The sequence below is a fragment of the Capra hircus genome, chromosome 27 (assembly GCF_001704415.2).
Source record: "Capra hircus breed San Clemente chromosome 27, ASM170441v1, whole genome shotgun sequence".
Classification (NCBI taxonomy): domain Eukaryota; kingdom Metazoa; phylum Chordata; class Mammalia; order Artiodactyla; family Bovidae; genus Capra; species Capra hircus.
The window spans coordinates 1,857,982-1,930,070 of NC_030834.1; positions in this window are offsets into that span (position 1 = coordinate 1,857,982).

Genomic DNA, 72,089 nt, shown 5'->3' on the forward strand with positions numbered 1-72,089 from the left:
TCAACTGGGAGCGACCCTCGCCCCCTGCCCCGGTATCCAGAGAGCAAGACAATGTCTGGAGAACTCTGGGGTGGTCACACCTGGGAGATGCCGCCACTAGTAACTGACTAGAGGCGGTGTCTAGAGGGGTGTCCAGTGACTAGAGGGGTGTCTCTAAACATCCTACAATGCAGAAGATGCCCCACAACAAGGGGGGAGCCAATACAAAATGCCAACAGTGATGAGACTACGGACTCTGATCTGGACATTGTGCTTGACTGCCAGTTCCACGATGGCAGGAGAATCTGGTTCTTACACACCCAGCTGAGCGGATCTTTCTTGCTCTTCTCTCCTACCTGACACTTCACTGCCAATCTGATCTTAGGCAGGGCCATCAGAATTTCTTTCGTCAATGGAAGACAAGGGTGACTGAGAATTTCAGGGGTGAGAACATACAAGAACTGGCCTATGATTTCTTTGTCTTCTCATTTTCCTTTCCACAAAGACAAAAGCTTGTGTCCCAGAAATTGTAGAGGCTGCTGATGCCCACATCCGGCTGAAAACATGTGACTTTGCAATGGGCTTTGCATCAGTTGAAAATAAACTTTTGTGTTAAAAAGCTGGAGATTTTGATATTTCTGCCAGATGACTTGGGCTTCCCTGCTGGCCCAGTGGTGAAGAATCCACCTGCCAATGCAGGATCCCAAGTTTGATCCCTGGGTTGGGAAGATCCTCTGGAGGAAGAAATGATAAACCTGCTCCAGTGTTCTTGCCGGGGAAACCCCGTGGACAGACGAGCCTGGTGGGATGGGATCTCAAAAGACTCGGAAACTCCTGAGCAACTAAACAACAACGGGATAGCCAAACCCATTCTTCTGACATTCATCCTTACATGCTCAACTCCTAAGCTGCCTTCATAGCTGGAGAACAGTAGGCATTTAATATATATGAATGCATAAATTTATATATATATACATGCACGCATGTATACACACACATAATAAAACTCTAACTTAGTTCAAATGACATTTGGAACAAAGGATTCCTAATTTCTAACATGCAAAAGCCACTGAACTTTTTAAATGTTACTTGAAAATATTTCAAAGACATAATAGTGCAAAGATTAATAAAAAATATCCAGTGAAACTGCCACTCAGATTTAATACAGGTTAACATTTTGTCTTATATTTTACCGATATTAATGTCTCAAAAATGAAATTACAGATAAATTTAATTTAGGATGAAAGAAATCGTCATCAAGGGTAATTCATGCAGTCAGTCAGCTCAGTCTCTCAGTCATGTCCAACTCTTTGCGACCCCATGAACCTCAGCACAGGCCTCCCTGTCCATCACCAACTCCCGGAGCCTACTAAAACTCATGTCCATTGAGTCAGCGATGCCATCCAACCATCTCATCCTCTGTCGTCCCCTTCTCCTCCATCTTCAATCTTTCCCAGCTTCAGGGTCTTTTCCAATGAGTCAGTTCTTCGCATCAGGTGGCCAAAGTATCGGAGTTTCAGCTTCAGCATCAGTCCTGCCAATGAATATTCAGGACTGATTTCCTTCAGGATGGACTGGTTGGATCTCCTTGAAGTCCAAGGGACTCTCAAGAGTCTTCTCCAACACCACACAGTTCAAAAGCATCAATTCTTTGGTGCTTAACTTTCTTTATAGTCCAACTCTCACATCCATACATGACTACTGGAAAAACCATAGCTTTGACCAGACAGACCTTTGATGGTAAAGTCACATCTCTGCTTTTTAATGTACTATCTAGGTTGGTCCAAGCTTTATTTCCAAGGGGCAAGCATCTTTTAATTTCATGGGTACAGTCACCATCTGCAGTGATTTTGGAGCCCCCCAAAATGTTCTCATTGTTTCCCCATCTATTTGCCACAAAGTGATGGGACCAGATGCCACGATCTTAGTTTTCAGAATGTTGAGCTTTAAGCCAACTTTTTTGCTCTCCTCTTTCACTTTCCTCAAGAGGCTCTTTAGTTTTTCTTCACTTTCTGTCACAAGGGTGGTGTCATCTGCATATCTGAGGTTATTGATATTTCTCCTGGCAAGCTTTATTCCAGTTTGTGTTTCATCCTGCCCAGCATTTTGCATGATGTACTCTGCACATAAGTTAAATAAGCAGGGTGACAATATACAGCCTTGACACACTCCTTTCCCGATTTAGAACCAGTCTGTTGTTCCATGTCCAGTCCTAACTGTTGCTTCTTGACCTACATACAGGTTTCTCAGGAGGCGGGTCAGGAGGTCTGATATTCCCATCTCTTTAATAATTTGCTACAGTTTGTTGTGATCCACACAGTCAAAGGCTTTGGCATAGTCAATAAAGCAGAAGCAGATGCTTTTCTGGAATCTCTTGCCTTTTCAGGTGACGCTTGTGTTGGAGTCCATTTTGTCTTCTGTTAGTATAACATGTCTGTTCTTCCTTTTAGCAGATCTCTCTTGAGCTGTGCTTCAATCTTCCTGTCGTTAGATTTTCACTATATCCTTTGTAAAGAACTCAAATTTCTACTATTTTTTTTTCCAATTTTGTCAATAATTTCTGTACTATACCTGGAAAAGCAGTATGGTCATATTTAGTTTGATTGATTTAGGTTTATTTTTACCATTTCTTTGAAGTTAATCATTGCTTTTTTCCCCTTTCATCCCTTTCTGATAACCTATTAGATTTATAGATTTTAATTTATTTATCTTTCCATTCTATACTCATTTGTAGTTAATTAACTCACTATTTTTAATGATTTTAGCAGTTACATTTAAATATTAAGCTGCACACTTGGCAACAAAGTCTAAAGTTATAACATTTCTCCACCCATTTTCATCGTACGGCTTTCTGATATTTTAGCATGCCTTACTCTACCAAAATTAAAATGATTTTATTCTCTAACCATCTATATTTAACTTATCAGTCATGTCCAACTCTTTGTGACCCCGTGGACTGTAGCCCACCAGGCTCCTCAGTCCATCGGATTCTCCAGGCAAGAATACTGGAGTGGGTTGCCATTTCCTTCTCCAGGGGATCTTCCTGACCCAGGGATTGAACCCGGGTCTCCCGCACTGGAGGCGGATTCTTTAACCTCTGAGCCACTCACCTATATGTTTGAACAGCATTTCTCTTTGTATCTAACTTGTTTGTTACAGATTCAATTTCTTTCTGAACTACAACTTTGGTATTTTTTTTTCAGTACAGGTCTATGAAGGGAAAATTCAGATTTCATCCTGTTTTCATTTCAAATTTCCTGTTAAATGCTATTAAGCTGGGTATAGAATTTTATGATATATATTTTCCATTAGTACGCTGAAGATAATTCACTAACTTCTGCTTGATATAAACTCAAATAATCAAATTATTTTTTTGGAGGTAAAACTGTCTTTTTCTGCTGGCTTCTTTTTAAATGTTCTCTTCATTTTGGTTTTCTTTTTAAGATATTTTGCACTAAAAACCACTCTATTTAGAACTATGCATAATTATGCATAACTTGAAGCAGTGTCAGACTTTATTTTTTCTGTTCCAAAATCACTGCAGATGGTGACTGCAGCCATGAAATTAAAAGACGCTTATTCCTTGGAAGGAAAGTTATGACCAACCTAGATAGCATATTCAAAAGCAGAGACATTACTTTGCCAACAAAGGTCTGTCTAGTCAAGGCTATGGTTTTTCCAGTGGTCATGTATGGATGTGAGAGTTGGACTGTGAAGAAAGCTGAGCGTCAAAGAATTGATGCTTTTGAACTGTGGGGTTGGAGAAGACTCTTGAGAGTTCCTTGGACTGCAAGGAGATCCAACCAGTCCATTCTAAAGGAGATCAGTCCTGGGTGTTCATTGGAAGGACTCATGCTAAAGCTGAAATTCCATACTTTGGCCACCTCATGCGAAGAGCTGACTCACTGGAAAAGACTCTGATGCTGGGAGGGATTGGGGGCAGGAGGAGAAGGGGACGACCAAGGATGAGATGGCTAGATGGCATCACCGACTAGATGGACATGAATTTAAGTAAACCCCGTGAGTTGGTGATGGACACGGAGGGCTGGGGTGCTGCAATTCGTGGGGTCACAAAGAGTCGGACACAACTGAGCAATTGAACTGAACTAAAGGAGGTATATGTGTGTGTGTATATATATATATGCCTATGCAACAACGAAGACCCAGCACAGCCAAAAATAAGTGAATGATTTTTTTAAATGATGAAATCCGCCTATTGATGTACCTATTGAGTTTTAACTGTCTCCACTGCACTTTTGTTTGTAATTATATCTGATTAGTTTCTAATTCTCTGATTGACTTTCTCTTTCTCTGCTGTGACATTGGCTCTTCCTTCTCTGTCCCTCAAATACTTCCAGAAATCAGTCTTTCAGTCTCTCTGAGAAGGTCCCCTTTTATCCGGTTTTCAAGTGTGAGTCCTCCTCTCCCCGTGTTTGCTCTCTCTCCCTCCTCGTGGTCTATTCACAAGTTTCCATCATGTCTTATCCTTAGTCTGGATGACATTAGAATCCTGTGTGCCCTGGGTTGTGGGCATTTCCCTACAAAGATATTTGATCTTTGTTTTTACAGAGTGATCCATTGTTTCATGGAATTCGGTGGTGTTTAAAATGCTCATTTTTTGAAATTGCATTCACAATACACAAGCTGTGTAAATTTGGACTCTCTACCTACTCAGCCCAGGTCTGAAGTGTAATTTCCACAGCCCTCTCTCTATCCACACATGCACAGACAGGTCTAGCAGATAGGAAAACTCCTTGAAATTTCCAGTTTCACAGGGAGCATTATTTAAGTCCTCTTTTACTGAGGAGATATGCCCGTAGGACCCTGGCATCATGTAGGAAGCTCTATTCCAGTCTCTCATCTCCTATCCACAGGTGGGCAATGACCCAAGGTCCTATGATACAGGACCTGTATCTGATCTGAAGTTCTCCAGAGCAAGGCATTTGAAACTTGTTTTTGGAATATGAATTTAATTAAGCTCAAATTAATTAAGCTTAAGTTTTGGAATATGAATTTAATTAATTAATATGTATTCTTTTAAAATTACTGTTACATTTTCACATGTTTTTATCACTATGGACAGGGACGGGAAAGGTCATGTTAATTCATTCAGATAAGTTCAGGAAAGGGCATCAACTATGTCATTGATGACTTGACTGTCTGACCCCCCCCCCATATATTAATGGCTAAACTTCTAGCATTTACAAATTCAATAGAGGGAGTAAATGAAGTTGTGTTTTATGAATCACAGTTATGTACGTGAGAAATGTAGGCAGGGTTATATACAGCATGATTATTCAACCTAATTCTATAGGAAATCCTTTTATTTATGTCTTAAATTCTATAGAATTAAAAAAAAAAGATTTTTAGGTCTCCGTGACCAATATGTTTACACAGGGGTTCAGGAATCCCACTCCCCATACCCCCTACCAGTGCCACTTTACTACTGGGTTGGCCAAAATTTTCATTCAGGTTTCCATAAAATTGCATGGAAAAACTCAAAGAAATTTTTTGGGAAAACCAGTATTTTGGCACCTAAGGTTATGCTTTCATATACTCCCTCCATTCAAGACTGGCTCCATGAGCCTACACTCCCATACACAATCTGTGGAAACCAGTGAGAATGAAAATGGGAGGGCCTTTTTACAAATCAGTAAGAATTTCAAGATACAAAGCAGAGCATCAGGCTGCCTTCTCTGTCTGCTACTTCTGGATTTCGTAAACCAAATTCACTCTTTCATTCAATGTGTTTTTATGAATTTTCCATGTCTCAAGTGCTAGGACAGAAAATGAATAAAAAATAATAATATTTGCAAGTAAATGACTGCATGAGTATTTTATAAAAGTTTTACTAATTAAGTTAAAATTAGCAACTCTGTTGATTTTAAAATGAAATGTATAAAATTATAAAAAGGTAATACAAATAATATTCAAATCATATTCTGCGCTAAGAATCTAAGGAAGGATAAGAAAGCATTCTCAAGTGAACAATGCCAAGATATGGGGGAAACAACAGAACAGGAAAGACGAGAGAGCTCTGCAAGAAAATCAGAGATACAAGGGAACATTTCATGCAAAGATGGGCCCGATAAAGGACAGGAATGTTGCAGAACAAACAGAAGCAGAAGATATCGAAAAGAGGTGGCAAGAACACACAGAAGAACTATACAGAAAAGATCTTCATGACCCAGATAACCATGATGGTGTGATCACTCACCTAGAGCCAGACATCCTGAAACGTGAAGTCAAGTGGGCCTTAGGAAGCCTCATTACTAACACAGCTAGTGGAGGTGATGGAATTCCAGCTGAGCTATTTCATAGCCTAAAAGATGATGTTGTGAAAGTGTTGCACTCAATATGCCAGCAAATTTGGAAAATTCAGCAGCAGCCATAGGACTGGAAAAGGTCAGTTTCCATTCCAACACGAAAGAAGGGCAATGCCAAAGAATGCTCAAATGGAACTGAAGTCGCTCAGTCGTGTCTGACTCTATGTGACCCCCATGGACTGTAGTCTACCAGGCTCCTCAGTCCATAGTATTTTCCAGGCAAGAGTACTGGAATGAGCTGCCATTTCCTTCTCCAAAGAATCCTCAAACTACTGCACAATTTTACTCATTTCACATACTGGCAAGGTCAAGCATAAAATCCCCAAGCCAGGCTTCCACAGTATATAAACTAAGAACTTACAGATGTCCCAGCTGATTTTAGAAAAGGCAGAGGAACCAGAGATCAAATTGCCAACATCTGTTGGATCATCAAAAAAGAAAGAGAGTTCCAGAAAAACATCTGCTTCATTGACTACGTTAAAGACTTTGACTGTGTGGATCACAACAAACTGGAAAAGTCTTCAAGAGATGGGAATACCAGACCAGCTGAACTGCCTCTTGAGAAACCTGTATGCAGGTCAAGAAGTAACAGTTAGAACTGGACAGGGAAAAACAGACTGGTTCCAAATCGGGAAAGGAGTACACCAAGGCTGTATGTTGTCACCCTGCTTATTTAACTCACATGCAGAGTGAAAGTGGAAGTGGAGTCGCTCAGTCGTGTCCCCGACTCTTCGAGACCCCATGGGCTATATCCTACCAGGCTCCTCTGTCCATGGAATTTTCCAGGCAAGAGTACTGGAGTGGGTTGCCATTTCCAGACTGAATGAAGTACAAGCTGAAATCAAGATTGCCAGGAGAAATATCAGCCTCAGATATGCAGATGACACCACCCTTATGACAGTAAGTGAAGAAGAACTAAAGAGCCTCTTGATGAAAGTGAAAGAGGAGAGTGAAAAAAGCTGGCTTAAAACTCAACATTCAAAAAAAATGAAGATCATGGCATCTGGTCCCACTCAGTTCAGTTCAGTTCAGTCACTCAGTCATGTCCAGCTCTTTGTGACCCCATGAACTGCAGCACCCCAGCCCTCCGTGTCCATCACCAACTCGCGGAGTTTACTTAAATTCATGTCCATCGAGTCGGTGATGCCATCTAGCCATCTCATCCTCTGTTGTCCCCTTCTCCTCCTGCCCCCAATCCCTCCCAGCATCAGGGTCTTTTCCAATGAGTCAACTCTTCACATGAGGTGGCTAAAGTACTGGAGTTTCAGCTTTAGCATGAGTCCTTCCAGTGAACACCCAGGACTGATCTCCTTTAGAATAGACTGCTTGGATCTCCTTGCAGTCCACACCACAGTTCAAAAGCATCAATTCTTTGGCGCTTAGCTTTCTTCACAGTCCAACTCTCACATCCACACATGACCACTGGAAAAGCCATAGCCTTGACTAGACAGACCATTGTTGGCAAAGTAATGTCTCTGCTTTTGAATATGCTGTCTAGGTTGGTCATAACTTTCCTTCCAAGGAGTAGGCATCTTTTAATTTCATGGCTGCAATCACCATCTGGTCCCATTACTTCACAGCAATAGACGGGGAAACAATGGAAACAGTGACAGACTTTATTTTCTTGGGCTCCAAAATCACTGCAGAAGGTGACTGCAGCCATGAAATTAAAATATTCCTGCTCCTTGTGAAAAAAAAGCTATGAAAAATCTAGACAGTGTATTAAAAAGCAGAGACATTACTTTACAAACAAAGACCTGTATAGTCAAAGCTATGGTTTTCCTGTGGTCATGTATGGATGTTAGAGTTGGACCATAAAGAAGCTGAGTGCTGAAGAATTGATGCTTTTGAACTGTGGTGTTGGAGAAGACTCTCAAGAGTCCCTTAGACTTCAAGGAGATCCAACCAGTCCATCCTGAAGGAAATCAGTTCTGAATATTCATCAGAAGGATTGACGCTGAAGCTGAAACTCCAATACTTTGGCCACCTGATGCAAAGAACTGAATCTCTGGAAAAGACCCTCATGCTGGGAAAGATTAAAGGTGGGACAAGAAGGGGACGACAGAGAATGAGATGGTTGGATGGCATCGCTGACTCAATGGACATGAGTTTGAGTATTCTCTGGGAGGTAGTAAAGGACAGGGAGGCCTGGCGTGCCGTCCATGGGGTCGCAAAGACACACAGCTGAGTGACTGAACAACGAGTAAGCATCTCCGTTCACACGTGCTTAGGAAGGTCTAGATTCTGTGTAACCATCCCTTGATTTGTCACGCAGTATAAGATAAGGAATTCGTAAAGTGGTGTGGCGCTACAGAGCTGTGACTGGGCGCTACGAATATCACAAAAGGACACCCGGCAAGATCCTCCCTGAAAGCAGACCCGGTCGGAGGGGCGGTGCCGGCGCATGGGTTTCAGGCATGATGGTGGGCGTTCTTTGTTTAGTTGAACCACATGGAGAACTCAAAATGGAGATAGTTTCCGTGCCCCAGCAGTTTCACCAGCAAGAACAGCTGGCACCTAAATATAGATAAGGCTCTGAGCACAGCAGTTAGCATGATTAAGACTCAACACGGGAGCAACCAGACTCATGCTAAATACAGATGCTCCGAATCCCAAAGCTAGGGGAGAGGCAGGGTCAGCCAACTGAAATGTCAGGAACCCTCAACGCTGACAGGCTCCCAGGTCTTCTAAGGATGGAAACAAACAACGACAAAAAAAAAAAAAAAAAAAAAGACTTTAAAATAGAATAGTACTCCCAGATTCCACTGTCTTGGGTTCTGAGTCGAGCCGACTTGCACTTTGAATCCTGGCTCCACCAGTAACCAGATCTGTGACTTTAAACAGGTTGCTTTAATTCTCTCCACTTCGGTTTTCTCATGTACTCTGTGGGAGGATCCAGTGAATTAAGTTCTCAGTTCAAGGGTCGGTCCATAATCAAGTACTCCATATGATATAAGTTGATGAAGGTTCTTTTGGGAATCCCCAACCAATGGGTGCTAGGAGGACTGCCTAATAAGGAAAATGGCTTATGAATGAGTACAGCTAATCCCTTTCAAGCATTTCCTCTAACTAAATGTTTCCCATAGTCATATGCAAATTGAAATCTCATCCCCCAAAATTATCAATGTTGTGTCCTCCCTGAAATTGTCATTTAACCCTAGTAGATCCCTGGGTTGGGAAGATCTCCTGGAGGAGGACATGGCAACCCACTCCAGTATTCTTGCCTGGAGAATTACAAGGACAGAGGGGCCTGGTGGGCTGCCGTCCATAGAGTCTCAGAGAATCACACACGACTGAAGCAACTTAGCATGCATGCACGCCCTAGGGTGTAGACTGAACTTGGAATATTTAAAAGAAACCTCAGCTGGTTCCTTAGCTTCCCTGGAAAGAGTCTGCTTGCAATGCAGGAGACCTGGGTTCAATCCCTGGGTTGGGAAGACCCACGGGAAAAGGAAATGGCAACCCACTCCAGTGCTCTTGCCTGGGAAATCCCATGGACAGAGGAGTCTGGTGGGCTACCGTCCGTGGGGTCACAAAGAGTCGGAGAAGACTGAGCGACTTCACTTTAAGTTTCACTTTCTTTCAGCTGGTTCTAATGCACCTGCATGTCTGAGAACCCCACTCCAATTTGTTCTGTGAACAGATGAGCGAACATGCACGAAACCTCACTTTGCCTCAGTTTCTCCATGACACGGTGGGGCAGAGACAGCACAGAATGAGGACTCTGTGTTTGGTTAATAGCACCAGACTGAAAGGCAGAACTAACTGAGTGTGAATAAGATTTTAGTCACTGACTAGTTCTGCAATTAAGGCAGCTTAATTTCTCTGTACTTCAGTTTTCTCCTCTGTAAATAAGGTATGTAGAACTATAATACACAGAGGGTTATTATTAATACAGTATCTAAATAGAATAACCCATATAAAGTATATAAATACAGAGATGAGTACATGGTTAATCTCCTAAAGAATGGTAGCTATTATTATTATCAACTCTGTTTTTAACTCACAAGCATTTCACACATTAATTATTGAATTCTGCACTCCCATTTCTGTAGTGATTTATTGACTTCAATACTGACTTTGTAAATAGCCCCTCTCCCATTTCTAATTTTCTGAACTTGGGGTTACAGCATGAACTTTTTACTTTCAGCTTCTCAGAACTTCATAGAAAACTAACATTATCAAGAAATAACACATCACTCTATGACACTAACTCAGCTCTTTGTACCTATCGCAAAAAAAGTCAATTAAAAAAAAAGAAATGACACATCAAAAGTTCTTAAGATCAGCAAATAAACGACATGTGCACTAAGATAGCATGCCTTGGACCTTATCAGAAATCTATGGTTCTATAAAGAAAATAATAAGTCTTAAGCACACTCAACATTACGTAGTAGATTATTTTTAAGAATAAAAAAGGAATTGAAAACTAAATGGAAAATATAAATAGCAACAAAAACATTTAAAATTTTACTCATGCTCTTTTACTCAGAAATAGCATCTGTTCTCTCAAATAACATAGGACAAATAGTTACCAGGAAAAGAAAGGGAATGACTTTTAAGGGTTAGAAGGCCACTGTGGCTGGTTTGTGTGCTTCTTTCACATGGAAGGCAACAAAGGATCATACTGTAAGGATCAGGGAAGAGGCAAAGAGCTGAAGATAAGAACGGGGAACCTAGAGGAGAGAAACAGAGATAAAATAAAAGTGCTCAGTCCTCCATGCCTCAGAAATGCATGCATTTCAGCCTACTCTGTAAGGCGTCTCCCCTCACTGAGGCTCTTCTTGTTTTCATCTTCCCTACCCATGCTTTGTCTAGGACATGCTATCAGGAAACTTGCAACTCACATGGCTGAATGGGAAGAGTGCTCGCAGAGGAGGAGCAGAAGGAGACCGTGGGGATGGAAAGACAGTGAGAACAGGAGGGCCCAGTGCGGCAGCTGAGCCGGTCAGGAGCCACCTGGACTCATTTACTCTTAGGGCCTCCGAATGGCTCAGCTGACTTACAGACCATATGCTCTAAACTCAAAAATCAGCACAGGAGGAAACCTCCTCACAATGTACTATCATGCACTTGTCACTTTTAGATTAACATTTGAAAACCCAGCGGCAAAGGACACTAAAAAGGACCACACTGAGAAATGACATCTGATTTCTCCTTTCAAATTAAAGCTTAGCATCAAAACACATTTTCACTGAGAATAAAATGGAGTCCTTTCGACAACGTTTCTTCCCTTTGTGTGTTTAGATAAATTACAAAGTGATTCAGGCCAAAGGCAAATGAAGAGAAGTTGACTGAAACAAACAAAAAGACATTCTGAAAATGGTTTGAAAGTTAAGAAATGCATCTTATACACATGGTGAATTTCAGTAGTGCTAAGTTGCTGCAGTGGTATCCAACTCTTTGCAATGCTATGGACTGTAGGCCACCATGTTCCTCTCTCCTTGGGATTCTCCAGGCAAGAATACTGGAGTGGGTTGCCATGCCCTCCTCCAGGGAATCTTCCCGACCCAGGGATCGAACCCGCATCTCCTGCATTGGCAGATGAGTTCTTTACCACTAGCGCCACCTGGGAAGCCCAAATTTCAGTCGAAATTACTTTATTCCATCATGGATACCAATATTCTGCAAGTTATATGAATCCATAGTGCTGAAAGGAACAGTTTAACAAAGATCACATGTAAGACTTGGAGGAGCGTCATGCAGCTGAGGACATGGGAGGTCCAAGCACTCTTCAAAGTTGATTAAGGAGGTGGTTTTCCTAGTTCTGGACGCTTAGATTTTTAACAAAGATTTACCAGATTAACCAGTACAGTAAAGTCAGGGGTAAGGGTAGGGCTCTCAGGTGAGTGATAACTTACTAAAATGGTCAGAATAAAGAAAATCAAAATAATATCAGTTCAGTTCAGTTCAGTCACTCAGTCATGTCCAACTCTTTGCGACCCCATTAATCCCAGCACGCCAGGCCTCCCTGTCCATCACCAACTCCCAGAGTCCACCCAAACTCAAGTGCATCGAGTCGGTGATGCCATCCAATCATCTCATCCTGTGTCGTCCCCTTCTCCTCCTGCCCCCAATCCCTCCCAGCATCAGGGTCTTTTCCAATGAGTCAACTCTTCACATGAGGTAGCCAAAGTATAGTGTCAGTGTTTACCAAATACTGTATACTATGAATTGGCTTAATTGCTTTAGAAGCATTCATTTGAATCTTCATAATATCCACTAATAAGTGGAGATCCTATTCAATTCAGTCACTCAGTCATGTCTGACTCATTGCGACCACGTGGACTGCAGCATGCCAGGCTTCCCTATCCATCACTAACTCCCAGAGTTTGTTTAAACTCATGTCCATCGAGTACGTGATGCCATCCAACCATCTCATCCTCTGACACCCTCTTCTCCTTCTGCCCTCAGTCTTTCCCAGCATCAAGGACTTTGTCAATGAGTTGGCTGTTCCAATCAGATGATCAAAATACTGGATCATCAGCTTCAGCATCAGTCCTTCTAGTGAATATTCAGGGTTGATGTCTGGTTTGGTCTCCTTGCAGTCCAAGGGACTCTCAGGAGCTTCTACAGCACCACGGTTTGAAGGCATCAATTCTTTGGCACTCTGCCTTCTTTACCATCCAGTTCTCACAACTGCACATGACCGCTGGGAAGACCACAGCCTTGAATATATGAACCTTTGTCAGCACAGTAGTGTCTCTGCTTTTCAACACACTCTCTGGGTTTGTCGTTGCTTTCCTGACGAGAAGCAGTCATCTTCTGATTCCATGGCTGCCGTCACCGTCTGCAGTGGTTCTGAGCCCAAGGAGAGGGGCTCTGTCACCGCTTCCACCTCTTCCTCTTCTATCTGCCATGAAGTGATGGGCCGATGCCAGGGTCTTAGGTTTTTAATATTTAGTCTTAAGCTGGCCCTTTCACTCTCCTCCTTCACCCTCATCAAGAGGCTCTTCAGCTCCTCTTCGCTTTCTGTCATTAGAGTGGTATCATCTGCACGTCTGAGGTTGTTAATGTTTCTCCTGTGTATCTTGATTCCAGCTTGTCACTCACCCAGCCCGGCATTTCTCATGATATGCTTAGCATATAGATTAAACAGACAGGGTGACAGCAGATAGCCCTGACACCCCTTTCTGGATTTTGAACCAATCATTTGTCCCATACAGGGTTCTACCTGTTGCTTCTTGACCCACATACAGGTTTTTCAGGAGACAAGTAAGATGGTCTGGTATTTCCATCTTGTTGCGAGCTTTCCACAGTTTGTCATGATCCACACAGTCAAAGGCTTTAGTGTAGTCGATGAAACAGAGATAGATGTTTTGTTTTTTTTTTAATCCCCTAGCTTTCTCTATCATTCAGCAAATGTTGGCAATTAGCTCTCTAGTTCCTCTTCCTTTTCTAAACCCAGCTTGGACATCTGGAAGTTCTTGGTTTGCATAAAGTTGAAGCCTAGCACATAAGCATGACCTTCCTAGCATGGGAGATGAGTGCAGTTATGCAATGGCTAGCACATTCTTTGGTGCCACCCTCCTTGGGAATTGGGACGAGGAGTGACCCTTTCCAGCCCTCTGGCCGCCGCTGGGTCCTCCAGATTTGCTGACATGATGAATGAAAGCCTTGATGGCGTCATCTTTGGGGGCCTGAATGGCTCTGCTGGTGTTCCACTGCGCCCACTAGCTCTATTAATAGCAGTGCTGCTTAAGGCCCCTGACTTCACACTCCAGAATGTCTGGTTCTGGGTGACTAACCACCCACTTCTTATATTAAGATAAAAAGTTGTAGAACAGATAATAATAGTCACCTTATTGGAGAGTCATAGGAACATCATGACCTGGCCTATGTGAATAACTGCAAGAACAAAGGATGTCCACACCCAGGAGTCTGCAACGACGCACCCCGCCCTCCCTCATCGTGCCTGTAAAAGTGCTTCACTGAAACCCTTTGAGGAGTTCAGGGTTTGCGGGCATGAGCCACCAGTCTCCTTGCCAGGCCCTGCAATAAGTTTTCTCTGCCCCAAACTCTAGCATCTAGGTTGGCTTGGCTTCACTGTGTGTCAGACGCATGAACTTGTGCTCACTAACACAAAGACATGGAGTGGTGAGGTATCTTTTCAGTGTCCCATGGTTTAGCAAAGAAAGCAGCAACATTTGAGCTACACAACCCAGTTCTGAAACGCTTGCTCTCAGCCCCCACACCAAGTGATGAGGACCGAAGTGAAATCCAGAAAATTTAGTTCTTATCCAAACACTGCACTTGCATAGGGTGAGGTCCCAGGGGGAAGAAAACCAGTGTGATGCGTTGAAGACAGAGGGAAGGAGTGAGATCCTGGGAGGAATACGGATGGAATTTTTTTTTTTTTTTAAGACTTCACATTTCCCAGAAGTTATAAGCAGAAGAGATGTTATCTGTCAAAGTTCAGAGTGTCACTCCCCTGGGAGAAACACATCCTGACAGCCAAAGGCAAACTGAAATCTCTCCATGACTAGCGTCATGAAAGCAAAGTGATGATACCCAGGAACAACATCCTTGAATAATGTGTGATCAAGCAGAAATCAAAAGCAAAAATTAAGAACATAAAAAAAAAAATTTCCCTAAAAACTTATTTGAGCAGTTTGTATTAGGTTACACCAGGTTACCTTTGATATTTACTTTGATAGCAAGAACCCATGATGAAAAATGCTCTAGCTTAAAACTAGAGTAATAATCAGGATGTAGGGCTATTGGTCCTCCTGGTTCACCTAGAACTTTCATAATTTTAACACAAAATGCTACATCCTGTGAAATGCTTGCGTCCAAGCAAACTGAAATGATTTTCCTAGGGCAGGTAGTCCCAGTTTTAAAACTGGAAGTCCTGCTCCCAGAGAACCTAACAGTCCTGGGCAAACCAGGTGGTTGGTCATTTTATCAGGATAATACATTAAATTCCTATCATAATTATCATGAATTGAATCTCAAAAAAGGGAATTTACATGGTTAAAATTTATTGACAGAAAGACATTTAAAATGAGGAAGAAAGAAGTCGACTTGAATACAGTATACTAGAAAACATTGAATATATATCATGAATTTAACACATTGTGCAACAAAAATAAAAAACGTTGGAGCTATCAAATGATCTTATAAGTAGTATCACAGAATGCTAATTCACACCAGCTATCTTACTGGCATGTTATTTTCAATAAACTATAATTATCATAAATGTTTTCATTCAAAAATAAATCAATAAATATTTTTTAAAGTAGCATTAAATGTGGTAAAAGTGATAATCAGGACAATAAAATATTGCACATTTTAAAGCTTTATTTGATTTTCTTTGCAGAAAGAAAATTATATGGTAATAGAATGAAAATATATAGGATAAGTGCAGAGATGTGTTGAATTTATCCTTCGAAATGAGACTATTTCAAGATTTAGATGTCAGATACTTTTAAAAAGATGTTTCATAAGAAAGATTTTTAAATGGTACCACTTAATCATTTTACATTGTTTTTAGGTTACCCAAAAGATTTGCACATAAAGTCAACACTGCAGATTTACAGATTTATAACACTGCTGCCTGTGCAAGCCGCATCTGGGTATCAGTGAACTGTATAGTGAACAGAAAGTGTCCTGGCTGAAGTGTGTTAAATCACTTATGTCATTTAGCCTGATCTCCATTAAAAAGCTATCAGGTTCAAAACATAGCACAGTAAGAAGAAACACGGGAAGAACAGACAAAACTGCCCACCCCTGTCTCCATCGGGCCCAGGAATGCCATTTAAATTCCCAGGAGACACAGAACTGTGAGTTCTGTTCCCAGCGCTCATCTAGCAAAATCTCTCTACCTCATTTTTAAAAAGGTATTTGGATTGTTCAGCAAAATGCTGCACTAAAGCCAAGCATAATACCCTTTCAATTAAAAAGAAAAACTGATTACTTATCATTTAAACCCAGAGCATGACCAAACATGCACAAAAAAGTGGTTTCTGGAAAACAGCATTTTAAAAACGAGTTTTAAAAGTGTTTTCCTTGTTTTGAAACACTGCTGGCTAATGGCAAACCACTCCAGTACTGTTGCTTAGAAAATCCCATGGACAGAGGAGCCTGGTAGGCTAAAGTCCATGGGGTCGCCAAGAGTCGGACACCACTGAGTGCACTTTCACTTTCCAAGCCACGAGTACTTGCTGAAGTCACTGTCTTTGACAAGCTGCACCACAAGGGAAAACGTGGCAGAAAGAGAGGAGAAAGAAGAGAAAGGGCCAGATCAGCCTAAGGGAGACATTCCTCCAAACTCCCACATCATCGAAGGGTCTTCAGTGAAGAAGCCGGGAGTATCTTCAAAGGGCATCTGAAAGAAACGAGAGACTGTGGCTCAGTCTGTGATCTGCGTGGATCTATGTGGATCAAAGATCTATGTGGATCAGTCTCAGAATGGAGGCAACAAAATGAAGGCCGCCTTGCAGTAACGGAGGTGAATTCCGGCGCCCAGGAGCTCTGCAGCGGCGGCCAGGAGTCCCAGGCCCTGGAGACAACAGTGTCCTGGCGGCCCAAGGATGAGAGGCCAGAGGCAGGGACCACAAGCTGTCCCAGTGAGAAGGCGTGGGCTACCCAGAAGGGCAGACATGGAGAGAGCCCAGCAAAACGGAGCCATTTCCCCAGGATCTGACAACGAGGATTAAAAAGATATCCGACCAGCCAATGTAGGGTGCCCACCATGAAGACAAGGATATTCTGGCCTCGCCTCGCTTCCATCTTGAGCGTGTAAAACTGCCGGCGACGGAATGAAACACCAACACTGCAGAGTGGTTTGAATCTTTATATTTTAACACTTGCTTCTTACAGCTGCTTTATTTTATATCCCTTGCACAACAACCTACAGGGCAAGCTGCCAAGCACTACGATTCAGAGACTATACAGTGCGCAGGCGCAGGGCGAGATAACCTTTACTTTGACTTATTTACTGCAGCTAAGACTTTGTTTTGGGGAACTTCCTTATCAACTTAGAATCCGTTTTGTCCCAAGGTCTGTTCCTTTTGAGGAATCAGAGAAACATCCTTGTGTGCAAGCAATGTTCTTTTCCCATGGGAACAAACAGGATTTTTAGCTGAACATCTCGTTTGCAAGAATGTTCAGCCCTGGTTGAGAGTCTCGTTTGCAAGCACTTCTCAACCTTCTTTAAACCTAGTTCCCTACATAAAACAACGTGTGTGAAATTCAGTGGTGTTCAGGCTTAGAGAAAAGGACTCAGATAAACAGTAGGAATGAAATCAGGTGAGGATCACGGAGGTAAAAGGGGATGGATACACGGAGGAGAAAGCACTCAACTGTTCTTAAGAATAAACAACAGGGGAGAATACAGATGAGTCATTTTCCCCAGAGCAGAGCATGGTTCATCAATCAAAAGACTACATTCTAAAGCATCCTGCAAACTCAGATCACCAAGAGTGGGTCCACTGAGAGCAACAGTTGAAACAAGCCTTCTGTATATGAAGTGGTCCCGGAGGAAAACGCAAGAGCACTGTATCAGATGACAAAAGTCGTGTGAGAAAGTCACAGACCGGGGGGAAGGGAGTAGTGGGAAATACTTAATGAGAAAGAAAGAAAGAGAAAAAATAGCACTGCTGTAAGCATCAGGGGGTATAGAGTAGGGAGCTGAATTTCACCTGGATTCATGAAGCAGCACCCAACAGCAAGGGGCGTGTCCGCCGGCTCGGCAGCGACAAATCTGCTGCTGGTGCAGGAGCTGCGGGTTTGACCCCTGGGCGGGAAGAGCTCCTGAAGAAGCGAGTGGCAGCCCGCTCCAGTACGCTTGCCTGGGAAACCCCATGGGCAGAGGGACCTGGCGGGCTACAGTCCATGGAGTTGCAAAGAGTCAGACACGACTTAGCTACCAAACAACAACCAACAGCCTAGTGCTAAACTAGGATGTAGAAAGATAACAGGGTGACATGAAGGATGTTTTCTCAACTGAATATAAGCATCCCAGTGAGACAGACTGTGCCAGCGGTAGGCTTCTTAAATCACTGGGGAGGCTTCATAAATGATTGGCTAAATTTATGATCCCTGGAATCAAACAACCTTCCTTAGAATCCTTACTATCTTCCTGCCCTTGGACTTGCTACCCAACTGCTCTTGACCTCAGTTTCTTCATCATTAAAACGGGGGTAATAGCAGCACCTGTTTCACTTAGTTGTTCTCAAGGATTTGATGAGATAATACACACAGAAGAGCTGGAGTAGAGCCTGGAGGAAAATATTGGGAAATGTCACTAATGTTGCTGTCACTGTTGTCATTATCATCAGAATCTACAGACGGAAGTAAATCTTATGCCACCAGCGCAGAGCTCCAAACACATTCTTTATTTACTTTCCAGAGCGCTTACTCAATCAAAACTTTGGTGAAACTAGCCTTACATGGGAATTTAATCCTAGTTCCTTTGGTTGTAGCCAAAAAATAGTTAATATTTTGACATCAAGTCAAATAGTAATAAATTATAAGCCTCATAGATACCAACATGTTAAGCAAAGAAATATATGCCCAAGACTCTATAGTTAAGTATGCTTATTAAATGTACACTGCAGTGACAGATATTATCATTACTGGTTCTATCATAACAGTTATAATACATACAATCAGGCATGATCTAATGGATGAAGATTCCAAATTATAGTCAAATTATTTTATCTTTCAACAATGTCTCACAGTTTATGTAGAGGCCTATGGAGGTTTGGGGCTCTCACAATGAAGCTGTATTTCAGTGCCTTATAGAAATGAGAAATATGTTTAAATAGGAGAAACATGACTCCATGTCTCCCACATTTGCTGGTGTTAAGTAGAGGTTAGATCACCACCTCTCAGAGGTGATGTAACCCAATTTATCAGATTGGGTTACTGAACAAGAATTGGCCTTAGATACTCCCAGTTTGGGCATTCTATAAAGAACCCCACTGGCTGGACCTAAACTCATATTTCACTGTTTGAGAGTCATGAGACTGTGGACAATTTACTTCTCTAAAAACTTAGGGCTTCCCTGGCGATTCAGTGGTAAATCATTTGCTTGCCAATGCAGATGATGTGGGTTCTCTCCCTGGGTCAGCAAGATCCCCAGCAGAAGGCAATGGCAACCTATTCCAGTATTCTTGCCTGGGAAACCCCACAGACCCTGGCAGGCTACATTCCATGTGGCCACAAAACGAGCTGGACATGACTCAGAGACGAAACAACAACACAACAGCTACAAACCTCCGTTCTGTTTGGAAAATGAGGATGACGGACCATCCCTTTTCAATTCAGTTCAGTTCATTCGCTCAGTTGTGTCTGACTATTTGCGATCCCATGAACCGCAGCACGCCAGGCCTCCCTGTCCATCACCAACTCCCGGAGTTCACTCAGACTCACGTCCATCGAGTCCGTGATGCCATCCAGCCATCTCATCCTCTGTCATCCCCTTCTCCTCCTGCCCCCAATCCTTCCCACCATCAGAGTCTTTTCCAATGAGTCAACTCTTCGCATGAGGTGGCCAAAGTACTGGAGTTTCAGGTTTAGCATCAGTCCTTCAATGAACACCAAGGACTGATCTCCTTTAGAATGGACTGGTCGGATTTCCTTGCAGTCCAAGGGACTCTCAAGAGGCTTCTCGAACACCAGTTAGAGCTGCTGAATTAAATGATTAATACCCACAGGGTACTCACTGTCTTCCCATGCTATGTTAAAAATTATTATTAACATGTAGTCAATATGGGTGTATTTCTTTGCAATACAGTAAGGTTGCTACCTAGTCATAATAGAGTTTTTAAGAACGTTTTTCTTTTTTGTTACTAAAATAGAGTCAGGTGAGGGTCTTAAATTATTGTTCTACAGAAAAAGAGACTATAAAGGTTTATGTAATTCTTTCATAACAAGCTATTTCCTTGAGTGTTGAGTCATTCGAGTCCAATTCTTAATACTGCCATGAAACCCCAGTGATGTGTTAATATTTCTCTGCTGGAAAAGCCCATAAAAGAGCCATAGTTTGTCTTCCAGAACCTCACTCTTCCAAAGAATCAAAAGCCTTAATCTTTTCACTAAGAAAAGACAGTGTCCGGAAGTAAATATACACATCCTTGGAAGTTACTATAAAGACCCAATTTAAGAAGGAACATCTAGACATTTGTACAGCTTCAGAAAGAAAATGAACTCTCTGTCTCAGGCTTGACTTGTTTGAGTCTATGAAAGATCACAGACTTGGGTCAAATACTAATTTTTTTGTAAACACTACATCATGCAAGAGATCTGAGCTTGCAATCATCAAATCAAGGAACTAAGTTAAAATTCTAATTCTCACAACTAGGACTGGCTGTGGTTCTCCAATTTCCTGAACTCTATTAACATGCCATAGTCTACAGTGTCCCAGAGCAGAACAAGGCTTCAAACCAAGGAGTCCACTGTGGCTGACTGCCATTCAGAGAACAGAAGTCACTGTCATTCAGTTTAGAAGGGACAAAGCAGACAGCTTTTTGGATGATATATTCCAAACGCATACTAGGAGCAAGAAGTATTTGGGTAATCTATAACTTCCTCTCAATTTTGCTATGAAGCAACAGCTGCTCTAATAAAAATAGTCTTTAAAAATATAAAACATAGAGGCATTGGCCAGCTGTGAGGAATGAGAGTCAGAGAGGAGCTGAATTAGTCCTTATGATGATGGAGAGACATGCTGAATGTGGAAAGCTCCTTGTCATGATTTACCATAAAGGGGATTAGAATTGTGATGCCAAATTGGACCGGGGGGTGGGGGAAAGGGGCGCTGAGAGGGAAGGAAGAAAATGCAAGGAAAGAGACTGTTGGTTTGTGTGATTTAATACAGTGTTACACACACACACAAATCTTCTAGTAGAGAAAAAGGAGATAATTAATGCAGAGAGATTATTCAGCAATGTGGATGGAAAGGCAATTCAGAACACAGAACCAAATTTCATCTTTCCCGGTGTTTGGAACAATCCCATTGTCACCCCGGGAAGAGAACGCTACACGCTTCTACCTCCTTTTCAGCTTTCACTCCATTTCTAGCTGCTGCAAAATTATTCAGAGGTTCAGAGATGAACTCTTCGAAAAAGTTCTCATTCAGGCACCAGTGCACAGTGTCAGAAGTTCTCCACACGTTTCATTCTCATTTCTATTGCTGAGGTGAGGTGATATTTTAAAATGATCTTTACATATAAACTGCTGCAATCACTTTTGAGAATTATTCAGAATATCCTGCTTCTCCAACCTCCCCCACCCCCCCGCCCTGTATTTTGGTTCCCAGAACTTTTACTCAAGCCAGTGAAGCCTGGAGACACTGAGGTCATACCCAGGCTGTCTGCATGTGGCTACTTGAGACCCCAGCTGCTTTTGAGAAATGAGACTCGAATCTCTTTGCCATTAATCAGAGATAGAATTATCACTGAGATCTAAACAAATTTCTCTATCTCTGAGCCCCAGGTGAAGAGTTGGAGACTGTTCATATCAGCTGCCTCCAGGGAAGAAAAATAATGAGGAAGGCAATCTGAATGACTGAACATTACTGAACAAGCACTTGTTAGGATAATAATTGTCAGCCTTGGCAGATTCAACTGGGAGGAAAATTGATGATAGTAGCTCAGCACAACTGTTCCAGCCAAAATGACAGTGGAGCGGGCAGCAGGGGACCTGCTAAGTGGGATAAACAAACGGCCACTAAGAGGAAAAAGCCAAAGGAAAATACCCACTTGGGTTGCAACTCAAAGCACCAGACCGGATAAAACTTTTCTAAAACTGCTCACTTTTGCTGCGGTTTCATTACCCATATGTCTTCAGGACTATTTTTCCTATCTTTCTCTGTCTGTTCTAGAATAATCCATAGAGATACTCTCTAAAAAACAGAATGCCTTGACAGTCTGTTACTATGTATGTTCATGTAAAACAGACACTGTGGATTGAACCAAATTCCTTTCCAGGTAGCTAGCTGGCATTTAATCAAAATGGACAAGACCCAGCCACATCCCCTTGCCTTTTCATCTGGAATGCTCAGGAAGGAAAGCAACTGCCTGCTCTTCTTCCAGTGACGTTTTCTTCTTTCATTGTTTTCCTCTCATTGTCATTCACATAAGCGATGGCAAATACCTTGAGATTTACTGAATTAGTTACTTTTAACACCGAGATCCAACCAGTCCATTCTGAAGGGGATCAGCCCTGGAATTTCTTTGGAGGGAATGATGCTAAAGCTGAAACTCCAGTACTTTGGACACCTCATGCGAAGAGTTGACTCATTGGAAAAGACTCTGATGCTGGGAGGGATTGGGGGCAGGAGGAGAAGGGCACAACAGAGGATGAGATGGCTGGATGGCATCACTGACTCGATGGACATGAGTCTGAGTGAACTCCGGGAGAGGGTGATGGACAGGGAGGCCTGGCGTGCTGCAATTCATGGGGTCACAAAGAGTCAGACATGACTGAGCAACTGAACTGAACTGAACACGGAAGAAATCCATCATTTGTTGATTAATTCATCCAAGACAAGTTATATTCCATTTGTTATGAGTAGAGTTGAGTTGTCCTCAGGTGAGAATTTTATTTGGAGCATGTTGTAAGTAAAAGAGTCAATAGCAGGTACTTTTCTAAATTAAACTTTACTGGGATAAGTAATTTATTTTACGGAAAAGTTTTAAGGCTTATCTCATAAAAACAAAGGAAATGTTGAACTAAGGAAAATTTTACAATAGATGATATTACATGAGACCCAACAGGTAATTCGCAAATATAAGTATATATTACATTACAAAACTTTGGGGGGAAAAAAGAACAATTACTGAAATTTATATTAATTCTCATGAAAACAAAATTAAAGAATTTGAAGTATACATTATAACTGGGCTACAAATTAACAGTTCACCTGTTTCTCTATATCATCAGTAAGACTTCTGACTTTTGATTAAATCATTAGATAGATACAAGCCACATAATTTTTCCAAGTAACTAAGCAGATTTTAATGGCAAATTCTCAGCTCAAATCTAATTCTAAAATTCTATTATTCTATTGAATATTATATATTTAATAAACTATGTCTATAAAAATCCAGAAATTCTATTAACCCATTACAATGTAATATAGTATAATATAACATGTTTATATAAACTACATAAAAACAACCCAAGCTTGGGAGCATTTCTCCAACTCTTTGTGACCGCATGGACTATACAGGAATTCTCCAGGCCACAGTACAGGAGTGGGCAGCCTTTCCTTCTCCAGGGATCTTCTCCAGGGCTTCAAACCAGGTCTCCCACATTTCAGGCAGATTCTTTACCAGCTGAGCCACAAGGGAAGCCAAAGAATACAGGAGTGGGCAGCCTTTCCCTTCTCCAAGGGATCTTCTCCAGGGCTTCAAAACCAGGTCTCCCACATTTCAGGCAGATTCTTTACCAGCTGAGCCACAAGGGAAGCCAAAGAATACTGGAGTGGGTAGCCTATCCCTTCTCCAGCGTTTATCTTCCAGACCCAGGAAACGCACTGGGATTTCCTGCACTGCAGGTGGATTCTTTACCGACTGAGCTATCAGGGAAGCCCAAAATACAGTACACTGTTATATAAACTAGGTAAAAACAACCCCAAATAGTGACTATTTCCTCCTTTCACAGTGTATCCAATTTTCTGACTCCAATAAAGATATAAAATACACAAGGTGTGAGTTTAGGAGCTCTCTATTACAGACTATGGCAAACATCACAAGCTGAAATTCCATCTAGGGTCATGTGAGTGAGAATGTAGTAGGTGAAATAAATCCCAGGTAGAACTGGTCTGAGTTTTGGGAACCATGGTACACTGCAAGGTACCTGCCCTGTTGAAGCCATTCAGATTAGAATGAAGTTAAAATAATTCTGGCCAAAACAAAACAAAATAACCAAATAACATCTACAGACCAAATTTAGCCAGTGCATTTCAAATTCCTGTTCTGCATGTCACATATTGCCATAATAATGCTATTTAAAAACAAACAAACAAAGAAAACTCAGTGGACTGAATGAATAAAGAAGATATGGGAGACTCCCCTGATATTCCAGTAGTGAAGAATTTGCCTTGCAATGCAGGGGATGTGGGTTCAATCCCTGTTCGGGGAACTAAGATCCCACGTGCAATGGAGCAACTAAACCCATGTGCTGCAACTACTGAGCCCGCACACCAGAACTACAGAGCCCGCGCACTGGAACTAAACAGCCCACACGCCGGAACTAGACAGTCCGCGTGCCAGAACTAGAGAGTCCGCGTGCTGGAACTAGAGAGTCCGCGTGCTGGAACTAGAGAGTCTGCGTGCTCCAAGTAGAAAGCCTGCCTGTTGCAACTAGGGCGTCTGAGTGCTGCGATGAAAGATCTTGCGAGTTGCAACTAAAACCTGGCTCAGCCAAATAACTCAATGAATACATATTTTTAAAACAAAAGATGCAATATATATACACAATGGAATATTACACAGCTGGTGAAAAGGATGAACGCGTGCCAGCTGCCAGAACATGGGCGGACCTAGAGACTATCACACAAAGTGAAGCAAGGCAGAGACAAATATCACAGGATGTCGCTTATGTGTGGACCTAAAAGAATGAAAGAAAAGAATGTATATACAAATCAGAAACAGACCCACTGGCACAGAAAACACATCAAAGGGGAGGCAGTGGGGCAAAAACTAGGAGTTTGGGACACTGCTACATAAAAAATAGATAAACAACACAAGATAAACAACAATAGATAAACACAAGACATGTTTTGGAGTAACCTGTAAGCGAAAAGGATCTGAAAAAGGATAGATAGATTATATATATAGCTAGATTGATAGTTATAACTGACTCACTTTGCTTATACCTGGAAGTAACACAACATTCTAAATCAACTACACCACACACACACACACACACACACACAGCTCAGTGGGTTAAACAGATGCCATTTTTTTCTCAAGCTCACATGTGTGAATAGATTTGTATCAGCTCAGCTCAGTGGGTTGGCTGGGCTCATCTACAGCCTGCAGGCTCCATTCAGATCAGCTCCAGGGGTCTCTTGGTGGAGCCCAGGCAAAGTGGGCAACAGCCACTCAGGACAGGAAGACAGACGAGAAAGGTTCCTTTACTCACTACGAAGCTGAGGCAGAGACGGGAAGTAAAACACAGAGAAATGATGCATTGAATCTATAATTTAACCAACCGCATCTGAGTATTTGCTGTGTGATGCTGGCCTAGGTATTTGTGGTAAAATCTCAGGCTCTAGACATATATAATGTGTGTGTGCCTGCGTGCATGCTAAGTTGCTTCAGTCATGTCCGGCTTCTTGCAACCCTACTGACTGCAGCCCGCCAGGCTCCTCTGTCCATGGGATTCTCCAGGGAAGAATACTGGAGTGGGCTGCCATGCCCTCCTCCAGGGGGTCTTCCCGACCCAGGGATCGAACCTGCGTCTCTTATGTTTGCTGCATGGCAGGTGAGTTCTTTACCCTTAGCGCCACCTGGGAAGTCCTAGACACGCATAGCCCTGGTTTGAATTCCAGCCAAGCCACTCGCTAGCTGTATGACACTGGGCAGTTTCATTAAATTCTCTCAGCTGGGGCTCATTCTTTCTTTCTTTTCAAAACTTGAGTTACAAATTTTATTTTACCTGACATATCAAAAACAGTATCATTTCAACATGGAATCTTTATAAAATAGTCATAAATGTCCTATTTTTTGTCAGTGCCAAGACTTTGAAATCCAGTGTGTATTTTATAAAGGGTTTGGTTGATTGGTTGTTTTGGCCACACGACATGGCATGAGGGATCATAATCCAATCAGAGATCCAAACTGTGCCTCCTGCAGTGGAAGTGTGGAGTTTCAACCACTGAACCACCAGGAATGTCCCCCGGGGTTTAGTATTTAAAGACATGTTCTTCCCACCTACTGCTTATTCTTTCTTAAAATAGAAACAACAATAGGGTTAATACCTATCTCACAGTTTCTATGCAGTAAATCAGATAATCAAGTGACAAGCACTGTTCTGGGACACAGCAAACCATTCAAAATGATACGTTAGACCACATCATCATTAACTGCTTTGGAAAAGGACTTGGAATAGGAAAATCAGCATTTTGTTTTTATTATATCAACTGATACTACAATCTCATTACTTAAAAGCAAATGCAAATTACTCCAAAGCATTTTTTAAATCCAATTCACTTCACTGAATCGCCACACCCTGGAAACACCAGCCTGGCAGATTAGTAGATCAGCTGAAATTAAGACTCTGGTGGAACACAAAGCATTAACCTCACGGCATCCCTCTGCTAGCCTGGCATTTCGGCCATATTCTTGTCTACTCCAATCAAACAGTATAATTGGAAATGAATGAAATGGGGGAGGCAGGCAGGAAGAGAGGGAAGCCAGGGGACGGAAGGAAAGGAAGGAGGGAGAGAGACCAAGCCAAAATCAACTGCTGATTACACAGGACCCTTAGACAGCACCACAAGGGCTGGCAGAGAACAGGACAGAACTGTACTTTGGTTGAAAGACAGTAGCTTTCTTAAATTCCTGTAATCCATGTTTTGAGAATTTCGCATTATGGTGCCGTATCATTCCACTTTCTCGTTGGTCAAAACTGTATCAGACAGCACACTTCTCATTTCAAAGAGAGTCCATGACGCTTAACTGAAGAATAATGGGTGGAGAAGGGATGCAAGCTCCTCCCAACTAGCTGCCTTGGATTATCAACAGTCCCCTGTGACCTAAGGCCTCAGGACTGAGACTAAGGTAGCAACTCTCCTGAACTCCTGACCTTGCAGAACGGTTTGGCTCTCTCCCCTCCACACGACCGCGGCCTCCTGTCGGAGGGGACCATGGATGTGCCAGGGAGCGAGGCTGCGGTCCGAACCCCTGACTGGCCGGGGCACCTGAGGCACAGGGTTTCTGTGGGAGGCAGGTGAGCGACGCCAGAGAGTATCTCCGGACTGGGAGCTCGTCTGAGAGTTCTCATAATGAAATAACTGAGTGACGACAGAGGGAAAACGGGGCCTTTCCATGTGTTTTCTTTACATTTTAAAATACTTTATTTTAAAATACTTTAATGCAGACCTACACTATTTCACATCTATGGCGTGTTACATGAACTTCTGAAAGCCAGCCTGAAATCGTAACGTTCATGCCTACTTCCCCTTGTGCCTCGAGTTGGAGCCCTGTGGGTTGCTGGGTGACTGTTGCCAGGCGACCGCTGGACCACCGCCCACCTCCAGGGCAGGAAGTTCGGTGTCTCCCCTGAAGGCCAGCCTTTTCCTTGGAACATCTTTTTCAGGGGTACGGATCTGCAGGAATGTCGCTGAGCCCACAGGAGTTTCAGCCTAATGGCTCCCAAACCTCCTACTAGCTCTGATTCGAGGAGAAGGAAAAGAACACTCGTGTGACACCGCACCGAGCGGGCAGCCGAGCTGCCGGGACGTCGCTCGCTGCCGTGGCTCGGGAGGGAACCCCGCAGAGGCGAGTCTCCAAGGACCGCCCTGCCGGCCAGCACTGAGGGGTCGCGAACAACGAGACGGCTCACTTACGGAACAGGACTGCGAGCGCGTGTGCATGCGCGTGCGCGGGCGCGTAAGAGAAGGGGAAAGGCGGGCGGAAGCGAAGGAGAGAGAGAGGCAGATGAGACAGACACGGCGTGTGTAGGTGCGAGCGGGGCTGTGAGCAGGAACCAGGGGATGAGGGCTGTTTGTTTTCGGAAAAGAAAGTGAAGTGTGAGTCGCTCAGTCATGTCCGACTCTTTGTGACCCCAAGAATTACAGAGTCCATGGAATTCCCCAGGCCAGAATACTGGAGCGGGTAGCCTTTCCCTCCTCCAGGGGATCTTCCCAACCCAGGTCTCCCGCATTGCGGGAGGATTCTTTACCAGCTGAGCCGCCAGGGAAGCCTTGTTTTCTGAGCATCAACACTAACCTGGGGCTGGTGCTGGGAAGATTTTGCTCCATGAAACAAGGCACTGAAGTGAGATAAGAGAAGGGTAATGGCGTCCCTTTCTTGTGCAACCCTAGAGAAACGTCCCTTGTGAGAGGACTGTGGGGGCGGGCTGGGCGAGAACCCTTTGCTAGCGCTTTCTCAGGGACATCAGTTCAGAGATTTTGCACAGAGCTGACAATCTGGGGCTGCAGTCCCTAAAAACCATGGATCAGTTTCTGGGAATGTCTCTTAACTCTTCCCACAGGGATGGGGACTCCATTTGAAGACCGTATATAAATTCTCAAGATCATAGATGTTGTAAATGCTGTTCACTCACTGTTATATCCCTGGCCGCAAGCATCCATAATAGGTGTTCAACAAATATTTATTGGAAAAGTGAATGATACTGACTAAATTCAAAGAGAATTTCACTCTATTATTAACATATACTCTATTTTCCTTACCTAGATAAATAGAGTGATATTATTGAGGGGAACAGTGTAGGCAAGCCTTTTACTAAAGGGAAAATTAAACCATGACTTGATCAATAAGTTTTAATTTTGTAAATTGTACTTCCTCTTGGACAGAGACAACGCACAGTGATACGCTGCATGCTCTAGAAAATTCTAAGAATATTTATGTTTTAGCTTCATTTATATTTTGAAAACTTCTATGAACAAAGAATTTCACTGTCATTTGAAGCATTTTAACATCCATGGAAACTACTGATCTTAGAGCATGAAGAAATAAAGTTTGGAAAATTTAAACTAAAGGTAGAGACGTAACATAACACAGTAGATTATTGCTTGGTTAGTATGCCTCAATCAGGAACTAAGAGAGAATCTAGTAAGAAAAGCTATCCAATTAAAATAAATAAATGAAAAAAAAGCAAAAAAAAAAAATAAAGCTATCCACTTGAGAAACTTTATAAAAAGAGTGACTATTAATTAAAGAACATTTTAAGGCCCACTTCTAATTGCTTCATTATTTTGGCTCCTAAAATAGAGAAAAAGCTATCAAAAGAAATTTAACACTGATAACAAACTTCACTTCATACCAAATTAGAATTAAGTAGTGATATATTTATTAAATAGCTTTTATAAATGTATATGAGTAAAAATCATGAGTATTTAATGGCTTTATTGATTTCCATTCAATGAGTGGAGTATTAATGTGGCTAAGGCTTGGGTAATGGGGAAAGTTAATCTAATAACTTGGTAGTTGTAAAGAATGGTTTCTCAAACTAAGCTGTTTTCTGCAGTTTCTTCTGGGAGACTACAATGTCTGAAAACATTTCAGCCATGAACATAAGCTAGAGAGGAAAGCAGTCCTTTCTGTATTAACTGAATGATGTCACGAGGTCAGAGCCTCGGGCTACCCTTCACCCTTTATCTCTCTCCGGTCAAACCTGAGTCTGACCACTCCATCCCCTGTCGTGATCCCACTGATTCTGAGACACTGTCATCTCTGGAGCCTGTAGCCATCTTCCAGCTGGGGGTCCTGCTAGACCTCCTACCCATCTAGAGTTCATTCTCCAAAGAGAAGCTAGAGTCTGGCTTCAATATACATGAAACCGGGGTCTGTGTACCCTGGTCCACAGACTGGTACCGGTCTGTCGCCAGTAAGGAAGGGGAGATGCAGCAGGCGGTGGGCCAGCAAATGACATCCCGTCCACATTGACAGCTGCTCCCTGACGCTGAGGCCACTGCCTGAGCACCACCTGTCAGCTCAGGAGCGGCACTGGGCTCTCAGAGGAGCACAAACCCTACTGTGAAGTCTGCGTACAAGAGAGCTGGGGTATACACTCCTTACGGGAATCATCCTGAAACCAGCCCGCCTCCACCTCCTGGTCCATGGAAAAATGGCCTCTCTAGTTTATGTGCCAAAAAGGTTGGGGACCGCTGCATTAGGCCACATCATTCTCTTGTTCTCAAGCCTCCCTTGGTTTATATAGTGTGTGTGCTAAGTTGCTTCTGTCGTGTCTGACTCTTTGTAACCCAATGGACATAAAAATAAATTTATAGTTACCAAAGAGGGAAGGGGTAGAGGAGGGATGAGTTAGGAGTGTGGGATTAGGTGATACAGTTCAGATCAGTTCAGTCTCTCAGTCGTGTCTGACTCTTTGCAACCCCGTGAATTGCAGCACGCCAGGCCTCCCTGTCCATCACCAACTCCCGGAGTTCACCCAAACATGTCCATCGAGTCGGTGATGCCGTCCACTGCATAGGAAACAGATAAACAACAAGGCCCTACTGGAAAGCACAAAGAACTGTATTCAGTCCCCTGTAATAGACCACGATGGAAAAGACCATGAAAAGACTGTACAACTGGAACACTTTGTTGTGCACCATAATGTATTAGCGTAACAGTGTAAATCAACTATACTTCAATAGAAACTAAGAAAATAGGTTCAATTATAATGGGCCCAATTTGTGGTGAAATTTTGAAGATAAAGTATACATATTTATCATATTCAACATCATGATGGTTTTAAAGATGTCTGCAAGCTCTTTCATCACTCAGCTGCCTCCCACCCCAGACTGCAGCCCGTCTCCCCTGCCCCTAATGGACTGTGTGCCACTCGTGAGACCAGGTCACAGGAAACACTGCCGCTCCTCCGGCTCCTCGCAGCTGCCACATGGTGAGAACACACAGTGCCCTTCAGGGACGTCCACGTGCAGGTAAGCGAGGCCTCCAGCCAGCAGTCAGAGCGGGTCCTCCAGCGCTGGTCGAGCCTGTCAGTGACTGCAGCTTCATGTATCATCACTCCTTTCCCACGTTGGCACAATGCTATTAATAGCCCCCACATTGTTCCTTGAACATCTCAGCGGCAGACCAGTGAGGAGCCCTGAACCAGGATCACCCAACTAAGCCACTCCCACGACCCACGGAAAAATGACATGAGAATATAAGTTTATTTATCCATAGTTTGGAGGTGACTTGTTACACAAGGTATAACTAACACAGACATATACCTTTTTTTTTTTTTTTTTTTTTTGGTAAAGGATTGTATTCTTGAAGCAGTTACTGATACGTAACCTCTCTGAACCTCTGTTTCTTCTCCTGCATAATGAGAATGATATCATTTCCCACACTAATTTACTGTGAGGATTAAACAGTCCATCGTATGTACACAATGATATAAATTTTACATGATACGTACACAATGATGAAAAAAACAATGCATCCTATGTACGCTCTTTCTACTTCTGGGTAAAAGGAGTATAATACTTGGAAAGCCCACTAAAGCCCATGAAAATGTATACAGTCCCTCAAAGTGGTCAGACTGAAAATAGCAGGAGAAGGATCGTGCATCTGTAGGGGAGTCTACGTTCAGACGCCCTTTCGAAGCTGAAGAAACTGTGTCCAGCTGCTGGGCCAGCCACCGCTCACAGCCCTGAGCTTGGCCTTCTCCCGGGATTAGGCTCAGCTGAAGAAAACGGCCCTCCCCGACTTCATGTCCCCTTTCTTGGGCAGCCAGCCTCAGCCGCTGGTTCATGTTTCGCTTAAATGTCCAGCTCCCTCGCTCCAGATCAGGACACCTCTGAAGAGCACCCTGGTTCCCACGTGCCCCACGGGAGGCCGAGGCCTTTGCTGTGACTGCAGGCCCACCCAGCGTTTCCTCTGCCCAGAGTTAGCCATCCTCAGGGCAGGCCCCAAGAAGCCTCCTGTAACCAAATCTCCAGCTCAGAATGGGCTTCTGGGGACCCCAGCTGTGACACATTACAGGCGGTGCACCTCCCCAGGCACCCCACTCTGCACTTCAGCTCAGGGGTCTGTGGGGATCTGAGTCCAGTTGTGGGTCTGGATGGACAGAGGACTGGTGAGGACACTCAGCACCGAGTCTTACAGGAGGTCATTTCAGGCTCTTCAGACAAGGCAGGGTTAATCCTGTCAGAGGGCAGTGGAAAATATTTTTTCTCTAAGCCAAGTGCAATAGGAGATTTAATTAGATGAGGACAGAGGGGCAGAGATTTTGTGGCAATTTGCATGGTAACTCAAGGACAATTTCAAGAGCTATTAAAAAATAGAGCCAATGTTGATTATCATGTGAATTTCTTTAATAGTGTTATGTATCCTTAATGCAAGTATATCAATAGGGTAATTCTCCTAGGCAAGCACCAATCCTGTTTTGATGGGATAGTGTTGGAATTAAGATCATGGCCTCTAGAGTCTTAGAAATGTGAGCTGAAATCCAAGTTAAGCAACGTGCTGCCTATAAATCCCTACATGAATTAGCTCATGTTTCCCAGCTTTGATTTCCATATACATAAACCAGGGAACTTAAGACCTACCCCTTAAAATCATTGTGATCACAGTGAGATGATACCTGTAAAACATTTCACTGCTTGCTCCATGTCTTAAGACCTCAATGCTGCATGCTTGTTTCTATGCTTATTATAAACACAAAGAGCAAAAGTGCAGAAAGAGGCTTTCCTGATGTTTGCAATGGGGCATCTTAAAAGGCAGGGCAAAGAAGAAATGTAATTGATAAATTGACCATTGATCAGTGGCTTTGCCCCGTATCTCACTCAAACATGAGAACCACAGACAGAAGTACCTCCCTACTCTAGACAAACCCCACAAAGTTCCCTAGGAGGTGAGCAGACTAGCCTTTCAGGCCTTATCTGATCTTTATTCAGTTGGTACAAATATCATGCGAGCATGAATAGTATGAAGATAGAGTAAGCTGTAAATAGAACTGTGACTGTTGAGGTGGATATGCACAGAAGAGGAACTTATTTAGCGTTCTGGGGTCAGTAAGCAAGGAAACTGTCCGGCTTTTCTCTCGCCCTCCTCATAAGACTTTGAGAGACCTGCCAGGAGAAGTTCTACAAGCAAAGGGGGCAGTTCAGAAGGCGAAATAGACCCCAGACCCCAGCTAGACAGATGCCTGCAAAGCTGCGGGAGCAATCAAACCGGCACCCACCGACAGACGTCTGCACAGCGCTTGGGGGAGCCTGTCTCTGCTAGACTGAGAGATGAGCCTGGCCCTGCAGAAAGTCCTGAAGGCGAAAAGCGTCTGGAGCGCCCCCCAGAGGCAAAGAGTAGGGGCGACAAGAGACCGTGGGCTGCACTCACGTGGGTGCGGGTGGGATGCCTGAGTTTGCCCTGGGCCAGGCGGGTGCACGGCAGCATGCAGGTGTCAGCCAACATGCTGGGACCCAGCCCAGGGGGGCTGCTTGCCTGGGCCAAGGACACAGATCAGTTTGTTGCAGAAAAGCGCAGGTGTGAGCATAACCAAATGGTAAGCTTGTGCGCGTATTGCTCCAATGAGGCACGTACACGAGACCAGAATCCTGGGCGTGTGCCGACGGGCAAAGCGGGTGCGTTACCAGAGACCAGGAAACACACTGTGGTAACAAGCACAGAGACGCCGATCGCAGCAGAAGGGCGCTGGGAGCCACAGGCCACACCGGGGGTCGGGGGGGGGGGGAGGGGTTTGGGCCTGTTGCTTTTAATCTCTGGACCTGGTGCACTGATTCTGGAAAAGTAGAAGGGAAAGGGACAAAGAGTAAACAACAGATCACAGTCTTGCCAAAAATGCCAAAGCTAAGTGGACTGGAGGGATGTGAACAGTATCTGAGGCTCCATCGCTGAATCAGATCACCGAAGGATTGTTTATCCCTGAAAGTGAGGATTATCAAAAAATAAGATTGTCCTTACAATTGAAAGTAACAAGAGAGCTAATGTGTCTTGCAGAGGTGCCTTCAGTGCAGGGAAGGGAGAGCCAACAGAGAAAGGTTGAAAGGAGTGATGGGCGGAAAATAAAATCTGTTTTCCTGGTGTATGATCGTCAGCCCATTCAAGAAACTGGGCTAGGGTTAAATGACATTTCCAGGCAGGAGAAAAAATGGACCATTTATTAGATGACTGTAGTTTTGAACAAATCAAAGATGAAAGAAAAGACTAAAATGATATAGTCTTAGCTACTTCCAAGGGTGGGGGGAAGGTGAAAAAATGCTGCGTGATGATCTTGTACCTGTGCACCAGTTGGCCCTGAAAGGAGGGACGGCTTTGCTGCAAGTACTAACTAGATCAGAAGAAGAAATTCAGAGACACCTAAGAAGGTAAGTGGTGTGCACTTGGCTATTTACGTTTAGCTCACATTCTCTAGTTGGTTGTACAGGACCTGAGATTGAGGAAGAGGAAACTGAACAAACATCTCTTTGGAAACCCAAGCCAGGTTGCTGAATAAGTTTCAGCTCTCCTGATGCTTCACAGAATCAGTGACGCCAATAGTCAGAAGCACCGCGTCTCTGTCTAGTTTCTCTGCCTTCTAACATCCATAAATTCAGCAGCGGATGATGAGAGTCTAGATCACACTTAGGCATCTAATGCAACTCTAAAGAGGCGTCCTTTCTTCTCAGTGAAATTACGCTTTTAATGTTCTTGCTTTCCAATTTACATCAGTTAGAAGCTGTTAAAGTAATGGCGTAGGCATTAGAAAAATAAAAGGGAATATGGAAAAGAAGATTGCTCCTGTCTGTGATCTGTTCATCACATTGCCTGTTGAGTTTATATCACCGGCTTCAGATTTATCCAGTTTCTTGTCTTTTATGACTGGAAACATTAAGAGCAACCTGTCAGCTCCGTAAAATAATATTTGTAGTCCTCTAAATCTTCTCCACGTAATCTTTAACAACTGTCTTACGTTCAAGTTGACAGCAAGCAAGTAATAAAATGCTTAATACTGTTTTATAGGTCACATAACACGACAGTTTATTTTAGTTCAACAGGGCAATAACAGGTAACAGATAATGAAGTCAGTACAGATATGTATAATGCAGTTTCTGAGTTGGCAACAGCTTTGGAAAAGCCTTAGAAAATCTTCCTCTGAGCAATATCAAAACAGAAGTGCAGGTTCCATTTTCTCTCTTTCTAATGACTCATAATACCAGAGTCAACATCAGAGATGCTGCACTTCAATTTTCAAAATGATGTCTATTATTATGCAAACAAATCAACTTTTTAATGGGAAAAGATGTCTTTCTCCCAGAACTTCAAATGACAAAAGTGAAAGAAGCAAAGAAGTGATTATTCTGCAACTATTTAGGAATACAAAATCATCCAAGACATCTCTAATATAGTAACAACCACTGGCCATCTAAGACTATTGAGAAATAAAAATAACAATTAACCGAAATGCAATAAAATACAAAACCCATTGATTGTAAAAGGTTATATTCTGTAATTGTGGCTCATCTTCCTTTTCTCTTCTTTAACAGTTTGAACATAGCTGGTTTAGAGGATCTTTCACACAGTCTTATAACTTCTAGATGTCTTGGTGCTAATTCCACTCATTTTTTGCATCGAGTGACACGTGTCTTCACAGGAAGTGCAGTGTCCTTTGGCAGCTTAGTTCCAGCTCTACACTAGCAGTGCTTCAAATCCTGCCCCCTCTTTGGCACTTGGTGGCCCAGCGGTCAGGATTCCGCCCTTTCACTGACAAGGACACAGGTTTGATTCCTGGTCAGGGAACTAAAATCCTGTAAGCCGCACAGAATGGCAAAAAGGCAAAACAAAACAGAAACTCAGAATGCATCCTTGACTGGATGTCTGTGTGTAGTGGTCTACTGCTGCTAAGTTGCTTCAGTCGTGTCCGACTCTGTGCGACCCCACAGATGGCAGCCCAGCAGGCTTTACCATCCCTGGGATTCTTCAGGCAAGAACACTGGAGTGGGTTGCCATTTCCTTCTCCAATGCGTGAAAGTGAAAAGTGAAAGTGAAGTCGCTCAGTAAGTGTCTGACTCTTCATGACCCCATGGACTACAGCCTACCAGGATCCTCCGTCCATGGGATTTTGCAGGCAAAGGTACTGGAGTGGGGTGCCATTGTCTAAGAGCTAACTACTTCTCTGTTTCCTCCCTCCTCCCCATTCCTTACTCACTCTTGAACTCTAAACTTCATTATATCCTTTGGAAGATCTGCTCCACCAGTTGGATGCATCTGTGTGCATGCTAAGTCTCTTCAGTCGTGTCCGACTCTTTTGTAGCCCCATGGACAGTAGCCCACCAAGCTCCACTGCCCATGGGATTCTCCAGGCAAGAATACTGGAGTGGGTTGCCGTGCCCTCCTCCAGGGGATCTTCCCCACCCGGGGATCGACTCCGCAGGCAGATTCTTTACCACTAGCGCCACCAGGGAAGGCCTGGGTGCACCTACCTTCCTACCAGTTCTGTGGGTGATTTTTCTCTGATTCTTTCAGCATAATCTTCTCCTCAATGTTTGCCATATTTGGTTAAGATCTAATCTTTATAATAAAATTTTCATTCTGCGTACTCCTGGTTGAACTTTAATTGAACTCATGCTAAAGATGATTGAATTTCTCGAGCTGGTGTGTGAGAAAGGGTACTATAGGAGCAACGGCAAACGTGCAGTGTGAAGGATGCTTCCAGCGTCAAGTAACAGAGTCTATTAATAGTGGCTTAGATCAAAATGGCATGGAAAGCTAACTCAACAAATAGAGAAAGACGGTGTCTTGGAATGGGTACCTGTATCATTACATACCTCGGCTCTGATTTACTCTCCATTAACCTCAATTTAATATTTTGTTTTCACGTTTGGTGTTTCATTCACAAGAGGGCTGCCATGTCTCCAGAAATTACATCTGTGTTCACCTAGTAAGAAGGTATAAAGTGCAAGATCAGAGGCTGATGTCTCCTGTGTTAGCAAATGCAATGTTTTAATAAATTCTTCCAAGCTGACCTCTCCTTATATCTTACTGGTCAGTGTTAGATCAAAAGAAATATGAGGTCACAATGACTGGCTCAGGCTACTATGGATAATTCCTTGTATATGGCATAAGGGTCTACATATGCTCACAATGCAGGCTCTCTAGCCACTGGTCAACAAATCAAGGTTCCTAGAGTAGAAAAGGAGCATCTGAAGGGAAGGGATGCTTACTGAGTGTGCAGGAACCAGTGTCAGCTTTGGGGTGGGAGGAGGAAAAACAACCTACTCAGGATACGACAAGACCCCAAAAGGGCCAGATCATATAGTACTCAGGTGGTGCAAAGGTCAGGGAAACAAGAAAGACGGCCTTCTAAACATTTTGGTCTCGAGTCTAGAAAACCGAACAGTTTGGAACAAAAGAACGGCACAAGCAAAGCAGCGTTTTAGAATGGCGGTCGGCTAGAATGCTGGTCTCTAAGGAGAAACGTCATGCTTCCACAAGGACTCGCTCTTTCCATGATCCTCCCTTAAGGAGGCATGGAGTCGGAACCCCAGGATTCCAGACCGGATTTCTAGGTGTAACGGTAGTAGATATGCCGCAAAGTCGATAAACGGGGCTCCTGCGGGTGGCCCCTGCCACAGCCTGGGTCAAGACAGCAATCGAGGTGACCCCGACTAAAGGCAGGCACCTCCCTTTGCCCCTGTCCCCCGTAGGGTTCTGTTGCTGCTGTCTGAAACAGCGGAGTGCTGAGCTCTCTACTGCATTTAGGCAGAAGAATGAGCTTGGGCAAGTGAAGCTTCCGCTGCTCCGCTAGTCTCGTGGATTTATTTTTGTGTGTCACAAAGTGCCTGAGTTCTGTATTGTGTCTTCACGTTGATAACGGTATTTTCCTACAATTAAAAACATAGATATTTCATTCTTGATATGGTAAATTTTCCACAAATGTCTCACTTAGAACTTTAAAGATAAGTAAGCTTACAATTTATAAACATTATCTATTCACATTTTTTTGAGAAAAAAAAAATCTGTGGTTTTACCTATTTAAGCACAATTTACATCCTGAATAAAGAAATGGGGTTCACTTATTTTTAAATGGTACAGCTGAAATTATAATTTCTTTAAAAAACAGGACAAGCAATACATCCTATGGAGAAACTAAAAATAAAACTACCATATGATCCAGTGATTCCACTCCTGGGTATATATTCAAAAAGAAAGAGAAAAGAGAAAACATTAATTTGAAATTATATATGTACCCAATATTCATAGAAGTATCTTTTACCACATCCAAGATATGGAAGCAACCCAACTGTCTATCAACGGATGAATGGATAAAGATATGATATATCTCACATACATATACAATGGAGTGTTACTTGGTCATAAAAAGATTGAAATTCTTTGACTTGAAACAATGTGGATGGAATTAGAGGGAATTATGCTGGAAAATTCTGAAAGAGATGGGAATAACAGACCACCTGACCTGCCTCTTGAGAAACCTATATGCAGGTCAGGAAGCAACAGTTAGAACTGGACATGGAACAACAGACTGGTTCCAAATAGGAAAAGGAGTACGTCAAGGCTGTATACTGTCACCCTGCTTATTTAACATATATGCAGAGTACATCATGAGAAATGCTGGGCTGGAAGATACACAACCTGGAATCAAGATTGCTGGGAGAAATATCAACAACCTCAGATATGCAGATGACACCATCCTTATGGCAGAAAGTGAAGAGGAACTAAAAAGCCTCTTGATGAACGTGAAAGAGGAGAGTGAAAAAGTTGGCTTAAAGCTTAACATTCAGAAAAGGAAGATCGTGGCATCTGGTCCCATCACTCCATGGGAAATAGATGGGGAAATAGTGGAAACAGTGTCAGACTTTATTTTGGGGGGCTCCAAAATCACTGCAGATGGTGATTGCAGCCATGAAATTAAAAGATGCTTACTCCTTGGAAGAAACATTATGACCAACCTAGATAGCATATTGAAAAGCAGAGACATTACTTTGCCAACAAAGATCCATCTTGTCAAGGCTGTGGTTTTTCCTGTGGTCATGTATGGATGTGAGAGTTGGAATGTGAAGAAAGCTGAGCGCCAAAGAATTGATGCTTTTGAACTGTGGTGTTGGAGAAGACTCTTGAGAGTCCCTTGGACTGCAAGGAGATCCAACCAGTCCATTCTGAAGGAGATCAGCCCTGGGAATTCTTTGGAAGGAATTATGCTAAAGCTGAAGCTCCAGTACTTTGGCTACCTCATGCGAAGAGTTGACTCATTGGAAAAGACATTGATGCTAGGAGGGATTGGGGGCAGGAGGAGAAGGGGACGACCGAGGATGAGATGGCTGGATGGCATCACCAACTCGATGGACATGAGTTTGAGTGAACTCCAGGAGTTGGTGATGGACAGGGAGGCCTGGCGTGCTGCGATTCTTGGGGTTGCAAAGAGTCAGATATAACTGAGTGACTGAACTGAGCTGATGCTCTGCCAGATGAAGAAAGACAAATACTCTATACACTTATATGTAAAATCTAAAGAATAAAAGAAACAAACGTAAGTAACAAAATGGAACCAGACTCACAGATACAGAAAACAAACCGGTGGGAAGCAGTGGGGAAGGACGGAGAAGAGGCAAGACAGCGATGTGGGCCGAAGAGCTACAGCTAGCGTGGATGAAACAAACAATCCACAAGGCTGCCTGGTGCAGCACAAGGAGATACAGCCACTGTTTTTAATGCCTTTACATGGAGTATGGTCTATAAGCATACACTCAAGCAACATGCTGCACACCTGGAACTAATATAATATTGCAAAATGACTCTACTTCAATAAAGTACATATAAACTAAAGTAATTAATAAAAAGCTATTATGTTTTAACAACAATTCCAACTAGATTCAATTCAATAACTTTAAGTTCCCTTTTCATAAGTCTTCAGAAAGCATTTAGTATATTGAGATACTTAGGAGATAGTTTTATGAGTAGTATAGGTGTTATCCTATTTGAGAAAAAAAAATAAATCCAGCATTCCTTATAGTTGGGCAAAATTTAGAATATTCCACCTACTTATTTACCAAATCTATTAACAGAGTAACAAATGTTCACAGAATGAACCCTCCGAAAGAGGAAGGCACCATGACATTGATAAAGTAGCTCAACCCTGGATGCTAAATTTTGGCCTCACACAGGGTTAAAGAATGCATATTTCTGCAGTGCAACTTTCCTTCCTATCTTACCAAAATAACTCAATCTATAATATTTGACAGGTAAATAATATTCCAGTTTCCAAGCCATTCGTCATATTTCTACATCAGCTTAATCAAACTCCTATCCAATGCAGAATGTCAAAAATATTTGAGGCAAATGGCAACCTATCTAAACAGTGAGCAGCCACATTCTTCCCTCAAAGTAAGAAGCAGTAGTTTAGACACAAACCTGAGAAAGAGTTCATCCAGCATCACATTAGAGGAGAGTGAGTGGTTGAGGGAGACCTTTGGCATCAGACTCCCAGTTCAGCTCAGTTCAGTTGCTCAGTTCTGTCTGATTCTTTGCTACCCCATGGACTGCAGCACACCAGACCTCCCTGTCCATCACCAACACCTGGAGCTCACTCAGACTCATATCCATCATGTCAGTGATGCCATCCAACCATCTCATCCTCTGTTGTCCCCTTCTCCTCTGCCTTCAATCTTCCCCAGCATCAGGGTCTTTTCCAATAAGTCAGTTCTTTGCATCAGGTGGCCAAAGTATTGGAGTTTCAGCTTCAGCATCCGTCCTTCCAATGAATATTCAGGACTGATTTCCTTTAGGATGGACTGGTTGGATCTCTTTGCAGTCCAAGGGACACTCAAGAGTCTTCTCCAACAGAGACATTACTTTGCCAACGAAGGTCCACCTAGTCAAGGCTATGGTTTTTCCAGTGGTCATGTATGGATGTGAGAGCTGGACTGTGAAGAAAACTGAGCACCAAAGGATTAATGCCTTTGAACTGTGGTGTTGGAGAAGACTCTTGAGAGTCCCTTGGACTGCAAGGAGATCCAACCAGTCCATCCTAAAGGAGATCAGTCCTGGGTGTTCATTGGAAAGGCTGATGCTGAAGCTGAAACTCCAATACTTTGGCAACCCCATGTGAAGAGTTGACTCATTGGAAAAGACCCTGATGCTGGGAAGGATTAGGAGCAGGAGGAGAAGGGGATGACAGAGGATGAGATGGTTGGATGGCATCACCGACTCAATGGACACGAGTTTGAGTGAACTCTGGGAGTTGGTGACGGACACGGAGGCCTGGCGTGCTGTGATTCATGGGGTCACAAAGAGTCGGACAAGACTGGGCAACTGAACTGAACTGAATGTCTCTGCTTTTTAATATGCTGTCTATGTTGGTCAAACTTTTCTTCCAAGGAGCAAGCGTCTTTTAATTTTATGGCTGCAGTCACCACCTGCAGTGATTTTGGAGCCCAAAAAAGTAGTCTGTCACTGTTTCCATTGTTTCCCCATCTATTTGCCATGAAGTGATTGAACCGGATGCCATGATCTTAGTTTTCTGAATGTTGAGCTTGAAGCCAACTTTTTCACTCTTCTCTTTCACCTTCACCAAGAGGCTCTTTTGTTAGTCTCCCAATCATAACTTTAATTATTAGATCCTACTGCAAACCTGCCATCATGGTTCTCCCACTTTACTCTGGAGCAACCTTTGAGGTTAATTTTACTTGTTCCTCTATATGTCTCTCACTCTCCAGAGAATAAGCACTAGCTTAATATTTCGATGTATTGAATATCCCTGGTTATTTCTGAGTAAGCTCACATTCTCTTTGGCTGGCAGATGCAGAAGCTGAAGCGTGGAGCTTATCTTTTATCCAGGGAATCAAGGAAGGTCAGTAAAATCTCTAGATCTAAGCTTTCCCTCTGGCTGGGCAGCTAAATGCCGAATGCACATCCTCATGCTGTTTTCAGTCTGCCGTCCTTGTTTCCAGGTGGCACACTTAACGATGGCCTCATCTCAGACCCCTTAGCCTGCAATGCACCGGCCCTGCAAAGACTTCCTTCAGGAGCTGATTCTGTTTATCAAGGTAGCTGTAGGAAGCTATCAAATTCAGAGGGAAAATATGATGTAAACTTTTTTTCTTGAGAAGGATAATAATTTATACCCGTAACACACACCGGCAGTAAGTTGTCGGATTATTATTTTTATTTCTGCATCTTAGTGTCAATGATGAATTGAAACATTGGGAAAACTGAATCATGAGCATATATATCAGACTTTTATCTCAGTTTAGTGTTACAGAGAGTGATTGAAGCTACCTGTGGTAAGCGGTCTGAAAAAGGGTAGGATTTCTTAATTGCACAAGGAAATTCCTTAACTTAACATGGGGAAAAACCATGTATTACAGAATATAATAACTATACTTTGGCATTACATGTATTGCTTATTGTCTACAGAGGAGCAATCTCAGTTCCACCCTCCCCCCCCGACCCTGACCCCAGATATCAAAACCACACATGCTCGGGTCCCATATATAAGATGGTCCAGTGCGATCAGTCCTCTGTGTTCACAAACTGCACACTGGTGGCTGGCTGGAGGTGAAACTGTGGATACAGAGGAACAATTATACATATTCCCCAGAAGTTATTTCTGGATTGAAAAATAAAAAGGAACATGACCATTTTAATAAACTACTCAAGATTTTGTTCAAATAAGAGGCTTCCTCTGTCCCTTCCAGCAGAATCAAGTATCCTCTAAAGAATGCCTCAAAGATCACTAGAACTCAAGAAGCCCAGCTCCTTGCTGAGGAGTTGGTACTTCAGCTTTATACTTCTCAAATGGCCCTCTATAGTTCAGTTGCAGAGTAAAAAGCTTTTTAAGTAAATGCTTTTAAAATCTATGACATATTGTTATATAAAGTGTGCAAAATTGAACAAAATAGGGAAAGGAATGGCAGTTAGAATGAAAGAAGGAAGGAAACAGAGAGATATGAGAGAATCAGACAAGGAGAAAGTGTAACGGGGAAGAACAAATCTGACTCCATATCAGACCCATTTCTGTTATTGTAATCTTTGTAATCTATTGCATTCGCTATGGCTTAATCACTAAAGGGGTGTTGCCTATAGCTTAAAGTGCAAATAATGGCCCATCTCTGGCAACCCTGCCTCCCAGCTAATAAGCATGAAGCTAAAATACCTTAGTTTAGCTCACAGGACGCATCGTGAACAGGCCCTCCTGTGAATAGTTACAGCGAGGAAGAATTTAACACATTCCTTCTGGAGTCTGGCCAGAACCCAGAAAAATCTTCAACAACACCTTGGCTTTTTAAAAACCTTTACCTCGTTACCTCCCCTTCTTTATTCTGTAAAAGAAACTACAGCCAAACCCAGGCGAGATGGCTCTGTGGTGAGACACGAGACCACAATCCTCCTGGTCTGCGGGCTTTTCGAACTGTCTCTCTTCCTTGCCCAACAACTATCTCTAGATTTACGGGCCTGTTTGCAGCAAGCAGTATGAGCTTGGATGTGGTGATAAAAATACAGGGGATATACTAAAGACTGTGAAAGGGTGGGATGGAGGAAGCAAGGAAAGTGAGATTAAAGGGAAGATCCAGATTTGATTCTGAGTGCCCTGGAATAAGGAAGTCGCCTAAGGCCATGCTGTTTGCCTCTAACTGAGGTTCCCCGGAAGACTCGGGCCAAGTTAAACACTTCTGCTCTCAGTCCACAGAGAAGCCTGTTCACCTCTCTGGTTTCCAGGCACTTTCCTTCTTCTCTAAAGTACAGACTTCTAGCTCCTAGCACCTCAAATCACCATTGAACTAGAAGGCTCTCCAGTCATTAAAAAAAGCAGCTTCCCTCAGGGCAGAGACAGTGGGCTTGGTAAGCTGAGCACCCTTGGAATGTAGCTGCTAGAAACAAAGCCAGGTACTGGTCAAAATCCAGACCTGTGGTCATCTTCAAGTCCCAAGTTATTCATTAAAATCACAGTTTGGAGACAAACCCAATCACATTCCCTTTCAGGTCCCTGCTTCTCATCCTCTGAATGACCTCAGTTTGAAGTTAGTTCCATATAAAGAGAAGACCGGGGGTGAGGGGAGGGAAAGGAGCCCATCTCCTCTGAAGGAGGTTGGGGGGAGAGGAGCAAACCGTCCTGACTTCCCCCTCATCAACGCTTCACTCCTCAGGGCATAGGAGTTTCACTTTCAGAAACTCAGTCTTTCCTGAAACTTAATAATTCCCTTATTTTTAAGAAGCATAAAAAGCCACACTCATCGGCCTTTCTTGAGGAGAAATACTGGTAAAGAATAAAAAGCATGACTCCTCGTCCCACGTGTGGCTTCTACGATGACGTGAAGAGCTTGGGCTTTTAACTTCTCTTCACCTGTAAAAGGAGCGTAGCACAGCTTTCCCTGCTGAGTGCAGAATGTTCCCGTGGAAGCTTTCCTAAGTGGAAAATTGGGATAAAGTGAAAAAGCATGACCTTAGTCTACATTGGCTAACAAATGCAGGAAATGAACTGAGGTCAAGCAGAGATGCCCGCAGGCACAGTTCGCGGCCAAGGCAGCCTAACGCTGCGAGGCTGAGTGTAGTTCCGGAGGGCTGGGCAGGATTTGGGGGCGGTGCCGCTCTGAGGGGCGGGGTGTAACCGGGAAGAGTCCATCTTCATTCTCCCAGGCGAGATCTGTTTCTTTGGCAGCTTTTGTTATTACAATCAGACAGAACGGCCTGCCTCAGAGAATCCTGCCTTCTTCCCGACTGCTAAGGGAAAGGGCCTTTGTTCAGAACCCTGTCCACCTGTGGATGGCAGGAAGGAAGAAGTTAACCCAGCCCGCCCTCCCCCCAACCTGAGGCTTGCCATTCTAGGAGGTGCTTGCGATGTTAAGCGGCCTTTTCCTTTTGTCTCCTCACCTCCCACATCTCTGATCCATAGAAGAACCTGGCGTCCAGACCCCAACAAGAGGGTTATTTTGAGACGGTAGTCTGCCGTCTCCTTGGGCAGCTGGCATTCTGAGTGCAGCCGCACTCCTCCTTCTAACACCTCGCCTGTGGGGTTCACTGGCTTAGCTCTTGCTGAGCAGAACGAGCTTGGACTCAGGGGCGCTGCGTCTGTCACAGCTGCGACAAGACAAATGCTGAATGCTGGTTTTGCTCTTCTTCTTTTTTTTTTATAAAAGCAAAAGTCCTTTTCAGATTTCTTTCAGTTAGCAAAACCAACTAATAATGTAAGCCTTCCTAAAAACAAACTTGCATAAAACAGCCAAAATTTGAAAAGCGGGGGATGCCTGTATTAACTTTCCTCCCTTTCAAGTTTGTAGCAGGAATTACAGGAGGAGGAGCTTGCATGGTAGGGATAGGCAACTGCTCCCTGAATTCAGGGATACATCTGGAAGTTCCCTGAACAGGCCGAAATACACATTTTAGTGTCATTAAAAAGTGCAGAAAGAGGTTAAATGCCAACCCCTATAGACTTCTCCAAGACAATACACTCCTTTCTAGCAGGAGAAGCATTTAAATCTTTTCAGAAAGCAACTTTTTATAAGCTAGATTATTTCATATAATTCATAAATGGCTTTGCATCCTTGAAAAGGGCAGCTTATTCTATGTTGAAAGGAACATACTTATTAAAAACCTATTACCTTAATTTTTTTTCTGCTTATCCTAGACATTGATTTTTAATGATCCCAGCATGTTTTCAAGGCTTCCCAAGTGGCTTTGTGGTAAAGAATCTACCTGCCAATGCAGGAGACACAGGAGATGTGGGTTCGATTCCCTGGTAGGGAAGATCCCATGCAGGAGGGCATGGCAACCGACTCCAATATTCTTGCCTGGGAAATTCTATGGACAGAGGACAGTCCATGGGGTCACAAAGAGTCAGACATGGTTGAAGTGACTCAGCACACACACACATACATTTCCAGGGATCTTCAAATCTAGTTCTTGAGTATTCTGGTGCCAAATGGGGTCGCAAAGAGTCGGACACAACTGAGCGACTGAACTGAACTGAACTGAAGTAACCCTGCTGCTGCTGCTGCTGCTGCTGAGTCGCTTCAGTCGTGTCCGACTCTGTGTGACCCCAGAGACAGCAGCCCACCAGGCTCCTCCGTCCCTGGGATTCTCCAGGCAAGAATACTGGAGTGGGTTGCCATTTCCTTCTCCAATTCATGAAAGTGAAAAGTGAAAGTGAAGTTGCTCAGTAGTGTCTGACTCTTAGTGACCCCATGGACTGCAGCGTACCCTGGGTAGACATTAATATTTCCCTAGAATGATTTTCTGTTTCGGTGTACCTAGATGAGGGTGCACAGATGAAGGTGAAGACATTGAGAGTGAAATTCCCAAAGGGTTTACAGAAACTGAAGAAGGAATTCATAGGACCCCATCTTAGGCCTGTTCATGCTGATCATGCTCGGCCACTTCTCCAATGGGCTCTGAACTCTGTGCTTAGTGCCTTTGGAAACTACAACAGAAAGATAAGACCCCCTTCTGGACAGGGGAATCTTGAAGATCACAGCCAGGTTACTCATTGCCTAAGAGAAAACACTGGAAAAGGCAATGGCACCCCACTCCAGTACTCTTGCCTGGAAAATACACAGACAGAGGAGCCTGGTGGGCTGCAGTCCATGGGGTCATAAGAGTCAGACACTACTGAGCGACTTCACTTTCACTTTTTACTTTCATGCATTGGAGAAGGAAATGACAACCCACTCCAGTGTTTTTGCCTGGAGAATCCCAGGGACGGGAGGCGTGGTGGGCTGCCACCTATGGGGTCGCACAGAGTCGGACACGACTGAAGCAACTTAGCAGCAGCAGCAAGAGAAAACATACTCTAATCACCCCTGCCTCTGGACAGGTCATAAATTCTTTCTGTATCTACTGGAGTGTAACCACAGGTTTATTGATTATCAACTGCTGATCACCTAACACTTGAATGATGGGGTTATTGTGATTGTACTTACCCTTTCTTTGTTTCATGTAAGTCTCAAGGAAATTGGGGTGGTGGGTTCAGACATGTACACATGGGGTATAAAAGGTTTTCACAAATGCTGGTCGGGGTCCTTGGCTAAGAGGAGACTCTGCCTTGAGCCGCCGGTGTAATAAACTCCACTCCACTATCTGCATTGTCCTTCTGAGTGAATTTGTTTCTTGGAATGCGTGGCTATAACAAAACAAGTGTCAACAGCTGTGTGATTTGCCTGCCTGCACCAGCTAGTTTGCTCTGAAGACAAAAGGCAAAGACAAGCTGATCCCAAAATGATCAGAGTGAAATGAGTGAAAGCATTGATTACGTCAATGCAAGAATAATTAGATACATCGTCACCATAAACAGCCTTTGAAATGTTTCAATAGCTATAATCTCATCCATTACTATCATCTAGCTCTTAGCAGAGAAGCCACCTCTCCATTTTTCTATGGATGGATCTACACAAAAAGGATTTTGTCCACTGCCTAATACTAGAAGATTACTAATAAATGGTAGTCGAACAAGAATCTTACATATCAGTCACTTCTGACTGCTGTAAGTGAAAATTATACAAGCAGGCTCTTTTCCCTTTTAAGATTCCTGATTCAAACCTAAACTGGGACTGCCTGGCATCACTACTGTAACTGAGCAGGACCTTAGGAGGCCTCCCCAGGAGGGACCACCCCCATGTCCTCCGCCTGCCTTTTGTCTGTAGAACAACATCAGTCAAAGAAAAAATTTAATCAGAGAAATGAGAAAAATGCAGAAAGGAAAACAGGCAAGACAAAATAATATTTTAGCTGTTGAACAAAGTCAAGGACCTTTAGCTCTTCTTCAAGGACTATGGGTAATATTCTGCTACTGCTGCTGCTGCCGCTAAGTCACTTCAGTCGTGTCCAACTCTGTGTGACCCCATAGTCGGCAGCCCACCAGCTATGTCCTTTGAGCTGTTTTGCAAATCCTGAAACCTCCACCAGATGGGAGAAGCTAACTGTGTGCTGCCCCCAGGCAGGAAGCCTCTAGACCAGTTAGAACCAGAAGGTTGATGACGCTGATGCCCATGACCTCATTACCAACCAATCAGAGGGATGTCCACAAGCTGACCATGCCCTGCTCCTGGAGCTCTACGACTCCTCCCTACCCGCTCCAGGACAGGACACACGGTCTTGAGGGCATTAGTCTCCTGTGGTCCCTTTTGCCTGTCAGAGCAAAAAAACTACTCTTTTTCATATTAGGCACTGGTGAAGAGAGGCCAAGTTTTGGCAATGCCAGATGGCTCAGTGGTAAATGATTCACCTGCTGATTCAGGAGGTATGAACTCTATCCCTGGGCTGGGAAGACCCCTTGAGAAGGAAATGGCAACCCCCTCCAGCATTCTTCCCTGGAAAATCCCATAGACGGAGGAGTCTGGTGGGCTATAGTCCACGGGGTTGCAAAAGAGTCAGACACAACTTAGCAACTGAACAACAATTACTTATTTCTATAGCTTAACATTCACCATATAAGAAAACAATCTTTTCCTTTCTTCAAAACGTATGCTTCCACCCTCCACTCAATTCTCATCTGATTACCTTACACACACTCCATGAAGTTGACCATGTCCTTACCTTCCCATCCCTTCTTTTCCCCAGCATGGATGCCCTCTCCTGTGATAATGGAGGAGGGAGCCTCTGACTATCAAGTCTGCGTCCTCCCCCCATGATGATGGAGGAGGGAGCCTCTGACCATCGAGGCTGCATCCTCCCACTTGTCCTCTGGACCGCATCCCTTTCACTTCTTTATATACAGTACATCAGTCCTGTTGCTTCACTGGTGTCAAAACGTGGTCCTCAGACCCACAGCATTAGCATTATTCAGGAACCTGAATCAGAAGTGCTGAGCGTGCTTCTGAAGTCTGGTCAGGTCTGAGGAACCACTGAATGAGTCTAGTGGTCCTCAACACCAACTACACATTGAATTATGTGGGGAATTTGCAAAACATCAATTCTAAGACCCCACTCCCAGAGATTTTGATTAACATAACCTGGGATTGGCCCAACCATTGAAATTTTTAAAAATTCCAAAGTGATTCTAGCATGACACTAGAGTCGAAACCACTGGAGATTGAAGGCTCTCTCTCCTAGATGGTCAGTCTCATGCCCACCACTGGATTATACCCATCAACATATATGCACACCCTAATCACTTACATTTTTCCTCTTTTCCAGTTTCTGTCACAATCCCCCTCCAGATTCTATATATTTGAAACCACACAGGATCACCACGCTTTCCTCACCCCCACTCACTCATCTGTGCACTCCAATCTGAACTCTACTTTTTTTTTTTTTTTTTGGCCACTCCACACAGCATGTGGGACCTTTGTTCCTAGAGCAGGGATTGAACCCCTGTGCTCTGCAACGGGAGCTCAGAGTCTTAACCACTGGACCACCAGGGAAGTCCTTGAACTCTGTTCTCATCACCATTCAAAGCGCTCTTACAGGTGTTGCCGGTGAACTGTTGCTCCTCTGCCCTCATCATCCCATTCACGTTTCCTCTCTCTCTTGAACAAATATATATATATTTGAATAAATATATATATATTTATATATATAGCAATGCTCCATGCCCTTGTGTTTCCTCCTCCAGAATGACTGCTCTTTTGTGAGTCTGTCTTTCTCTTTCAGTCTGCAGGAGTTTGGACATCCCCAGGACTTAATCCTGGGTTCTCTTTCTTTCAGGCACACCCTTTCCAAAGAAGTTTTGATCCCTTCCCTTGGATCTGAATATCATCTACATAGACACCTCTTATCTACCCCATATTTTTATCAGAGCTGTAGATTCAAACTGTATTTCTGCTGGGAGCCAACATGAGGAACTCCGCCCTTGGCAAAGGTCATGAGGAAGGAAGCTCAGCATTAAGCAAAGGTGAGATCGAGCCTCAGGAAACCCCCTGTTCCTGAGCATCTACCCCCAAAACCAGAGTCTGTTTTATGCTCTCACCTACACCTCTGACTTTACAGGGGGCTCTCCCCCATCACCATTTCTCTCAGAGAAGGAGTTAACTTGTAGCTCCAGTTAATAAAAATTCCTGGGCGTGACAAGAGTGTTTCAACTTACAAACTCCTCTGAAGGTTCTCTAGCCTGCCTGAGCGGTTTCGTCCAGCCACATGTGATTGTTTACAGCCTCCCAACTGCGAGAGGCACGAGATGCTTTAAAACTTTCTAAATACAGACTCTTTTGAGAAGTTAGAAAATTATTAGTATAGTATAGTGGGTTGATTAGAAATTATATTGGTGAAGGGTTTTTCATTTGCTGAGCCAATATTTGCTGCTAAATCTCCATATTCCCTGCCCTTATAATGAATATAAGTAGCATATAGGAGAAATAAGTATTAACCTTTAAGATTAATCATGTTAAACTTTAGGCTAAGTAAATTCCTTTCTTGATTGTAACCCACTACACCCTCACCCTATAGGAATGCAACTTTATTAGGAGGGTGGCGCTTGGTTTAAGAAAAAATCACCCCTGGAAAAAATAAGTTTTCTGGTTGACTGACTGTTATCAGAAAGGGCCATAAAATGTCAGCAGGCCTCATGGCCAGAAGATGATGTAAAACCCCTAAAACCTTTGTATACATTTATATAAAGCACCTGATTTTGACAAGGGTCAGGTCTGCTGACCCTGCGTGACTCTGTATTCATCCCTATGTATAACAAAAAATATATAAGCAAACCTGAAAAATAAAGAAAATAGATCAGTTTCTGGAAAGACTGGTTCCCCCGTGTCATTCTTTCTTTCCCCTTCTGGCTGAATTCTGATCTGGAATGTGGGTACTCACCAAGCCTGCTAATTTTGCCTGGGCTTCTAAGATCGGACCGGGGAGGCCTCAGTGCCTCCTCTCCTTCAGGAGAACGGAAAGACACCTGTGGCCTACGTAGGTGGTGCAAGCTTCTTGTCTCGAAGCTTTATTGGTATTCCACGTAAACCAAGTTATTCAGCCTCTTTTTCTCCACTTATTTTCCTACTACACTATTCTTCTCTAATCTCTCTTTATGTCTGTAATTAAATAAGTTTTCTCCTAGGACGCCTACTCCGTCTCCCCATTGAATTACCCTGGATCCACTGGGGCTGGACCCCAGCATATTTCCCATTTTATCTTGTAATTCTCACTGACATAGCCATCTTCACATGCAATAGTTTAAAATGAGTGTCTGCTTTCTGTGAAAATTGTATGAGACTTCATTTCTCTGCTTCATCATTGTATGCTGCTCTGATGAAATTTAAGTTCACCTAGAATAGATTGCCTTCCCATTAAACTTTTTCTTTAAATTTGCCTTTTTCCCTGACTACCCTCAAAAGAGCATATTTGGTATTAGAAGTGGAACAACTTTCAAACAATCCAAGACTCAACAGAGAAGATAAAATTGTTCAATACTGGTATTCACCTGAATACACCATCTAAGCTAAAAGTGAATTTGTCCTGTTCAGCCATGACTGAAATAAGGAAGCTTCCTTGTCAACAGACTACTCCAAAAGTTGGCTGTCTTGTGTAGACCTAAGACTCACTGAAGGTCCCACATGTAAACCACAAAACTTTCCACTTACCCCTCCCTCCCCCCATGCAAACAATCAAATGGACATTTTATGTTTTCTGACACACACCTGCTCTTGTTTACCACAAGCAATCCTTTCATAAAGTAATTCCCAGCAGATATTCTGAACAGCAGTTCTAACTACCTACAGAATGTCCAAGGAACCAATTCTAAAAGCAAAACCAGTAAAAGAGACAGGGAATAGAATGCCATCAGCTCAGTGCAGCTCAGTCCAGTCCTCAGTCGTGTCCGACTCTCTGCGACCCCATGAACCGCAGCCCGCCAGCCCTCCCTGTCCAACACCAACTCCCAGAGTTCACTCAGACTCACGTCCATCGAGTCCGTGATGCCATCCAGCCATCTCATCCTCTGTTGTCCCCTACTCCTCCTGCCCCCAATCCCTCCCAGCATCAAAGAGTCTTTTCCAATGAGTCAGCTCTTCGCATGAGGTGGCCAAAGTACTGGAGTTTCAGCATTAGCATCATTCCTTCCAAAGAATTCCCAGAACTGATCTCCTTCAGAATGGACTGGTTGGATCTCCTTGCAGTCCAAGGGACTCTCAAGAGTCTTCTCCAACACCACAGTTCAAAAGCATCAATTCTTCAGTGCTCAGCCTTCTTCACAGTCCAAATCTCACACCCATACATGACCACAGGAAAAACCATAGCCTTGACTAGACGGACCTTAGTCGGCAAAGTAATGTCTCTGCTTTTGAATATGCTATCTAGGTTGGTCATAACTTTTCGTCCAAGGAGTAAGCGTCTTTTAATTTCATGGCTGCAGTCACCATCTGCAGTGATTTGGGAGCCCCCCAAAATAAAGTCTGACACTGTTTCCACTGTTTCTGCATCTATTTCCCATGAAGTGATGGGACCGGATGCCATGATCTTCATTTTCTGAATGTTGAGCTTTAAGCCAACTTTTTCACTCTCCTCTTTCACTTTCATCAAGAGGCTTTTTAGTTCCTCTTCACTTTCTGCCATAAGGGTGGTGTCATCTGCATATCTGAGGTTATTGATATTTCTCCTGGCAATCTTGATTCTACCTTGTGTTTCTTCCAGTCCAGCGTTTCTCATGATGTACTCTGCGTATAAGTTAAATAAGCAGGGTGACAATATACAGGCTTGACATACTCCTTTTCCTATTTGGAACCAGTCTGTTGTTCCATGTTCAGTTCTACCTGTTGCTTCCTGACCTGCATACAGGTTTCTCAAGAGGCAGGTCAGATGGTCTGGTATTCCCATCTCTCTCATAATCTTCCACAGTTTATTGTGATCCACACAGTCAAAGGCTTTGGCATAGTCAATAAAGCAGAAATAGATGTTTTTCTTGTACTCTCTTGCTTTTGCCATGATCCAGCAGATGTTGGCAGTTTGATCTCTGGTTCCTCTGCCTTTTCTAAAACCAGCTTGAACATCAGGAATTTCACAGTTCATGTATTGTTAAAGCCTGGCTTGGAGAATTTTGAGCATTACCTTACTAGCATGTGAGATGAGTACAATTGTGTGGTAGTGTGAGCATTCTTTGGCATTGCCTTTCTTTGAGATTGGAATGAAAACTGACCTTTTCCAGTCCTGTGGCCACTGCTGAGTTTTCCAAATTTGCTGGTATAATGAGCGCAGTACTTTCACAGCATCATCTTTCAGGATTTGAAATAGCTCCACTGGAATTCCATCACCTCCACTAGCTTTGTTCATAGTGATGCTTTCTAAGGCCCACTTGAGTTCACATTCCAGGATGTCTGGCACTAGGTCATTGATCACACCATCGTGATTATCCGGGTCAGGAAGATCTTTTTTGTACAGTTCTTCTGTGTATTCTTGCCATACAATGCATCATCTCAGTTCAAAGAGGCATTAGTAATATGTTGCTATTTCTTCATTTTCCTAGTGAGATAACTTTCTCCACAGAAAATGTTCACTGACTCCAGTTATGACGCCTGAATCCTGGCAGCAAGTGGAGGTGGGCAGGGGTGGACGTGCACACAGAGAGGATGAAAAAGAATGAAACAGGGTGGACCAGGTAAGACCAAGTCCTTTAATTAGAAATGCTCAAGTTTAAGAACACTCGTTTGTAGGTTTCCTGGATTCCTTTTCGTGAATACTTCAATCAAAGGAGAATTTTCTAGGCTCATTATCTGAGACATCCAGCTGGCCATACAAGGCCCAGTGAGTGAAAGAGTGAGTGAAGTCGCTCAGTCGTGTCCGACTGTTTGTGACCCCATGGACTGTAGCCTACCAGGCTTCTCCATCCATGGGATTCTCCAGGCAAGAATACTGGAGTGGGTTAGGGAATGCTTAGCAAACCCTCTTTCGAAGAACTCATGTCATAGATCTCCATCAGAAGTTGTAAGTTATATGGCTGTTATGTCATAGGAAGTGTTTCCAGAAGCTTGGTGTCTACGTTTTTTCGGAGAATGTTGGCAAATCAAAAAGCTGAATGCTGAGACACATTCGGCAACATGACTGTGAGGGGTCATCATCCGGTGACCATAGCAGATGGACCGTGAGGGGTCATCATCCGGTGGCCATAGCAGATGGACCGTGAGGGGTCATCATCCGGTGGCCATAGCAGATGGACCGTGAGGGGTCATCATCCGGTGGCCATAGCAGATGGACCGTGAGGGGTCATCATCCGGTGGCCATAGCAGATGGACCGTGAGGGGTCATCATCCGGTGGCCATAACAGATGGACCGTGAGGGGTCATCATCCGGTGGCCATAACAGATGACGCTGACAAGAATCAAAGCCTGAGAAGATGATCCCGCTGTGAGTGCCACCATCAAGCACACATGTTTCCTTATTCATTTATTACTTCTGCTCCTGTCAAAAGATGTGTGGATATGGTATTGAGATGTTTTGTCTCCACACTCACGGATGAGGCGGGGGTTGCAGCACTTTGAAAAGAAAAATCACAGAAGGCACAGTGTTTAGCAAGGCAAGGAAGTATGCAGCAAAAGCAGTAATGCCTGGTCACCTTGCTGACATTATCTTCAAGACAGAAATCTCCAGTGGTGACAGCAGAGGGCAATCAGTGTGTTTTCAAGCTATGTCTCAGGCACAGCTGTCAGGAACCTGGATCATAAATAGTGGCAGGTTGTGGGAGTACATGTAATAAATTGGAAGAAGGATTTAGGAAATCACTTTTTTATGTAGGGTACAGTTTCAAAATAATATGGACAGACAGGCAAGGATGAGACCCACAAAGCTGAATCTAGAAAACCTCAAGACTAAAGATTTGAATACAATTATGTTGTTTCTCAAAAAGTGTGTCCAAAAAATGTGTGCAAATTAAGCTATCTTCCTTTATTTCAAGTGAATTCTCTAATTTAAGATGCTACAGAACCAGTTTGGTAACATAAGTTTAATTCCTTATTCTCACAGTTCTTAGCTCATTCCTTTGATCAAGGTACTTAACCTCCACCTCCTAAAAACTAGTGATCAAAATATCCAAATTACATAATTCACAGCTTTATAGTGAAATATAGAGGTACACATGCTTTTAAAACTGTGAAATAACATAAAAGTGAAGAATTGTTATAATAATGACTGAGACAGAGATGAGCCCGCCATTCACCAGACCAGTTTCTCTTGCCCCTAGGCACAGAGCCAGCCTGTGTGCTCCTAGCAGACTGATGATCTAGAAGGCTGAGTGTCTTCGCTTCTTGTTGGCTGGAAACACCCACATGAAGTCAGGGCCAACTCCTGACAGCTATCTGCCTTAATGAGTAAAACTTTACTGGACCATAAACATGCGTGAATTATCCCTGGTTGCTTTCAAACTAAAATAGCAAAGCCAAGTAGTTGTGACATAGACTATGTGGTCAGAAGACCCTAACATATTTTACTATCTGGCCCTTTTCAGAAAAGTTGCCATCCACTACGTTAGCACAAACCAGCACTCTACAGACACATTGACATTGTTAGATTTGATTACAAAACATAGTATAACCACAGCTAAGACAAGGACCTTACATTCTCGTCAAGTTACTGTCTGTTTCTTGCCCTAGTAGTCCTCCCAAAGATGGTGACTAGCTTTATGGTTATTTTTTTACTTCCTTTCATATTTTTAATGTAACCAGACAAATCAGTGTTTTGGAACGATAGTGTTCAGTTCAGTTCAGTTCAGTTGCTCAGTCGTGTCTGACTCCTTGCAACTCCATGAACTGCGGCATGGTAGGCCTCCCTGTCCATCCAACTCACGGAGTCCACCCAAACCCACGTCCATCGAGTTGGTGATGCCATCCAACCATCTCATCCTCTGTCGTCCCCTTCTCCTCCTGCCCCCAATCTTTCCCAGCACCAGGGACTTTTCAAATGAGTCAGCTCTTCGCACTGATGGTGTTAGGAGGATGTTTATCAACAGAACATATACTCGTGAGATAGTCTTTGGACAGCAATGGTTATTTGAATATCACAGATTACTCTTGAAAGTGATGTCTTTGTATTTCAAGTTAGATAGTAAAATTAAACAATGTACTATTTTCTCACTTGCTGTGGCCACCATCTGTAAAATATATACGTGACAGAGACTGCTAAATGTCTGCCAATACCCATTTCTTCCAATCCCCTTATATTTTTAGCTAAACATATGGCTGTCCAGAAGAAACTAAAAAGATCATGTGACCCGGTCTCCTTTGCAAATAGCCATGCTACATGTCTACGGTCTGGCCCAAGGAAGTAAGAGGAAGTTCAGTGTATGAATTCCAGGTGTATAAGGAGGATGCTTTCTCCTTCCTCGGCTTCTGTTTTGTTTGCTGAAAGGGAACATGATGGCTGGAGCTAGGGAGTTGTTCTTGGACCTCAAGGAAGAATTTAATTATTGAGGATGATGGCTCAACAAGAGAGACTCCTTGGTGATTTCTGAGCCTTTATACCAACCAAGGACCTCCTGCATGAGGTCCTCCTATTCACTTGAGTCAGAAATAAACATTAGTTTAAAAAACTTTTAATTTTGAGTCTTGTCACTTAGGCCACACTTAATCCTATCTGATAAAATAGATAACAGAGTGCTGTTATGATTTATTCTATTATAACAGAAATTAATGATTTATTGATAATGAGAAAAGAAATTAGAATGGTGAGACAATTTTAAAAGAAGAAAAACTAAATAACATAGTACAGGAGTGATTAGCCAGAAACCTTTAAGAAGAATGCTATTTTTGAACTATATGAATGGCCCTTGTCTCTCCTATTTCCTTTAATCAATATCCCTGCTAGTCTGCCAGTAACATGGATTTGACTGAAAAGGTCTTACAGTTCAGGAATGCAATAATGAAATAATGTATTGGGTTGGTTATCAAAAAGTCTGCAAATAATAAATGCTGGAAGGGTGGTGGAGAAAAGGGAACCTTCCTACATTGTCGGCGGGAATGTAAATTGGTGCAGCCACTATGGAAAACAGTATGGAGATTCCTCAAAAAACTAAAAAAGATAGAGTTACCATATGATCCAGCAATCCCACTCCTGGGCATATATCTGGGGAAAACCTCTTACTTATAAAGATACATGCACCCCAGTACTCATAACACTACAATTCACAATAGCCAAGGCATGAAAGCAACTTAAATGTTCAGAGGAATGGATAAAGAAGATATACATATAGTGGACTATTACTCAGCCATGAAAAGAATGAAATAATGCTATTTGCAGCAACATGGGTGGGCCTGGCGATGGAGTAAGTCAGACAGACCAAGACACCATACGATATCACTTACACGTGAAATACACAAAAACAACTTATTTACAAAACAAAACAAAAAAGGCTCACAAAGAAAACAAACTTATGGTTGCCAAAGAGGAAGTAGGGGGAGAAGGATAAATTAGAAGTTTGGGATTAACAGACGCATAGTACTATGTATAAAATAAGGAAAACCACAAAGTCATAATGTAAAACATAGGAAACTCTGTTCCATATCTTGTAATAAATTATAATGTGAAATTTAAAAGTTTACATTGTACTATTCTTTACTTTTGCAGTGGGTAGTGATCATAAGAAAGATTGGATTAGTAAAAAGAACCTATAAAGATGTATATTCTTTTTATACAACTAACTGTGGTATGAGCTAATTTTCTAGATCACTATATTTGCAACTTTCAAAGAGAAGCCATGCTAAAGAACTTTCTTTTAATTATAGCAAAGAACTTCTGAACAGATTTTTTTAAAAGATTAAAACAATTTATTTGTCTATTTCTTACTATTTCTGAGACGTGGGAAAGGGTAAAACAGTTACATGAAAATGTAGCATGAGAATGATGCTGAATAACTTAATGGAAACTTCCTTCACATAACTTTGGAGGCAAATTTATCAATTCTAGAATTATCCATGTTTTCCTTTTACTCCGTATATATCTGTTATAATGTCATGTTGGGTGGACCACCAGTGCATTAAACAGGCTCAGTTTTCCTCAGAGTCTCTTTTCTGTTTCTATTATAGTTATCGCTGTTATTATTACTGCTATATTGCTCCTCTATCGCTTCAATACTAGCATATAGATTTCTCCACTCCTAAGAAAAGAAACACACACACACACACACACACACACACACACACACACACACACAAGCATAGCTGACTCTTCTCCATTCTCCATATCATTAGAGGATGTGTTCAAACTTGCTCTGTCAAGTTTTCTGCAAATATAATCCTAATGGCTATAGGATAGTGTTCTGTGATAGCCTATAGTTTTTATCTTTCTACTTTAAATCCACCCTTCATTGCCTACTCTGTAATACTGTTGATGGACCCATTAAATATTTCTCATTTGTCAGCGAAAGTGTTAGTCGCTCAGTCGTGTCTGACTCTGTGCGACCCCATGGACTGTAGCCCGCCAGGCTCCTCCGTCCGTGGGATTCTCCAGGCGAGAACACTGGAGTGGGTGGCCGTCCCCTCCCCCAGGGGTCCTCCCAGGGGCTGAACCCAGGTCTCCTGCATCGAAAGCGGATGCTCTACCGTTGGAATCCCCAGGCCTGCTCTCCTTTGTCCCTGGCATGAAGTTAAGCTTTGTCAGCAGGGGGCGCGAAAGGGACCCGGAAGTGGAATCTGGGTCTGGGGCGCTGCGGGGGAGGCCCTTGCAGGACAAGACGCTGATACAACATCCGCTTCCGCTCCTAGCAGCTCCTGCAAGGTCCTGGGCATGTAGGAGCGGTCTGGGGCCAGCTCCCCTCCCCACTCCCCCAAGGGGCTCAGGGCCTCAGGAACGTTCGCTCTCCAGGGCATCTCGGGCGCCGTGTGTCCAGTGAGGTCTGGATTTCAGCCCTGGGAAAGGGTCCTTCCCCTTCCTGGCGATTCTTTGTCTGCACTCACCGCGAGGGGCGCGGGATCTTCCCTGTGCCTGCTCTTCCTCTACTTTTAGAGCCCTCATTAATCAGTGCTAACTGATACCTTCTCCGCTGGAATCAGTATGTGATTTTCTGCCCTGGGAGTGGTCCCAGGTAATAGATCTTCAAAGAGGGGCTTTGGGAGGCTTGGTGGCACCCTTGGGCTTGATTGCAGAGCTGAGCTCCCCTCTAACGGCGCATGGAGTTCCAGGAGCCCGGAGCAGGCGGTGACAATCACAGTTAATCAAAGCGGCACCTGTGGGGGACTGTGACACAGTGCCAACTGCCGCGAGTGTCTGGAGAGCCCAGTGGCTGCTGCACCTGACTGCTGTGGCAGTGATGAGGACTGCAGTGGAGGACAGATGTTTCTAGGAGCCTTTGAGCACTTACAGAATAAAAATAACAAGCGCTCAGCTGGAGTCACAGCTTGAGGAGCAGGGAGCTAGTGGGGACCAGAAAGCGTTATTTGATTTTCTGTAACCCGATGGCTGATGTCACTAAACACCAAAATATTTAATTGTGGACGTTGCTAAATGCCAGCAACTATTGCAAATCCAGAATTCATTGCCTTCTCCCATGCAAGGGAGCTGGGCTCTGTAAACATATCTCCTTCACTAGCTCACACTGCTGCTGCTAAGTCGCTTCAGTCGTGTCCGACTCTGTGCGACCCCATGGACTGCAGCCCACCAGGCTCCTCCTCTGCCAGCTCACACAGTGTCCAGCTTTCCCAGCACTAGAGGAGGGGTGGGTTTCTCTTCTGGGTCCTGCTGTGCTCCTGCAGCAGCCTGGAAGCTTCTCTCATTGATGCAGTGTCCAGTTGCAGCCACCACATGGCTGCTCGGGGCCAGTCTGGCTCAGCACAGACTAGCATTGGCCGGGCACCTCCTGTGGCTGGCTTCTGCTGGCACCTCCTAGAGCAGTCCCACAGCCTCAGAAGACTATCCAGAAGTCGTGCCCCCCAGGGAAGCGCACATCTTAGTCTATGGTGTGCAGGAATCTTCTAAATCCTTTCCACCCATCGTGCAGCACAGCAAGTCCCCTACACAGCCAGGAGTTCCATTCCAAGAGCATGTTCCTGAGTCCAATCTGTTCATAAGTCCAACAGGAGGAAATGGCAACCCACTGCAGTGTCTTTGCCTGGAATATTCACGGACAGAGGAGCCTGGTGGACTACAGTCCATGGGGTTACAGAGAGTCAGACACGACTGGGCACGCGTGCACACCCAACTAATGACCGGCTATAATACTGTACTGTACTAGATTTATAATACTTTTGCACAAATAATACATAAAACACAAACATAAAATACAGGAGACATTTTTAATCTTACAGTATATTACCCTGAAATGTGCGGCAGTACAGTACGACAGCCGGCACTTGTTAGCAGTGCCAGCTACATCACTGCAGCCTTTACGCTTGCTTCTAGACATCACGGGCTTGAAGCAAAACTACTGCACCGCTGCTCTCTACACAGGACTGCACAGGAAGACACACAAAGGCACAGTCACTTGCAGCGGGTGCACGCACAGGACAATGTGTGCCCGGCACATAAAGTGGCTCACACGACCAGATGCGTGAATGCTCACATCTTTGAAAGTTCACAGCTTGAAAGCTCAAGGTTCGTATGTAGGGCACTTGCTGTATTTAAGTCCCTGTGATCCTATTCGTTTATCTGTTTTTACTTGCTCTCCACAGTTCCGCTTATTTATTGCTAGCTGCTCCCCTGTCATACCTAAGAATTTCTGAGGTTTAGGTTTCTGTGAGTTTTCATCTTCTCCTGAAGGATGATATAAGAGGCATTAGCTGCGAGAAAACAAGAAAGCACAAAAACTCCCAGGAATCATTTGTTTTTAAGTTCTTTATCACGATAATTAAGTTCCTTATCATTCATCTATTCTTGAAATTATCTAAAGAAAATTATGTAATTAAATAATTATTTGGAATGTTATTAATGCTTAAGTAAAGTTAAAATTATTAAACATATTAAAATTTAGTATTACCAAAAACCTAGTATAAGAAAAATGTGAAGACACAATTTGGTCCTCTTTATTGATAAAAATACTGAATATGTTGGGTTTAGTGAAGCCAAAATCTTGGAAAGTTTTCTTAAAATTAAGAGCAAATATTTTATATATGCAATTCTTTAGCAAAGATTAATATGAATGAACATAACAGATGTTACATAACAGAAATACAATTTTGGCTTTGCCTCTTAAACCTTAGGGGAAGCTCAATCACTCATGTGCACAGTCACCTGGGAGTTATCAAGGGTCCATTCTCTTCTAGGTCCAAGAATTCAGTAGGTGATCTTAGAATCCTGGTATTCAAAATGCTTACAGTTTAGCGAGAAATTTTTTCACGTGAAAACCAACTTACCAACTTAACATCTGCTCATGAAAAAGGAAAAAAGAAAATCTATATGTTTTTTAAAGAAAAAAAAGGAGATTTAACTACTCCATGATTTCTGTTTTTGTTTTTTTATTTTGTTTTCAATTAGGTTGAAGTTTTCTGTTGATTAAAATGTATTCTTCAGGGAGAAAGAACAGATAAAAAGCACAAAGACTTCTCTGTAAGGCATCTCAACGTTGAATCTCAAGAAAATAAGGGATTTGCAAAATCCTATTAGCTATGTTTGTCCTTATTCTTAGCCTAAAATAATGAAGCAAAACCACGATTATAGATTTTTAAGGACATTTGTCAGAGGCTTTGTTCTGTAGAAGCCAAATATTAGAAACTTAGAGAAAATCTGTATCTGTAGGCACATAAAAATATGAATTAAAGTGCATAATAGTACTCTTTGTTCTTTGATTGCTGCCCAGCTACAGAAGCATGAGACGAAAGCACTTTGCTATTTGCCTCTTTCTCCTAATATCATTATATCTAATATTAAGTAGAGATTGCTTTTTAAAAGGTTTAAAACCGGTTCTGTTTGTGCTAACTCCTAAAGAACAAGTAGGATTTCAGTAGATAGTGATTAAAAAAAAAAAGTGGAAGAAATCTTTAAATCGTGGATGTACAGTAATTGGGAATCACAGGAAAGCATATTGTTAACAGTTTTTTTTTTTTAAATAAAATGTTTATTGCTCTCATATTACCTAAGTTCCTTCGTATTTAAATATGTATCTCTCTCCCTTATATATAAAGTCATGACATCAAAGATTCTATTGATCACTTTCCTCTTAAACAATTATCTCCTTCACATTTTGACTGTTTGTATTGCATTTTCAAGTAGTATTGCTCTTCCAAAAAGTCTCATGGTTCTTTGGGCTTTGGAATATTTGATACGCATGTTATCTTGCTCTTACACTTGAACAGTAATTTGGCTAGGTATTTTGTCCTTAAGCTTCACATTTTAAAAACATTCATAAATGTGTAGACATTGCACTATGGTCCCTGTACTATAATTTTGCTCAATAGAAATATAAAGGCCCTGTACAAATGAATCCTCCAAAAAAGGAAAAGGAGACAGACTTAGAAGTGCCAGACATTTATTGGAGGTAACGCTTATGAGAGAGAGAAGTATGGCAAGGAAAAATTCCAGACGAAGACACAGATCTGACACCTGTGGAAAGTGAGGACAGGATGGAAGAGCTTCAGATAAGGTGAGGTTCCCAGAAATCTCAGCCATCCAGCAGGGAGCCGTGGTCCTACAACCGCCCATCCAGGGTCCTGGGCTGGGGACAAATGGTTAGCACTGAGCATCTCCACAGGCTCAGGAGCCTCCATTTCCGCACCAGGAAATGCGGGCTTTCAGATCAGCACTGCGGCGGATCTTGAAGACAGTGTAGCTGCAGGCTCTCAGCTCCTACGCGCCTCCCGACTGACGCGTACATTTCTTCTTGAGGGCACACTTTCAAGTCTGCCAAGGCATCATCCCTTTCCAGACGCTTGGAAAGTCTTTCTTTAACCTTGAAATCAACCTTGAAATTAAATTTTATATTATTGCTTTATTTTTTCCTGGACCACACCACGTCTTAATTCTCCACATCCATTTGAATCTTTATTCAAGGGATTTTTTGTGTGCCATCATTTTTTTCCCCCTCTTCCATCAGATGGCATGGGTACTGAGCTTTTCTTTGAGAATTTTCTTAAATATTTTCTACCTAGTTTGATTCTGGCAAGTATACACTACAGTATATCCCACTTCTATGGGGGTGAGGCTCTCGAGTTATTCATCTGCCTCCTGACTATTCTGGAATTCAGCATGCTGTGAGCCTGGGATAAAATTCCTCCCTTTAGAAATGCTGCTTTAGTACACTGCATTTTCCACTCTCTCTGACTTTTCCAGAGTGCAGCTTTTGAAAAGCTATGGCCTAAAATGAAACATCTTTATTTTAGTTTTGTTGCTATTGCTGAATAACTATTTTAAAAAACAAAACTGTTGGAGTTTCCCTGGTGGTACAGTGGTTAAGACTCCACACTTCCACTGAAGGGGCACAGGTTGAACACCTGGTCAGTGAATTGAAATCCCATTTGCCATGTGCTGTGGCCAAAAATTTTAAAACAAACAAATTACAAAAAAAAAAAACAAACAAACAAACTATTCTTCATTTTATTTGGTTTGGAAAGAAAAAAAGATTTTATTACTTGGCATTATTAAACATCTTTACTATTCAAAAAATTAATTCAGTATAAATAAATTTTAAAACTAATTAGGAAATAGGCTATTGTTGATTTAACAAATATTGTATACTGTATTTCAAAATTCTTGAATCATAGAGCTGGATTCACCATATTATATCTGCTAATGCCATGTTGGACTTCTTGTGTGGAATTCATTTTGAGGCTGCTTCCCTATGTGATTAAAGAATATGACTTTAATAATACAAGCTGAAAGTCTGAGGTTAGTTTTGAAAGTGGAGAACTGGAAATGGAGTGGATGGTAGAAGATTTATGCAGAAATTCAACCATCCCTCAAGGAGGAATCAATTGAGAACTGGTAATTAATATAGAGCCAAAAAATATACATTTGAGGGATGTTTGAGACTTATGATGGAAGAAACATGGGCTTCTTGAATTATCATAGGATTTCTTGGAAAAATAGAAAAACAAAAACTGATCAATTATAACCAAAATCTAATGGGAAAAAAAAAGAAAGAAATAGAGACCTACAGGATTCTTTAAAAAAACAACAACAACAACAAAAAACACTCTTCCCATCAGAGAATAATGCTGACCAGTGCTAACTACACAGACGATGAATTTAACTACTCAAAAATGCCGAGGAGGAATTTTGTTTCTGCTTAGTACCCTGCCCCTTTCAGATTAAAGCCACGGGCTTCTTGCTAAAGCAAAACTGAGAAGACGTCCTGTTGTCACTTAAATGAGAAAAGAATGGAGAATAACAGGTACACGGATGCGTGTGACTGAGTCACTTTGCTGTGCTCCTGAGCGCTGACGCAGCAACTGTGGCACGGCCACTGTCACTCAACGACACTCCAACAGGAAATAAAGACACTCAATTAATAAAAAAGGCATCCCTGTGTGGCATGAACTGTAACACGGTTACTGTTACTCAACGACACTCCAACAGGAAATAAAGACACTCAATTAATAAAAAAGGCATCCCTGTGTGGCATGAACTGTAACACGGTTACTGTTACTCAACGACACTCCAACAGGAAATAAAGACACTCAATTAATAAAAAAGGCATCCCTGTGTGGCATGAACTGTAACACGGCCACTGTCACTCAATGACACTCCAACAGGAAATAAGGACACTCAATTAATAAAAAAGGCATCCCTGTGTGGCATGAACTGTAACACGGTTACTGTTACTCAACGACACTCCAACAGGAAATAAGGACACTCAATTAATAAAAAAGGCATCCCTGTGTGGCATGAACTGTAACACGGTTACTGTCACTCAACGACACTCCAACAGGAAATAAAGACACTCAATTAATAAAAAAGGCATCCCTGTGTGGCATGAACTGTAACACGGTTACTGTCACTCAACGACACTCCAACAGGAAATAAAGACACTCAATTAATAAAAAAGGCATCCCTGTGTGGCATGAACTGTAACACGGTTACTGTCACTCAACGACACTCCAACAGGAAATAAAGACACTCAATTAATAAAAAAAGGCATCCCTGTGTGGCATGAACTGTAACACGGTTACTGTTACTCAACGACACTCCAACAGGAAATAAAGACACTCAATTAATAAAAAAGGCATCCCTGTGTGGCATGAACTGTAACACGGCCACTGTCACTCAACGACACTCCAACAGGAAATAAAGACACTCAATTAATAAAAAAGGCATCCCTGTGTGGCATGAACTGTAACACGGTTCCACTGTCACTCAACGACACTCCAACAGGAAATAAAGACACTCAATTAATAAAAAAGGCATCCCTGTGTGGCATGAACTGTAACACGGTTACTGTTACTCAACGACACTCCAACAGGAAATAAAGACACTCAATTAATAAAAAAGGCATCCCTGTGTGGCATGAACTGTAACACGGTTACTGTTACTCAACGACACTCCAACAGGAAATAAAGACACTCAATTAATAAAAAAGGCATCCCTGTGTGGCATGAACTGTAACACGGTTACTGTTACTCAACGACACTCCAACAGGAAATAAGGACACTCAATTAATAAAAAAGGCATCCCTGTGTGGCATGAACTGTAACATGGTTACTGTTACTCAACGATACTCCAACAGGAAATAAAGACACTCAATTAATAAAAAAGGCATCCCTGTGTGGCATGATCTCTTCCCATGAAGGGAATTTTCTAGCTCCCCAATGCTGTCTGGTACACAAAACAGGAAGGAGACCTGGCAGAAGCAATAACTGACGCTGAGATCCGTGGAGTTTCCCAGGTCCACAATTCTCGGATGCCCCTGCCTTTGAGAGGCAGGTCCTACACTCTTACGCCCTTGCAATGAGTGGATTTTTTCCAAAAAGTATGAGTAGAGGAGAAGTGCTTAAAAAGACTGACAAAATAATTTCAGTGATAACCTAACAGAGCAGAAATGGCTATCATCTTTCAGGTGTGCCCGCAGAGTAGATGGCAAGGTGAGCGGTGATCCTGGGCTTTATGGAAAACAAACGCGTAACAGACCTTAAAGCATAGGAGGGATACCAACTGATGGGTGGATTGGAAGGACACCCAGGACCACACACCAGGGAAGGTCAGTGTGTCCTGAAGGGGGCCACGGAAAGGCCAGAGGTCCACTGTCTACCTCACCATGAGTGGAGGACTAGAATAAATATGGTTCAGACATAAAGAAGTTGCCTGCCAATGCAGGAAACGTGGGTTCGATTCCTGATCCGGGAAGATCGCACCTGCTGCAGGGCAATTAAACCTCTGCACAAACTGTGAGCCGGCGCCCTGGAGCCCTTGTTCTGCAACAAGAGAAACCACTGCAATGAGAAGCCGGCACACGGCAACGGGAGAGTCCTCTCCCACCACAACCAGAGAGATGCCTGCACGGCGACAAAGCCCCAGCGCCGCCAACATGTAAATAGATAAGTTCTACAAAAGAATAAAAAGATCGGGGTCTGCTTGTAGAATTCTCAAAATGCTAAACCAAAGAATCAAGAGTGCCCTTTATCAAAGAGTTCCAATACAAAATGTCAGTTTTTTTTAAGATATTTTCAGGAATGATAGGACTCTGAGTGTTGAACCAGAGATTTAGGAATAAATAAAATGTTAAGTGTGAAGTCTGGCAACCTTGTATTGAATTCAAATACTCCAGTCTGCAGTGCAACTCATGGGGCCTGTTATAAATGGGTCACCCCAAACGCTGTTAATCTATGGTTTCTGAGGTGCATTAGCTGGATGTTAATAGAAACTTAGAGAAAATGAGATTCTTGTTGAATCCTACTGCTCTTAAATAATCAGGTTTCATTTGGACTACAATTCGTGGAAACATCAATAATCTACTGTCTTTTTTGATTGATGCTTTTGGACTGTGGTGCTGGAGAAGACTCTTAAGAGTCCCTTGAAGTGCATGGAGATCCAACCAGTTCATCCTAAAGGAAATCAGTCCTGAATATTTATTGGAAGGACTGATGTTGAAACTGAAACTCCAATACTTTGGCCACCTGATTCGAAGAACTGACTCATTAGAAAAGACCCTGATGCTGGGAAAGATTGAAGGCAGGAGGAGAAGGGGATGGCAGAGGATGAGGTGGTTGGAGGGCATCGCTCACTCAATGGACATGAGTTTAAGCAAGCTCTGAGAGTTGGTGATGGACAGGGAAGCCTGGCGTGCTGCAGTCCATGGGGTCGCAGAGTCAGACCCGACTGAGAGATTGAACCACAGCAGCTGTCTTTTTTAGCAGTACTCAAAATTCATTTAGGAGTTAAAAAGTAAAATAAACGAATAAAAAAGGCTTAATTTATAACAATGTACAGAACAATAAGGTATATGAAGAAATCTATCTAGACTTCTGTGAGTGTGTATATAAGATGCTGGTAAATGAATAAAGAAACTTAATTTATAGCAATACACAAAACAATAAGGTATATGAAGAGACTTCTGTGAGTTTGTATGTCAGTTCAGTTCAGTTCAGTCGCTCAGTCATGTCCAACTCTTTGCGACCCCATGAATCACAGCACGCCAGGCCTCCCTGTCCATCACCAACTCCCGGAGTTCACTCAGACTCATGTCCATCCAGTCTGTGATGCCATCCAGCCATCTCATCCTTGGTCATCCCCTTCTCCTCCTGCCCCCAATCCCTCCTAGCATCAGAGTCTTTTCCAATGAGTCAACTCTTCACATGAGGCGGCCAAAGTACTGGAGCTTCAGCTTTAGCATCATTCCCTCCAAAGAAATCCCAGGGCTGATCTCCTTTAGGATGGACTGGTTGGATCTCCTTGCAGTCCAAGGGACTCTCAAGAGTCTTCTCCAACACCACAGTTCAAAAGCATCAATTCTTCGGTGCTCAGCTTTCTTCACAGTCCAACTCTCACATCCATACATGACCACTGGAAAAACCATAGTCTTGACTAGACAGACCTTAGTCGGCAAAGTAATGTCTCTGCTTTTGAATATGCTATCCAGGTTGCTCATAACTTTTCTTCCAAGGAGTAAGCGTCTTTTAATTTCATGGCTGCCGTCACCATCTGCAGTGATTTGGGAGCCCAAAAAAATAAAGTCTGACACTGTTTCCACTGTTTCCCCATCTATTTCCCATGAAGTGATGGGACCAGATGCCATGATCTTCATTTTCTGAATGTTGAGCTTTAAGCCAACTTTTTCACTCTCTTCTTTCACTTTCTACAAGAGGCTTTTTAGTTCCTCTTCACTTTCTGCCATAAGGGTGGTGTCATCTGCATATCTGAGGTTAGTGATATTTCTCCCAGCAATCTTGATTCCAGCTTGTGCTTCTTCCAGTCCAGCGTTTCTCATGATGTACTCTGCATAGAAGTTAAATAAGCAGGGTGACAATATACAGGCTTGACGCACTCCTTTTCCCATTTGGAACCAGTCTGTTCTTCCATGTCCAGTTCTAACTGTTGCTTCCTGACCTGCATACAGATTTCTCAAGAGGCAGGTTAGGTGGTCTGGTATTCCCATCTCTTTCAGAATTTTCCAGTTTATTGTGATCCACACAGTCCCTGGTGGCTCAGAGCTTAAAGAGTCTGACTCCAGTGTGGGAGACCTGGGTTCTGTCCCTGGGTTGGGAAGATCCCCTGGAGAAGGAAATGGCAACCCACTCCAGTATTCTTGCCTGGAGAATCCCATGGATGGAGAAGCCTAGTAGGTTACAGTTCACGGGGTCGCAAAGAGTTGGACACGACTGAGTGACTTCACCTGACACCTGACACAGTCAAAGGCTTTGGCATAGTCAATAAAGCATAAATAGATGTTTTTCTGGAACTCTCTTGCTTTTTCCATGATCCAGCAGATGTTGGCAATTTGATCTCTGGTTCCTCTGCCTTTTCTAAAACCAGCTTGAACATCAGGGAGTTCACAGTTCACGTATTGCTGAAGCCTGGCTTGGAGAATTTTGAGCATTACTTTATTAGCATGTGAGATGAGTGCAATTGTGCAGTAGTTTGAGCATTCTTTGGCATTGCCTTTCTTTGGGATTGGAATGAAAACTGACCTTTTCCAGTCCTGTGGCCACTGCCGAGTTTTCCAAACTTGCTGGCATATTGAGTGTAGCACTTTCACAGCATCATCTTTCAGGATTTGAAACAGCTCAACTGGAATTCCATCACCTCCAGTAGCTTTGTTCGTAGTGATGCTTTCTAAGGCCCACTTGACTTCACATTCCAAGATGTCTGGCTCTAGATTAGTGATCACATCATCATGATTATCTGGGTCGTGAAGGTCTTTTTCGTATGTAAGATGCTGGTAAGAAAAGCAAAGCAGAGACGTGTCTGTTCCCTGAGTAGGCTCCATGTGCCGGTCTATGTGTGAAGTGTCCTCAAAGAGGTGAAATAACGTGTCTCCGGTCAGCCCGGTAGTAAGCAGCAGAGACAGGGATTAAAATCTAATCTGAACGATGGAAAAATAGCACATTACTGCTCCTACACGAAACCATTTTCCTATAAGTTCTTTTTATAATGTGCAAAGACTGGCAACCTCAGAATAGAAACTGACACATTTGATTTTTCCAACTATAGCTTCTATAAAAAAAAAAAAAGGAAAAAAACCAGGATATATAAGTTTTGCAAAGTTTCAGTGCAAAGTTTCAGTTCAAATACAAACCACAGAAAGGATTCTCTGGCAAATAATACCAAGTCAGCAGGGTCCTTATGCCCATAAATTGTGGCTCCAAAAGAAGATGAAATCAATTATCAAAAAAAAAAAAGCCCCCTTCTTGGAAATCTTAGAAAGAACCCAAGGACACATTTTAAATCATCTGGTGACTGTCGACTTCTAAATTTTACAAATGAGTAAGCTAAAGCCTAGAGAGGCAAAATGATTTACTCTAAGGAACAGGATGAGTTAGTGGATGAGCTGAGCTTCTATAGAAATCAAGTTTCACGGGATTTAGTATCCTATTGTTAATGTACAGTGTCAGTTTTTTCCCCTAAATAGCATAAAATTTACAAAGTGTTTATAAGGGAAGGTGTAGTCCTGCTACGGAAGAAAAGCATCACCCACCGTTAAGTTCTCCTTCAGAACTCAGAACATCCCAGGGTGGGTGGGCAAGACGACCAGGTCCGCATTCTTGCCCAGGGGGCACCTTTCTCTGTTGAGGGCTGCCAGCCTTCGTGCTGTTTATTCGCTCGGTCATGTCCGATTCTTTTGTGACCCCATGGATTGTAGCCCCCCAGGCTCCTCTACCCGTGGGGTTTCCCAGCAAGAATGCTGGAGTGGGTTGCCTTTCCTCCTCCAGGGCATCTTCCCAGCGGAGGGTCAGACCCTCGTCCCCTGTGACTCCTGCACCAGCAGGCAGATTCTTCACCACCCTTTCCAGAAGCACCTGGTTTTTACTAGGCTAAGTGCTGTACACTTTCAATTCCATTTCCTTCTTCTAGTTGCTATATGTCGTCCAGGTATTTTTATTCCTATTGCAAAGGTGCAGACACCAAAACAGAATGAAGCCGTGTGTGCAAGTCTGCCCAGACAGTAAGAGTTAGAGCCAAATCATGGCGTTTGAGTCGGAGTCCTCTATTTGATGGCCACGCTCAGCCAACTCTTCATCTCCTGTGTTACTGAGCTGCAATACGTTTACTCAAAATGTATTTTAAGACCACAGGAGGATGGCTCCTGAACACTGAGAACCTCCCAGGGAAGTAGGTGACTTCTTGGGCATCACTGGCCATCGAGGTACAGGCAGAGATGAAAGGAAAGCTCAGATAAGAGGAAAACGAGATTACCTCATCTTTAAACTAAGAGGGAGTTTTGACTGCTCTCCAATGCCACAAAAAACAAACCAAAAACAGCAACCACGTGCTCCTCTACATTTGCTCACAGCACTTTGTACATAGTGGTGTTTCTGGGGTCATTTTGACAGGACTGATGAATCGCATGGGGCCATTTTTCAAAATATATGTTTGTCCATCCTGATAAACTCTGAGATTTCTGAGGACAAGGGCCCCATCTAAAGTATCGTTAGCTCACCAGTGTCTACCCTTTTGCCTGGCACAGGACAGGAAATGTTCAATAAATATTTGGGGGAAAGTAAGAATTAACTCATATGGTTACAAAATACATATGTGTCCCACATACCCCTCAAGGCTGCCGGACCGTCCTGGGCGGCCCTAGAGAGATGTTGACGACACAGAGATTTTCTTTCTTTTTTTGACACGGAGGTTTTCAGAGCTTGCATTTTCAGTTCACTTCTTTGTTTCCCAAAGTGGGTCTGGGGACATGATCTCAGGGTACAGAGACATTCTCTTCAACAATTCACTTTTTCATTTTGATGATCTGGGAACCCAACACAGCATTTTGGATCATCTGAGTGACCCAGAAAAAGGAAACTGATGCTGTTCTGCAACTTCAGCGCCCACGTTTGGGTTGGTACCTATGGTTATCCTGGTACTATATAATATCAAGCAACACCACTGATGAGATAAAAATCTCATGGCAGTCCAGCCAGGAACCAAGAACAGGATTGCACCCTTGTGTGGTTCGTGTCAGAACAGCAAGCTGTGACTTAGAGCAGTTGTGAGGGGTAATTTCACACTGGAAGGGGTAATCTCATTTTGAGAAACCACTAACATCCATCCTATGAAAGGACATTGATTAACCTGAATTGTACAGCTTTCAAATTTTATTTGAACTTAACAGTAAATCAATTTTTACTTTAATTATATAAAATCTAGCAGCATTAGAAATGTGTTCTTCATTAATAATTATATATTAAGATACATATATAATATTATAAGATGTATATGTATACATAAAAATATGAAAAAAATAAGAATATGTGATAAATAAAAATCACACTATAAAAATAATCTGCCTACCTTGGGTAGGGGTGGAAGCCTGTGAGAGTCTTTCTTTTTCTTGTCTGAAAGGTATCCATAAATTTTTCAAGTTGGAAACCAACTTGTCCAGCTCTTATGGAAAATGCATTTCTGCCAAGGCAATTGCCATCACCACCATGAGGGGTTCTGGTGACTGCACTGCAGAAACGGTCCCTCACCCTACACACGGCACCCTCTGTAGCGGGGTTATCACTCTCGGCTTTCTCGTGCACTAACATTCACCAAGTGTGCCTGCTGCCGTGGAAGACCGCTTGAGAAAAGAAGATGTTTTATTTCTTGTTCACTATAATCTGCTTTGTTGATTCTGTCATTGCCCTGCTTTAGGGGAAGAATAATGCGGTTCTTCTGCAGGTAGTATTATGATGCTCAGAGTCATTTTTTTTTTTAACCCGGCAATTTCTTCTATTTCCCTGACTGTAAATGTTTCATTCAGTACTTTACAACCCCC